The sequence below is a fragment of the Drosophila eugracilis genome, unplaced genomic scaffold (assembly GCF_018153835.1).
Source record: "Drosophila eugracilis isolate 14026-0451.02 unplaced genomic scaffold, ASM1815383v1 contig_646, whole genome shotgun sequence".
In the NCBI taxonomy this organism is placed as follows: Eukaryota; Metazoa; Arthropoda; class Insecta; order Diptera; family Drosophilidae; genus Drosophila; species Drosophila eugracilis.
Genome location: NW_024573532.1, coordinates 40,257 through 112,345, shown reverse-complemented (window position 1 = coordinate 112,345; position 72,089 = coordinate 40,257). Strand labels below are relative to the sequence as shown.

The 72,089-nt window shown below is 43.5% G+C and overlaps 3 protein-coding genes across 4 annotated transcripts in view; 2 read left to right on the top strand and 1 right to left on the bottom strand.

Annotated features, from left to right (window-relative positions):
• Positions 1-652: 652 nt before the first annotated feature.
• Positions 653-2,592, bottom strand: LOC108103375 (60 kDa heat shock protein homolog 2, mitochondrial). The gene has a single exon (XM_017208821.2). It carries the CDS (start codon positions 2,501-2,503, stop codon positions 773-775), a length of 1,731 nt encoding a protein of 576 aa, XP_017064310.2. The 5' UTR covers positions 2,504-2,592; the 3' UTR covers positions 653-772.
• A 13,736-nt stretch (positions 2,593-16,328) lies between these two features.
• Positions 16,329-50,571, top strand: LOC108103378 (hemicentin-1). The gene is given in 14 exon segments (XM_017208824.2): positions 16,329-16,487; positions 23,636-24,207; positions 30,582-30,656; positions 34,489-34,586; positions 35,823-35,968; positions 36,117-36,178; positions 39,501-39,659; positions 40,626-40,754; positions 41,640-41,774; positions 43,454-43,603; positions 44,273-44,359; positions 44,418-44,566; positions 44,568-44,673; positions 49,742-50,571. Coding segments are annotated over 13 exon segments (1,800 nt in total). The 5' UTR covers positions 16,329-16,487; positions 23,636-23,900; the 3' UTR covers positions 49,939-50,571.
• Positions 50,572-61,854: 11,283 nt separating this feature from the next.
• LOC108103376 (limbic system-associated membrane protein) overlaps positions 61,855-72,089 on the top strand; it is an 18,158-nt gene continuing 7,923 nt past the window's right edge. For both annotated transcript variants that reach the window (XM_017208823.2, XM_017208822.2), the window contains exons 1-5: positions 61,855-61,937; positions 66,575-66,781; positions 67,298-67,395; positions 69,944-70,089; positions 70,144-70,205. In XM_017208823.2, the coding sequence (XP_017064312.1) occupies positions 66,661-66,781; positions 67,298-67,395; positions 69,944-70,089; positions 70,144-70,205 (427 nt within the window). In that variant the 5' untranslated portion in view covers positions 61,855-61,937; positions 66,575-66,660. The remainder of the gene's footprint in view (positions 61,938-66,574; positions 66,782-67,297; positions 67,396-69,943; positions 70,090-70,143; positions 70,206-72,089) is intronic.

Below are 72,089 nucleotides of genomic sequence, written 5' to 3'. Positions count from 1 at the left end.
GGCTTAGCCGGATGTGTAAACACTAATCTAGTTGTTGTAGTTCCCCAAATCTTAGCGTCTTTATTTTATTGTGGGCGTTAGATTAGACGTGTCCCGATGCTGAATGGGACTTGCGCTGCCTAAAGATTTTTAGAATATGCATGCTTTAGTTCTCAAAACCCTCCAAGATCTTACTCGCCTAAAGCACCTTTAAACCTTTACGTTAAGATGTATCTAACCTTAGGCAATCTTTTTGTGTTCATTTAATCTTGTCTCTTATCGTCTGCGTGGAGTTTTTGAGTTTAAAAGTAAACTTAGTCTAAAGACTCGTAACTTAGCCCATTTTGAGAGCACAAGTTTTGATTTTTAAACTTACATTTGTACATTATTGATCGATTTTAAAGTACAAAAAATGGATTTTAGATTTGTGTCCAAACTTTAATCATTCGCATGAATACTTCATTTTACTTGTTCGTTCTTTTGAAGGGATGTTGGATAATGGCACCGATGTCGCGATATAAACTACATTTCGGCTTAAGACGTCAAACTATTTCCTAATGTTGATACAGGTTAGGTCGATATTGGGATACTTATTCCTTAAAATTCTAAACATATTCAGTCTAAATTAAAACCATATTCAACTTACATTAAAATGATCCTTCTGCATGGTAAGAATGCTTAAACTAAATACAATTTATTAAGTGCACATGCAAGGCATCGCAAGACGAAACATTTGCGTTTCCTATCGAGTGCAGCACGTAACTCTGGGAGAAGGGTTAAAAGAAGAAGAAGATTACATGCCGAGGCCGCCCATGCCCATGCCACCTAGGGCACCCAGGCCAGCTGCAGCTCCTGCAGCAGCTGCGTCTTCCAGAGGCAGCTCCGTAACCACAGCTTCGGCCGTGGTCAAGAGTGAGGCGACTCCGGCGGCATCCGAAATGGCGGTTCGCACTACCTTGGTTGGGTCGATGATACCCCGCTCGATCATGTTGCCGTACTCGCCCTTCAGAGCGTCGTAGCCGTAGTCGCCGTCCAAAATCTCCACCTTAGCCACCACCATCGGTCCGTCCACGCCGGAATTCTTAGCTATCGTAAGACAGGGCATGCGTAGCGCCCGCCGGATGATCTCGATTCCCATGTTTTGGTCTTCATTGGCGCCTTTCAAGTCGTTCAGTTTTTGGATGCAGCGTAGAAGGGCGGTGCCGCCGCCGGGAACAATGCCCTCCTCAACAGCCGCCCGTGTGGCATTCAGGGCATCGTTGACGCGGTCCTTTTTCTCGCTAACCTCCACGTCACTGGATCCACCCACACGCAACAAGGCCACGCCGGAGGACAGTCGGGCCAGTCGCTCCTGCATCTTCTCTTTTTCGTAGGAAGATGTGGACTCCTTGATGGCTTCGCGCAATCCCTCCACCCTCTTCTCCAGGTCCGCCTTCTGGCCCTTGCCCTTGAGCAGCATTGTATCATCTTTGGTGACCACCACTTCGCCCACGCGCCCAAAGTCGCTTAACTTGACGTCCTCAAGTCGCACCAGATTGGCTTCGTCTCCGAAGACGATTCCTCCAGTGGCCACTGCCATATCGGCCAGCATCTCCTTCCGGTTGTCCCCGAAGCCGGGCGCCTTTACAGCGCATACCTGGAGGCCAACCTTCAGACGGTTCACCACCATGGTGCTGAGTGCCTCCGCCTCCACGTCCTCAGCAATTATGACCAGAGGCTTGCGCTGGGCGTTGGCCAACTCTAGGGCCGGGACGATGCTCTGTGCCGACTTAATTTTCTTTTCGCAGAACAGTAGAAGGGCGTCCTGGAACTCGGTCTTGGCCCCCTTGGGTACGTTGATGAAGTAGGGAGATATGTAGCCGCGGTCGAACTTCATCCCCTCGATCACCTCCAGCTCGTCGCAAAGGGTCTTGCCGTCCTTCACCGTGATGACGCCATCGCGGCCGACCTTCTTAATAGCCTCACTGATGAGATTGCCCACCGACTTGTCGCCATTTGCCGAGATCGTGGCCACTTGGGCAATCTCTTCTGGCGTCTTCACAGGACGGGACATGATCTTCAGGTTGTCCTTGACGGTTTCAACAGCCAACATCACACCGCGACGGATCTCCACCGGATTGGCGCCCTTAGAGATCTTCTCGAAACCCTCCTTGGCAATAGCGCGGGCCAAAACGGTGGCCGTGGTGGTACCATCACCAGCCTCCTCGTTGGTATTGTTGGCCACATCCTGGACCAGCTTGGCCCCGATGTTCTGGAACTTGTCCTTGAGAGCAATAGACTTGGCGACGGTCACACCGTCCTTGGTGATCTTGGGCGAGCCCCAGGACTGCTCGATGATCACGTTGCGTCCCTTGGGTCCCATGGTCACCGCCACGGCGTCCGCAAGCACGTCCACGCCATGCAGCATCATGGCCCGCACCTCCGGCCCGAACTTAACATCCTTGGCATATGAGCGGGACCAGAGGGCGTGACTGATCCTCGAAGTACGCCACAACGTGCTGGTGCAACTGGTTAGCAAGCGCATCGTCACGGCTTGGCGGTTCAAAGGGTTAATGGGTAGGTCTCCTTTTGCCTTTTCGTTACGAGTATGAAAGCGTGTTGAAGCTCCAGAGCTCAAATGTAAACTGGGGATCTCGGATGTGAAATGCTTCTGACAAGTAGATGCCAGCCACCCAGCCAACTTTGATTTGGAAATGGAAGCATCTGCTTTTTGCTTACATAAACTGGTTTCATATGATAGCTTATTGTTTTGAGTGCTTAAACTTAGTAGTTACGAAAGACCTTTTCAGGGTTTTTAAAGCTTTTCTGTTGAAGAAATTATACCAGGGAGAAACATCTAAAACCACTACCAGATAGATCCCAACCCTCCTCTCCACTCCTGCCCCTTCCAATGAACCTACCTGGCGACAATTTGCAACCGAAAAGTGAAAACCATTTAAATAGCCGTAGAAAAGGGCCACGACAGCGACCGAAATACAATAAAAGCCAACGGGGAATGGACCCTCCTCTCCTGTTTCCAAGAAACATAAGCTCTTCGCCGGGGTATCGTTCGCTAGTCGCTGTCAGCTGCGCTTACAAGCGAACGGAAAATTGAAAACTGGAAAACTGTCGGGGCAACGTAAGGCGAGCCTTTTGGCTCAGGACATCCAGGATCGGGGGTGGGACACCAGGCACCGAAGACAACCGGGCGGACAGCGACAAATGGCGGTGCTTGTTCATGAAAATTTAAATTGCAAAATGGGCTCCATGGGTGGGTGGCTACACCGCCTTCCGTCCCCTTCCATTCGCTAATATTTGCGTTTTAATTACCTGGAAAAGTGTCGGGACGTTCCTGGATGAGCTTGGAGTTAAGTGCAAATTTGCTTTCAGCATGTGACAACAATGACGTAATGCGATAATTTCCCCAAATTGTTATTTGTTTGGGTCTTGTAAAGGTTTAAAAGACATCCGGCGACGAATAGATATACATTTCTAATAACTGTTTTCTGTTCGGAGCAAATTGTGTTGATTTCTAAAACATTCTCCAAAGTTTGTTAAGGATACTGTGACGAACACGATGTAGTGGATACCGACTGGTTGCATACTCTGCCTACGGGAACGGCCTAGCTCAGGGAAGAGGCAAGGGGGTCGGTTACTTCCTAATCAGCATCACCGCCACACAATAAAAATTTGTGACAGAGTAGGAAGGGCTACAGTCCTCTGGAAGGATAAGAGTCGAGACAGGAAACCTGCTGTTGGAAGAACTAAGGTGTGAGGTTCTTCCGCTTTGCCCGCCCTTCCTGTAAAGAATCAACAACGAATTGCTGCCGCCCTTACCCATCTAAATTGAAATCAATCAGCTCAGGTGCCCATAATAATTATAAATTTACTTCATTTCCAATATCAAAATTCAATACAAAAACATAATTGCTTCTTCTTCAGTCTCATGATTAACCCAAACCCTACCCTACATGGTCCTAATTCTGCAAAATGAGTTTAATCTAGCTTAAATTAACAAATTGGAATGTAATGTAAAAATGTGTAGATAAAGAATTATATGTATGTATGTAAAATAGGAGTTATCATTTTTATATGGACTGACTAATCATATTTTTTTCCTCTTGAGGCACTGTTACATGCTCAAGTCACAATGTTTACTCACGCAACCATCCCTCGAAGTCCGCAGGCCTGTAGACGAGAACGCTGGATGTGTTGGGGGTGATCAGGTTAAATGCGAATTAGATTATGGAGTTTTGATGTGCACGTTGCCCAAAATCTTATCAATGCTCTACAGGAAAAGAAGATGAGTCTATGTACGATCCAATATCATTTACAAAAAAATAATACAAATTAAAGTCTACTTAATAATGCCCTAATCCTGGCACAGCTTGTCGCGCTTCTCTCCTGGTTGTTGTTGTTATTGCTTAATCGTCACTATGGACGAGATGTCTGCTTATCTAACAGATGTTGGTTATCTAAAACTTCCTAGAATACTTTTATCATTATTCTATTCAGCGACCTATAAGTCGGCTCACCTGGAGTCTTTTCGCCACAACCACAACACAAGTGCAGCGGCGAACGGCTGGGCTCATCCACGCCAACGCTCGGCTACTGCTCTCAGACCCACTGGTGTAATATCCCAATCACTGGTAATATCCCAACTTCCGCGTTGGCGATATTCACAAATTATTCTGCGTTTGGACAACCTTTACCTTTGGCGTTTGATTGCAAAAGAACAAGCCAATTAGGCGGAAATTCGGTTGTCCAAATTGCCAGATAGACGGGGTTGCCAGATTGTTTGCCCTAACAGCTTTAAAGGGCTTTAACAGCGATCTGTTATCGACTTATTTTATTCGACTACTAACTTGTTTACCTTTCGAGTTTGTCTTCGCTGTTTATTTTTCCGAAAGAAAAAAAATCATATTCGTACCCTCACAATACTTTTATGGTTTCTGGCCATTTCTTTTCGTTTCGATCCTGAAGATCTCTCTCTAGTGCGGTCCTGACCATTCAAAGTAAATTGGTAAATTGGTTTGTACTTACAAAGGGATCACCCTAAGGTAATTAAGGGTTTAAACTAATACACCAACAGAGTGGAGTGGTATACCTTAGATTTTTTGATAAGAACTCTTTGATATTCAGTTAAATGGCTCGATTTTCAGAACGCTCATTGGACAGGGGAAACAGGAAGCCAAAAGGGGATATTCGTGAAGAGATTCTTAGTGTCTGAGAGCTGAATTGGTCAACGGTGGGGGATATAATAATATCATGACTCCAAGAGATATATGGGAACAAAACCAAGTCGGATTCGATAATCCATCTCAATCGGTCCACCCTCGCTAACTGGCTACAGCTGATGCATCTGATTTAATTACAGCTGCCGGCTAAAATTAGCAGGCATTAATATTACAAGGAACACTGACCTTTTAACGCGACTCTGGAGGCGGGGACATTGAATTGGAATTGGCCAAGAAGAGCCCACGCATCATTAGGGAAATGGCAGCGAAATTAAAGAAAATTAGCAGTTTGTCGTGCGGCTGACTGGGGATGGCAAATGAGGCACATTTATTCGAATGTAATCCATTATGAAATCGCATAATGAAGAGATTAGCACACGCATTTGGAGCGCAATTAATAAATGACCCGAAAAAGGACAAAGACAAGGCAGGCGAACTGACCTCTGTCAGTCCATTTGCGTGTTGGGCCCACGAAGAAATCCAATAAATTAGGCAAACAGTAATCATTAGTTTTGTTTCGCTCGTCTATGTGGAATATATATATAGATATAGTATATATGACACAGACAAATAAATCAGGTGGAGTTCTGGTCGTTGCTCCATTGATAATTACGTTGTCGGCGGGAACATAATGGGACGATAACTCTCGGCACTTTCGGTTTGACACAGCTGGCTCCTTATTAACCCATTGACGCCCGGCCTTTGTGCTAACTCTTCAAAGTAATGTGCTCCCGAAAGTCTTTGCACTTCAATTAACTTGTCTTTTTGGACTTAACCCAGCGCACCGCCGTCCAAGGACTTTCCCAGGCGCGATTTTCCCTTTTCTTTCCACGTTTCCTCTAATCGATAATTAACCACAAAAACTTGGCACGCAACAGGAAAGGGGGTGGGAACGGTAAATGGATCGAAAAGGGGCACTGAGCCTAAGTATAAAGAGGGTAATGGCACGGCACAAAGTTTAATTAAAACAAGAAAGAAATCTTAGCACCACCGAACCGACTTCGAGGTACCCATTACTCACTTCCCTGTGCTACTATTATTATTAAGTTTAAAATCCATAACACTGCAATGCATTGTGGGAATGTGTCCATGTTTAGATATTTGTATTCCATTGGAGTCGATTTTTTTCCCCTCATACTTACTTCCCACCATGAACAGGTTTCCCTCTTACTACACGAGAAGAGGGTACTAATACGTGCTGCGTCGGGCTTTGCTAACTTAAAGAGATGGTCGAAATCTTGCCAAAGTTGAAAGGAAAATTTTAAGCGGATTTTCTCAGAAAGTTTATTAGTTGATTGGGAAGAAAAGGGGTCAAATTATAGGGCTAAATAAAAAGAGTCTGTTAAGGGCGAGTAACCCTTTTGGTTTGCAGGGCACTGATTATGAGAGCAATTTCGAAAATATTAAAATTTAGAGGGGTTGGCCTAGGTCTGACTTTCTTAGACGTTATTTTTTAAGAAATAACAATTCTCAATTTAACAAATAACCCACCCGAAATACCCACATAAGCTAGACCTTGAATTTATTTCTGGTGAGGGACAAGATCTAATGTGATGAATGTATCGAAAAGTGAAGCACGGGGCCGGACCATAACGGTGGGCAAGGAGTTCGAGATCTTTCCTCTGGTGCAATTGCCTGGTTGTTTGGTGTGGTCAGCTGGGCACGAGCTGCATCCCTCTCTGGCTGGCCGCACATTCTGTGCTGGTTCTCCTGGTCCTTTGCAGTTGGCTGCACACTTTGATTAGCCGAAATGGCTTGGGGTGGGATAGGCTGCTGTCTGGCTTGGTTTTTCACACTCCGACCCCTGACCCTGAACCACTCACCCACCTGATCCACCCCTGCTATACCCAGGAGCCACCATGACCCGCCTACCACCGTCTGGGCCTGCTCACATGAGCCGGAAGCGCATTATAAAGGGCATTTCCGGTATTTAGGTTAGGTTGCTTGACTGGGGCTGTGCCGTGCTTGGTATTATTAGTTCGGCGAATTCGGCGCGGTGGCTCATGGGGAAGTCAGGTGGAAAAGGTCACACCGGGTTAAACATGGCGTGTGTGACGGCTTTTGGCATAAGAAATCTACCGAAGGGGATAACAACTTTCCACTTTATTCCCTCGGAAAACAGGCAAAAGTTACCCAATCGAAAATTATGCTGTCTGGCTGGATGAAAAACAAGTCCAGACTCCCGATGCAGTGCGTTCCGAGGCAATCATAAGTCCGACACATCCCGAAAACTTTTCCCCGATCGAAAAGTTTTGTCTTAACGCAGTCATCGCTTGCCGCCAAATTTGAAAAAAAGTAGGGGAGAAGCGAGTTTGAACTGTCGAAAAAGTGTTTTGGGATAAGCGCAAACTTTCGCACACAAACGATTTTTGACGGTCATTTTAATAAATTGAAAACTGGCGGAAGGGATGAAGGTCCAAAATCGATAACGGACCTCGACAGTCGATTGCCACCGTGCCCCTCTTCCTTATCGACAATGTTTGGGCAGGCTCATAAAATCTGTTTACAGGCTTATAAATAAGCGACGATTTGTTTTTCTTATAAAACTTTGGCTTCCTCTTCCTATATTGCTCCAACCCAGCCTTCCAGGCTTCTAAGGACATAACTTATGCATGTCAAGGACCTCGGAACTAAACAAATCTCGGATCAGCCAGAATGTCTTCTTCATGGCCAAAAGTTTTTAACATTTTTATTGAGTTTGCTTTGTAATTTAAATTGTTTGTCCTCAACTTGTTGACATGACAGAGGATGCCTAACTGAGGCAGATAGGGATAAGCATCGGGGAGACTGAAGAGATTTCCTCCAGCCAGATGACAGCATAAACCAATGGCATTTTATCCCTCCTAGTGACTTTCAATCAATCGCATCAGAGTTCATTGTAGCGTCTAACAATTTGATGTCTGCCTGGTCGCCCTTTGCCACATATGCACACACTCCCACAGAAGCGATGGAATAATCGAAGCTTTATTATATCCGTCACAGGCAGCCATGAAATGGGCAAAACAGGAATAGGAATACCAATGCTGGACCAGCTGGGGGACCGGTATTTTTATATGTACGAGCCCGTGCACGTTGGAGGGATCGAGGTTAAAAGTGCACACAAAGCTACGTCGCCGTCCGCTTTCATTTTTGCACAATTGCAAACATCATCGATGGCGCTCTGCCACGGGGCGTATACGTTATGCATACTTCAAGAGGAATGTGTTGTTCAGTGAAGCATAGAGTTAGCTTAGAATTAGCTTAGCAAGCGAAGTGACCAGAGTTAACTTAAATTAGGACACTACAGCTTTAGACTAACAGATATGGTTGAGAAAACTGAACTACCTCGTAAGGCAGTTCCACCATAATCCCAAGGATCCTTTTGTATACCCTTTGTCTTTGTTTGACTGCTTTGAATGGGGAAGAAGTAAAGAAGTAAAGGAAGAAGAAGAAGTAAAATATCAAATATTAAAAGAACTCAGTTTGATGGCAACACAACAATTAAAAAGCAATTGACAGAGATCCTTGCAAGGACCGAGATCCGTCCACAGTGGAATTCCATTGCCTCCCCCGAAAGTAGCTCAAGTCCCACTGGCTGAGTCCATAAAAAGTCTGCAATTGTCTTCTCAGAGCAAGCTGCTCGTGTGTGTTTGTGCAAAAGGAATAACAACATAATTCATTTTGTCACTTGTATTTTCTCGTTATTAAATTGTTTTCTGAGCCTCCTCCTACCGCAAGTCGGTTGCCCTTTGCTTTTGCCCCTTCCTCCAGAGCTCTGCTCTTCGTCTGGCAGCTGAAATTTATGCAAATTATAATACGCAAATACACAAGTTATATTCGGAGACACAATAAACAAGATATGTGAGCCGTGCTGGGTGCGAAAACAAAGAGGAGCAGCAGTTAATTCGGCCCGGCCCAGTCGGTCTGAATCCGGAGTGTCGTGGAAGTCCTTGGTCCTGGCATAATTGCGAGAACTGCACGAGTGCAGAGTGTGTGCTCCGAGGCAATATGCATCACCCCGGTGCCATTGTCCTGGAGTGGGACGTGGGCTTCTCTGGCAAAATTGAAACAATTGCACTTGCTGTCGCCTCTCCTTCTGCCCGTTCATTGCATTCTTTCTGCGTGGCATAAAATGTCTTCTCCCACCGAAGCCGATAATTATACAGCACACTGAGGCCTTTCCTTATTGCTTGTACCAGGATGAAGGATGGTGAAACTCAATGATCATGCTGCAACCTACTGAAGCATCGTAGTAACTCGGCTGAATTTAACCACAATGATGTCGTACCAAATTTCAACTAACAAGTGTTAGTCAAAGTCAAACCAATTGATCTCGGAGAAGTCATCTCAAAGTCCCCTCTTAACGGAATTTTTGATGATGAATTCGTGATTGTGGTTGTAAACTTGACAGAAATACATTCGAAAGTTCTCATTCGCCATCAAACGGGTAATCCTAGCAAATAAGTGCTCATTCAGGGCGTAATTTCGCAAGAGCAAGCCATACCTTCTCATCCTCCTTCCGATCTATCATATGAAGTTCTTGGGTCAGGGGGAATTTATCTTTTTTTTTCTATTTTTATTATAAGAACCATATATATAGATTCTTTTTGTGTTAAAGAGAAGGGGACATTAGACAACCGGCAACAAGTCCAAGCTCCTCCACTGCCCCCGCCCAAGTCGCTTCAGCGCTCTTCCCATTCAATAATCCATTGGCTGGTTGCCAAACAGTCGGCAACTCGGAAGCCATTCCAACGATTATGAATAATTTCCTCTGCCCTTGCTTTCCGCTTCAGTATATATTTTAAAAAGCATTTTCCCATATTTTTTGCCGCTGGCAGAGCGAAATAAAAATGCATAAATTGAAATTAAACTTTATGGAGCTAATTGAAGGCTGGCAATTTCGGAAACTGTTGGGTCAGCTGGAACTGATAGATGGTCGAGCCAGGGAGGGTTTTTGGTTTCTGGCCTGAGTTTAAGTGTGGAAATTTTCATATAGAATTCAATTTGACTTTTTGCTGCCATTAAATGCAAAAGGATCACTAGAACAGCAGCCAGTGGCAGCATGAGAAACAAAAGCAGCAGACAAAAATAGTCTGTGGGTGTTGATTCAATTGCAGTAAACTTTCCATTAAAGGATTCTGGCACAACGATTTCGAGGAGCATACACCCGGCTCTAGGACAATTAACATTGATGGAAAGCTGGGAAAACTGGGAACGAAGCCATGGGAATGGAAGTCAATAAAATGCGCAGCAATTGCAAATGTCGAGACTTCAATCAATGTGTCGATTTTAAATTGGAAAGGGAACTACCATTACTCGTTGCTTTTTTTCTTGTAATAACAAATACCTTCAGGTGTTGTTTAATATTTCCATGGCTATTATATTTCTCTCTTAATTACCTTTGCATACTCCCAAGGATATATGCATACACCATACAAATTCGACCCATCTTCGTTTTTCTTTTGTTTTTGAATTTGCGTGATATTTCTTGGATTAATTGGAACGACACGAGTCTAGAAAGTAAGATCCGATCTGATCTGATCAAAAGTTTATACATTTAACAGAGTCCTTCCACAAGTTACATGCTCTTTCATGAATACGATACACCCTGTTACAACGCGGATAAAGGGTATGTAAACCTTTAATGTTAATTTCTCTTAAGCCAAGGATAACTATTTCGACAGAATCATAAGCTACAGGTTTGTTTAATGTGCTCAACCTATTTCGCTATCTGAAGCTCAAAGGCCCGAAAAAAATATCTTTGGAATGAATTGTGAAAATCCTTTAGATGTCGATGCGAAGGATATATGTGCTCGATAAATAACTCAAATCACGTTCAGTAAACGCTCGCAAATGCAAAAACAAAATGCATTTCCATTCCTTTGCACCCCTTTGGCATTTTTAGAAGGCGATGCAAAACTTTTATTGACATCACGTTCCACATGTCGACAGACATTTTGTACACGTTTATGAAGCTCATTTTTACCCTTTGGACTCCCGTGGAATGTGTTATTGGGAGATTTCTGCTGATAAAGTTAAAGCCTTGCCAAGCGGGCAAGGAGATTAAATCTAATTGGTTCTTTTCAAAAGTGACTTGATTTCAATCTCTTTTAATTTTTACCTTAAACTGTGTTTGGTTTACCTTACACTCCTTCACTTCTTTGTTTCACTTCTAGACCCCGTAAAGTAAGTCTTTAATACCAATATAAAATCTTTATATTTTTATAATTTATTTTTAATTGTGCTATTTCCATGCAGTTTCACTGATGATCATAAAAAACTGTCAAGAAAAAGGCTGTAAAACTTCTCTAGTTAAGCTTCTTTTCTGTTTTAGCATGGGTAAATGGGTTTGAAATCAGAGAGATCAAAGTCTTGTATTGGCCTATCAGTTTTTATTTAACGCCAAGCATGTTATCTTAATTACCCTTACTTAGTAACCAGCAATGGGCTCTTAAAGCGCCACTAAAAACGTAATTTGATACCGTGTATTCGTTGAGTAAATAAATATACGGATAAAAATCATATTTACTTAACGACAGTTGGCAGCCAAAACAACAAATATAAAAATAATGAACTAAAAAAGGCCAATTGGTAAGAGGTTTATATATATACTAAGACTTCAGCAGGATCATTATGAAGAATAGAGGGTTTGGCCTAAGCAGGCAGATTCTAGAGATATTAACTAGAAATTTAAAAGAATCAGATAAACTGGTTCGCACAGTGGATAATTGGCAACCATAAAGAGCGTCATAGAAGCCAAAAAATCGCATTTTTCACGCTTTAATATCTGTAATCAGGGGCTGAAATGTAAATCAAGGTAAGTATGAGCTACTTGCTCTACTTACAGTGGCAAAACTGAAGACCATCCTTACCTGGACGAAGAGAAATGCGATTAGTGTGGCTGATTTTACCAGTATGCCAAGTAATACTCACCGCTGGTAATTTTTGTGGGCGCCATTTGGAGTGTCAGATGGCCCTGGAAGGAAGAAGTATAATGCGCTCGGGCGTCTTCATATGCACTAAAAAACACCAGTTCACCTGCATAGACAAAGTTTGCGTTTGCGGAAGGCCAGCCAAGTGCAAGAAAAAGTGATGGAAGCCCTTTCCAGTTATTAATTCGTAATTAAATTACTTGGCTTGGCGTTCCGATTTCACGCAAAATGCGCTGCCTTAGTACTGCTCTTTCTGGATAACTCTTCGTGACTGTTCTGGAATAGAGTTCGGGTTTTTGGCTTTATTTTCACAATCGGGTTTTCAGCTTGTCCAGATTGCATGCAGCAAGCTTGGGGCATGTGTTTCAGCCCTTTAGTGGAGGCCTCGCATAATTGGTTTTGACTGCAGTCGGATGCCAAAAACAGCAGCTGAGCCAGCAGCAAAACAGCAAACCTCGTCAGCATCAGCGAAATTAACTGCAGCCAGGTGGGTGGTGTTCCCGAACAAAGGTCCTTTCTGTTGGGACGGAGGTGAAGCTGTTGTGGCTTTTGCGCCAACCGTCGCGTTGCCAGCTAATGAAAATGACCGCCACAGATGACTGGGTAATTATGGTTAAAACTGGGAGTGGCAAATCAGAAATGGAAAGCGACCAGGACTTACTTTCTCTCGTCAATAAGCCCCATTACGAGGACGCCGGCTTGGCTTTACATACTGCTGATCCGACAAAGTCCGAGCTGTTCGTCAATGAGAGCTGCAATCGACGGATGTCTAGGCGCAGACCTCATCCAATTGAGAATTCGATTTTGTTTGCTCCACGGGCCTCAGGATCTCGGTGCAATCAGACGGAATATTTCTGACTCTAAGCCGGCTGCTTTTTCGAATGCGTTGCCTTCGTTTTTTCCGGCTGCAGCCAGAATGCTTTTCCACAGCCCTGCTTTGCATTCTCGCCACCCACTGAGTTCTTTGGTGGCCTTATTAAGTTGGCGCCTCGATGCAACTGCCATCAGTCGGCAAAACTTTCGCGCGCACCATTGTTGGTCTCGGTCGGTCCCTTACCCGGTATGGAAAAGTGATTTATACTTGTGCTGAAGAAGGTCGGATTCTTAAAAGTGCCTTAAACTTATTATTAGTCTTCTTGGCCATCACACACAAAGATAAAATCTTTGATGTCCCGACAAATGCAAAATGGTAAGTTTTATATTGCATTCTAAACACCGAAGAAGATTTGAATCCTTCAGATATGGAGCTGGCAATCGTTAGGAAAAGATTAGAGCCCTGTGTGAATAAGATTTCTAATATTTAAAACGACAAAATGGCTTTCGGCTTGGATACTAGGGTAACATTCGACCGACTCCTGGGAGAAGCTTTCTTATTTATTTTCTTTTGCTCCAATTTCTGGCATCGTCATCATTGCAACTTCATTGTCAAAGTTGGCCAGATGGCGATGAGAGTTCTTCGGGGAGAAGCGAGAATGAGGCATTGCAAGGAAGTGCTCGAAAACTGTGGCGGGCAAATACTGAGAGCGCGAGTGCCGAACAGAGACGCTGCGGCCAGCAGTTGGGCGCTAATTATATGTAAATAGCTGGAACGGAACCGCCGCGCGAGGTGCCAGATAATTGGCCCTCATGCTAGTGCCAAGTATAGTTAACAGTTGGAGTGATCATGGGAAACGGGGCGGGAAGGGGAAATGGGAAAAATGTCAAAGCGTGACGGATTCCAAGTGCCGACGTCTTCATTGGGAAGCCTCTGCCAAGACTGCTCCAAAGCAATTTAAGAAAATTTCAATATTTCCTATAAGCAGAGGAGAATTTTTAAAAAGTTGATTAGCTTAAACTGTTACCTCGGGTTTCAACTTCTTTCAAGCAATCAACTTTACTGCTGGCTTGCTTCCCGAAATTTAAGCTGTACCTAATGCAATAGCAATTAGCTCAAATGGCGGATAAATTCCTTTGCATTTAGGTCATTAGAGAAGAAAAATTTCATAATACTTTTCAGTGTGCGTGAGAACGCATATCCCTCCGGCTCCCCCTACTCCCAAGAGACAACATTCTGAGCATAGAACAGCATTACAAAATTTCCCCAAAAACTCTTAGGAATGACAAAATAAACGAGTGGGATCCGGTGGAATAAGACGGCAAGGTGGGGACGTGGAGGATGCTCCCCACATGAGCGACAGTAACCAACACGTACAAAACGCATAAACATTCTTGCCTAAGTGAGTTTGTACATAAATTTGGACCAACTTGCGTTGCAGCATGCGTTGCAAGGAGTCGTTTTTGTGCGGGTCTCTGGATCTGGGATGGGGCTAGCAGGGCTGGCAGGGCAGAGCGGACCCTAGCTGTGAGTAGAGCGAAACTTACGCAAAAATCTATGGGACGGAAGTGGGTTTGGGCGTTTAGTCGGCTGACTCTGTTTCAGTATCGTATTTTGTTTATGTAGCCGCTGGCATATGGAGCAGTCGTACAACGGATGGATATCACTCAACTACTCTCCTTTCGTTAGCTTCAAGCTGACTTGAAGTTGACTGCTAGTGTTGAAGTCAAAATCAGGGGAATGTTTCTCTTCGAATGTTCTTAAATCATCCATCTGGAGGTAAGATGGTCGATTTCAAATAAGCAAAAGAGTCTGGCAAATTTGACTTTAAGTAACTAAAATCGTAAAACTCAATTTGAAGTATTATTTAGGTATTAATTGTTGTAGCTCATTTAACAAATGATATCCGTAAAGTTGCCGCATTTTTTAAGTTCGACAAGAAGAAAAGCAATTAATGGAGTGGGGTGGAGGTTTTTAAGTTTGAAAGTTAAAGCTCCCATCTGGAAAGCAAAGAAGTTCCCTCATAATGGAACATTGTGTTTCACATTCTTTCTTTTTTAATTAACATAGCCCATAACGTCATGATCTTGTTGATCTTCATTAAGGAAAGGTTTATATAGTTCGAGAATATTAAGACGCTAAAATGGTGATCCTGTCCATGTAAATAAAATCTTGATGTGCCAATTGGATGAAGCGAAGTTTGTATAAAATAACATCGCAGCTGCAAATCAATTTTGGGGTGTTTCTTTTAGTAAATTTGAATTAAAGTTACAGAAATTTCTGATTTAAAATGTGAGAGAGAAAAAAAAATTTTAGATACGGCAGAAGCACTCAGAAACGTAATGTAGAAATATTTAAAATTTAAAATAACTTAGACTTTACGGAACTGATTCAAAGTACCCCGTCTATTGAAATACCGATTACTTGTCCGGGAACGTTGACGCAGCTGCATAGAAATTATTCAACGAATCATGACAATATCATTGGCTGTTTGTATTATGCAAGCATTCCCGGTCCTTTGAGGCTTGATGGCATTTCCCGAACACCTACACACACGCAGCCGGAAAGAAGCAACTTTTGCAGCATATTTTATGGCGTTGCGGCTAAAGAGAGGGAGCTTCGAAGAGTTGCGCTTGCCAAAGAGCGAGGTTTGGGATAAGAGAGACTACTGCCCGCATTACTGACCTACATTAAGTAAAAATTTATTTATGCCGGCTGCCAAATTGGTTCCCCAAAGCATTGGCAGTCCGCCCCTGCCTCTTGGCCACCGGACTATGACGGATATGATTGTGGGTCGGACTCTTCCTCCCACCCTGCTCCTCGGGCTGGCTACTATTACTGCCTTTGTGGTTGTTGGCTTTAATAATAATGGTTTGTAATTTGCATAAATAATGTTTGATTTTTGCATTGATGGCCATGGATGTGTGTGTTTGGGGGATTTTAAATGATTGAAAGCTCGGCCATCATTGGGGAATGCCCGGCTAAACGGCCCGGAATTTCTGCATTTAAATCGATAAATTAATCAGCCAGGATGCGACTTAATTGGTCTACTTGGAAGTTGAAAGTGCTGTGTGTTTAGTCCACAGAATAGAGCTATTACTTAAGGCTGACTTCGTCGCCTTAACCCATTATGGAGGAATGATTTCTTAACCTTCCGCCGCTCTGTTAGCCTGCTAACAGAACTCGATTGCTGTTGCTCTCTTCCAGGACCTTGCTCTCTTCGCCTGTGGCCTTCGGCTCCACTCGGCAAATTGTCGAGTCCTGCCGAATTCCACGAACTCCAAAACGAAGCTCACTCGTCAGTCGGCACTCCTGGCGAATAGCGGCGATTATCGCCCTTCGAAGACTTTGTGTAATCAGTGCGTCCTGCTAAGCAAATTAGTTTAGTATGGTTTTAGTGCGCAACGCTGACGGTCGCGCCTGCTCGCAGTTCCTAACGCGTTAGTGCCGAAAGTCCGTGCGTTCGCGATTCGTCACTCGAGAACGAGTGCGCCCAAGCGGCGCTTGAATTCAATTCCTCGGGACAGTGCTTCCGAAACGTCGCAGGACAATAGCCCAGCACTGCACGTAAGCGGAAGAAATGGCCAGAATTGAATAAATAAATAAGTGCAAGACACAACCGGAGACGCTGGCTGCCAGCTTCAATTTGGTACTTCATTTTTCACAGCCCGCTTAACGCAAATTGTGCCGGTTCTTTCGGGCGCTAGCTCCTTGCTGGGAACTTCTGTCCTGGTTGTTTACCCTTGCATCTAGGTGCCCCTCCCCCGGTGATTGCATTCTTGGTGGCAAGTCGAGCGTGGCTCATTAAATAGCTGGCAAAAACGAGAGTAGACTGCGAGACCGAGTTGCGGAAAAACAATCACAGCATTCCTCTAGGATTGCGGAGCCTGGAAATGGCGTTAATAGAAGAGCCCTGTCGGCCCTGTGAAATTGCGGTATTTTATTCGTAATTTCGCTTTGACTGTCACGCCAATTGAATTAATTCCACCGAGGAATTTAGGATTTAATTTGACATTTAATTATTGCAATTAAAAGTGGCCTGCAAAGAGCAGCATCAAAAAAAGAACACCGGCGAGGAGGAGGTGAACGGGCAGGATTATGATCACACAGGATGAAACGAAATTACGAAATTCGGTTTGAAAAAATTGAATTACTTTTGAAAGTGGTTGACGACACAAAGCCGTGTCACATTACAAATGTGGTTGCCATAAAACCTGTATTAAAACAGCAGAAAAACAACAAAAACATTTAATTTGGTTAAACGAAACACTAAATATTTGTTAAAACAGAGAAGTGACATCAAATTTGCATTCATATATTGACATTTGGCTCCTTCAAATGTGCCAGGCACAAGGTTACATCTTTTTCTCTTTCTTATATGGGACATAAAACGAAGGCTGTAGTTCGTACTCCCGTAGGTGTGGCATTGACACGTTCTTTAGCTTTTCCCTGGGAAACCTGCTTATAGCAGAACATTCTCCTGACCATCAACTCTCTGTTCGCAGGATTTATGTCAGTCGGAATTTTTAAAAATTAAATCCAGCTCTAAGCGTTTTCGCTGGAATTGTGGGGGTAAATCCTTATGAACCGTTCGGTTTAAATTCTATTGCCTGCCTGATTCTAACGCACCTTTTGGCCTAATCGACATTTGGATTTTGTCAAAACCAGCTGCCACGCAATGCTGTCTTAGAATGTAATGCTGCCCATAGCCATTCACATCATTTCTAAGAGTATTTTATGCCTAAGTATACGCTTCGAATACCACTTTTTGTATTCCGTGCCACACAATTCACACAAAGGTTTCCGATAAACATATTAAAAATGTGCAAAAAGTGTTAAATGATTAATTCAAAACCACTGCAGAAAGGTGGCATTTCTGCCCCTGTAATAAACCTCTGAATAGTGTAATTACCAAAGAGCTTGAGGAGGTCCAACATTTTGCTTGTTGGGCAAAAATAAAAGCTAAACACGTAAAAGCTCGCCACCCATTCGTGTTACCCACATCGATGGACCAATAATATGTTTAAACAATTTTAAACCCATTCAATCTTTATGTTATTTAGTTGGTGAGATGAATAGCTGCGCATGCGCAACCTGCCGATCAAGAAATTCTCGCTTCCCAATTCAAAGTTCTCAAGTTCTCAAAGTTTCTGATATCCACGTTCAGGAGTATGGAGGACACATACAATTTTTATAGATAGTACTTCTGCCTGAAACTACTTAGAGTGAATGCAATATACCATTGTGAGACTTACTCGATTGTGAGGCTGGTTACATGGTACAAATTTTTGCTGTGGATAGAGAATGCTCCCTCGGACGGAATTCGCTTCTAGTAGATATACTCGTAAATGATAATTTACGATGCAGTTTGAGAAAATGCCGAATATTTTATTATCAGCAAACTTTGTATAAACTTTTTGTTCGTTCGCAGCTCGGAAACAGTTTGAACGCGTCAAAGTACAGGGCGAACAGCAGTCGAGGACGAGCTTTAACCAGATTAATGGGAGCCGACGTCAAGTGTCAGACTATCGAGGGGGAACGGAATAACATTTGGCTTTGTTGTGTCTACAAATTTGGAAGCGCTGCTCGCCAGTGCTAATGAATAGGTGGGGAGTATGCTGCGATGCAAAATTATCAAATAAAACGGGTAGTAGACCACACAATTACACACAATATTTTCGCATACACACGCACGCACACACGCACGCGAAACGGAAGCCGTATAAACAACATGAACATGAAATTTGGCTGCTGAAAGCATGCACATACGTAGCCCGTGGTGGAATGCCTTCCAATAAGCGACATAAAATATGCGAGGGCACACACACTAGCGCACTCGTGAGCCAGCACCAACACAAACGCATGCATATGGACTGGGTGAGGGAAATATTTTATGCACTTTATGTGGCCTGAACGCCGCTTGCTGCTGGGGATCGCTAATTAGGCAATATGCACTTGATTGTGTTATAATCATTAAAACCGGAAATGCATGGCCAACCCACATAACACAAACGAGCGCAAGCTCTCAGCCACACGCACTCACACACACGAACACACTTGTATATGCTGCCAGGTGGCTGTGAAAATTCCACAGCATACTTTCGGGCTGGGGCACCACAGCTTTGCATTTCCATCACAAAAGCAAAGAGAGATCCGCCTCCTTGGTGATTTGGTTAGTTTTCCCATTTATTTGGATAAAATGTTTTTGCGAGCACTAATTAAATCTTCGAGGGGACTTAAGGGGCGGTCAGTGGAAGGGTCCAGTTCTCCCCTGATGGAGGATGGAGAAAACTCACATCAATGGCGGAGCCCAAACAGGAAGTAGGGGAAAGCGAACACGTGTCGGAAAAATGTCTACTTGCAACAGAGTATGACAGTGTGTGTGCCAATACACTTCCACACACCCTCACAGCAGGCGTTCGTATTGCATATGTAAAGCGGCTTGTAAGCTGGCCAATTTTTTATGCATTTATGCATTTTCCCCCGCTGCAATGCAACCCACCATCTGACCGTTTTTATTAAAGTTGCCCGTTAAGAAAAGCGCAGAAACCGCACAGAAAGCACACGCCCCCAGTGCGAGCTGTTGCCCACGCCCAAGCGCCTTTTTGTAGGTTAATCAAATGCAAGACGAGGAAAATGCACAAGCTGCGTGGCAGTGGAAAAATACTGCTCCCGGCTAGTTAGTGTGAGCGGGCGTTGGAGCAAACATTTTGCCATCTTTTTGTATACGCAGTTCGCATGGCTTGTTATATTAAAAGAAATTTCCCAACCGAGGAGAGACAAGGCGAGGAAAAACAAGTAAGCATCATGGCAACTGACGGCCAAGATGGACGGGCTGTGATTTGATTTTTATTCCGAGCGATGCACAGCAGCAGCTGGCAGTCAGTGGACAGATGAATTATTGCAAATGGTGTAAGTGCCCGCCGAGGACGTGGCTCTAATTAAACATGGGGCCAAAAACACTAAAAATATGCGCTTGTAAAAGCATTCATTTTCGCTTTGCATTAGCTAAAGGTCCCCTCTTCTATAGAATAGAATCAAAAAAGGTCAGAAAATATTCGATAATAAGTAGAAATTTAAATGATTCTTTTGTATAATTATGATCCCGAAAGGATTCCAATTAAGTCAGTTAAGTTATTTTGCACTTAAAGAGTCGTACGGTTATATTCCCCAAAGAACCATCTAGAGGAATAAATAATAAGATCAAGATCCTGTTTTATAGAGTAAAACAAAAAAGGAGAGTTCAATTTATTTGTTGATTTTTTTAAAACACTAAAGTTCAAATCTATGCGCTAAACACGTAGACTTAACGTGCAAACAATGCATGTCATTTGGAAAAAGGCTTCGGAAAATATTGACAGTAACTTTCCATAACAGGATGACACAACAAAGGAAGCGTCAAAAAGATAAATAATCTAATTCAGCTGCACTCCGAGCATATTTCGATTGGCAAAAAGTGCCGGTGGAGATTAAGCTTAATTTAATGCCATTTTCTGCATATTACGGACGCCAGGAAGGTACCGACCGGAACACAAGCTCCCACCTTCCAGGTGACACAAACAAGCCCTTTATTTGGCATTCTGCTGCAGTTTTTGACACGCGAAAGTAGCAAAACGCTTCCGAAAAGGGAATGTCAAATAAAACGAAGAAAGAATGCGGATAAGAGAACATTCACCAGAAAAAGTCGAGGAAAATATGGATGCGGACGGAATAGTGAGAAAGCACGAAGAACTGTTGCTTGCGAAAGATCCGACTATGAAATACCTCCTCAGAAAGGATGGCATACTCTCTACTCTTTCTTGGGAATGATTACTTTTAAAGTAACTTTACTCAATGTATGCGCAATTGTTAGGGAAATACATTTTAACGAGAGAATAGTTTTCCGACTATATCAGAAGCTCAGTATACCCGTTTAGCCCTCAAAAAGGGTACAAAATGCAGGGTCCAGGGGGATATAATTTTGTATTTCATTTCCGAAGCAAGACAGCGGAAAAGCCCGAGAAAGCAGGAATGCCGTGGATTAGCAACTGTCATTGACAGTTGGAAATCATAGACGCCATTTAGCTGGCTGCAAATTGCTGGCCGCATTTCTTTGTCTGTCATTTAACGATTGACAGTTGGCGATAAACCGAAAGAAACGAAATGGAAAGACACGGCGGAGGGGCGAAGCCGAAACAAAGGCCGCCTCGAAATAAGCGAAATGAAAACAGGCAAAGGTAAAACACCTTCCAGCCATCAAATAGAAATGTTAATGACGCGCCCAGGCCCACAACGAGGTGTCAATCGCCCCGACTTCATACTTGGCCAAGATTGCCCATCGGATCGGGCACTCGGTGTTCTTTCCTCGTCCGGCTATTTATCATTATGACGTTGGCGGACTTGGCTGGTCTGATGTGCCTTGGGAGCAGCAGATGGGTCTCCGGGTCTCAAAGCTGTTTATCACAGATAACGGACCGATGAACGGAACAATAGCCGGACGTAATGCGATGCTTAGCCCCTTAGCCCCACCTTGAGTGCATTCACTTGGGATTGTGCCTTGATGGGAAATCGCTCAGGAATCGGTGCATTTCAGTCCATCCGCTGATATCTTTGGGTTAAAGTCCTAAAACCCATTCGGATCTAAGAGAAAGACTCTATAACAATGCATTCTCATTTTCATAAAATTTTAAGTGTTTTCATAACAAAGACAACTTCTCTTATCTTATCTTAAATAAAGATACTTTAATATTTGGTTTTCCTTATCAACATTGCCCATTACTCTGTACTCCATTAGAAAACTCCATCTTTCATTTTAAAAGTAGTAACAAATGAATAATATGAGTTTAAAAATAGGGCGTGACCGACTTTAGAAGGACATCTGCTCGGCGCAGGCGTTTTTAGGATCTGTTAGCTTGTTTTCCACTCTCTTCCTAAATTAAAAACTTTATTTATTCCAATACCTTTAACTTTCCATAAACAAGCAATCGAGGCACTCCCTAAACATGTTTCAGCTTAAGCTCGTTTTCGCCCATAAATGTCAAGTCAACTCGCTGGCCACCTGACATCCATTCATAACCTCTTTCGGGGATTCGGTTGTTGCGCTGCATGTCAGCCATTTAAGCCAATTTATTAAATAAGACGTCATTTGTCACATCGGGTTCGAGTTTTCAGCACCGTCCTGCCTTTATCTCCCTTATTCAGACCATTCTCTTTACACATTCACCCTTTTCAGCGCTTTCTGTGGCCGCTATCTTTATGATTTTCCCAGCGAGCCTGGGGAACCAGCAATCCCGGCGAACAATGCCATAAATGACCAAAGGCCACACAAAGGTGACAAGCCTCGACAAAGGAACAATAATAGGAGGACTCAGCCCGGCATTATTTTTCATTAATTTCCACCTGGTCAACTGGTTATAAGCCGGCGAAATGGACTGCAGGCAAGGATGATCAACGGTGGTAACATTAAGGAGATAAGAGTAATATTAATAACGGAAATGGCAGACCTTATTCCGACCCATCGATGAAACGACAGGACGGGTGCCGTGGAAATCAGGACCGGGGATCTGACCGCAATTAGTTGATTGCCAGCACTCAATTTCTTCAAAGATGGAAAGTGCTTTCAATTTCATAAGCGGAGAGGCCCACAACTCCTTCCAGTATCTGTCTTAACCATCTCTGGCACTTACTATGGGCCACACTCGACGGGAAATTAAACTTGTCCAAAAGTTTAAATGCCTTTCTGCCGCTTTCCGTTGCGTTGCGCTTGACTTTTGTTTTCAAGTTTCCTCAGATTCCCGTTGGCCCGGTCGTGGCTTGCCTCCCAGCCGAGTTTTCTCGCCCCTCCTCCCCGTGTGGTGCGGTAGGTTTGGGTCTTCTAATATGGCCGCTCCCAGCAATTAAAGAAAGCTCAGGCTTTCTCGTACAAGATTTATAAAATGATGCACATAGATGGGGCATATAGGCAGGGAAACTTCATCCATGAGTGGGCGGCAAATATGTAACCGAAAACGACTTGCGGTTTGAAAATGTTGCATTCCGCCTACGTGGTGGAAAATGAGGCATGTCGAGTTGCGCATACATATTGCTGGCACGACTTTCAAGGGCCACTTTGACTCCTGCGACCCTGAGTAGAGATGTCAGGCAGTTGGATGTCAAGAGGTTAACAAAATAAAGATTTTTACATGCCACATCTTTTAAACCTTAAGAGACCTTAAGAGTGCAGTTGCTACAGGGAAAAGTAAGAATTCTTAAACATCATAATAAGGCCAGTAGCTGTATATCTCATTGTAACTATTTATAACTAAGCAACGGAATCTTTTCCACTTCTACGGTTAAAGGAGTCGTGGTATACTCAGAAATATTGACCCCAATATTTTCATACCTCTCTCCCTGCTTAACGTGTTTGCATTCAAATGGATTATCATCAGGCACTTAGAGTTTTATCATCTTCGGCTGGCAATATCCTAACAATATCGGTAGTTGGGGCTATCTGCAGGCGGAACATTTAAGGGGCAACATTTGTCATTTAAAACAAAAAAGGAAGGGCAAACCTGAATATTTTCTGAAGTGTTTTCTGGAATTTAGAACATGTCTCAATAATGAAATTTCCATGTTTAGTAATTAATGGCAACAATTTCAGTAAACGGACTGCATTAAATGCGGTAAAAATTAAAAACTATCAGAAATACCAGTCTGCATGCACGGCGTATTGATTTTACTTTTTTCGCTATTTGCAGGGAAAACATCCGCAGGGGACTCTAGCTCTAGTTCAATGTCTGTAGTAATGCATTGGAAATGTTTTCCAACTTCTCGGCCAAGAGCTGAGCAACACGACGTGCATAAATATTTGAGAGTTACGGGAAATCGAAAGTGAAGCGGACGAACTTGCCCGGATCCTAGCAGGAGCAGCCAAGTGGCTGAGCAATCAGAGGACAAACAATCACCAAGCAGGACGAGGACCGAGCGAAAAGAAGAGGGCCGGACCGGCGCTAGCAAATAAAAATGAAAATTAAAATGTTTCCGCTGGCAGCGGATGCAGCGACAATTGCCGCGCGCCGTCAGGACAGGCGTGGCGCGGGGAAGCTGCAGCGGAAGCGAAAAATGCCGGAAATATCCTCACGGCTAATTGTTGCCACTGCCACCGCTGCCATAGCCTCGATTATCTTCCTGTCCTTCTCGCTCTCCCTCTGCGCCGCCCAGGAGACTGACGACGAGGGGGAGCTGCACCACCTGGACCAGCTGCACCACCAGCACCAGGACTTCGTCATCGGGGAGTCCGAGGAGCACGATCATATCGCCCACCACTTGGGTGAGTTACTGCCTATTGACTTAGTTCTGCCTCTTTGTCGAGGATATTGAATTACAGTTACCGCTAAAATAACATTATTTTTTTTAACAGATCTTTGTATTTCTCTTTGAAACGTATATATTGAAACGTATAAGATATTCAGTATTTCTTTTATTGCAATTTATCTTATTTTCAACTAAAGCAAAATCATCCAAATAGGTCATGACTACCAGGTTACTCCTGTGAGACCAACAAAGCTGTCAAATTCTTTCAGATCCACTCCCTTCTTTTCCCTTAACAATACCAAACATTTCAGAACCCTTATAAAGTCCTTGCAATACTAGTTAGTCGGCAGAAACCTTTGTTTATTGAAAAAATGGGCTGGTTAAACACCAGATGGGGTGAAACCAACACCTCACCAAGATTCGATTTATTACTAAGTGAGTGTTAAAGGTGCAATAGCCATACAATTTACGGTCAGGAGTTATTGACCATGTCATTCTTTTCGCCTGAAAGAAAATGAAATCAAATTTCTAATAGTTGTACTTACAGAATTTACTTTTAGGATATGGAAGATAGCGATGATAGAAGATAAAATCTATAAAATCTGTGCCCTTACTTAAGAAATTGGACACGCCCATTATACTTAAAAGTCCATAAAGGTTTTCCTTGCAGTCGATCTTTTCCATCTGGTCAGTATAGGAATTTGACTTATACCTTTATCTATGAAATTTTTATGTGCTGGAAGATCTTCCATCACACCAGCCAACAGATTTATCATCGTCCGACGTAATCGATCTGGGCTTTAGCAATTTTCATTTGCTTTTCCCGCTTTGTGCCGGTCGCAAGGTCAACTTTGACGCCTTTGCCAAGTGCTAACAAAAAGTTTTGAGTGGCTTAAACTCTGCTCCCTCGCCAAAGCTATCTGGATGTCATTTCAAGTGAATTATGTGACTGGCAGTCTGGCCGGGCACGAAAAACAGCTTGGCTCATTGGGCACATATTGGGGCATGTGGAAGGAGTACGGATGGATAAACGTTGCTGGATGGGCAGGGCCGGAGCACGTGCTTGGTTAGCTTTAGTGGCTGTTTAAGTTGTCATTGTCCGCCCAAAGCCCACAGCATAATTAAGGGGCGCACATGGCGTATGCGTATTCTGGCTTGTTCCAGCCCCGACGCACGCCTGCCCCTCTACCGGCCTCTGGCCCCGGCTCACACACACAAGTGACCACTTAAGTTTTCTTTGTCTATGGCTTGTGGGCAACAAGCTGAGTCCCGCTCCTTCGCATCCCAATCCCGCCATCCTTCTGCCAGGGCGGCTCAACAAGTGGACAAACGTTGACATTGCATACAATGTTCAGCCTCTGAAAATATATGCTCTTCCCTGCGAGTGTGTGCGTGTGCTGGTGCTTGTGCTGGTGTCTACTTATGACAAAAAGTGATTGACATTGTGATTGATGGCACTTTGGGTCGTCAGTTCCTGGGTTTATGACTTGACATGATGACCAACTATTCCAATGTTTGACCCATGAATTTTTCAAAAAGGGTTTTTGACTGAAATGTTCTTTTGTTTTTGCTTTTGGGGATTTGCATACGAGGTTGGAAAGTGTATTATTTGTGGTGTTTTGAGTTCTTCATTGTTACTAAAGCTTTTAAGTATGATGAACATCGGCCGGATCGACAGTAGTTCAAACTCAACCGATGTCCAGAGGATCTCCTAATTTCCATTAAATGTATTCCCAGTTGAAGAAACCTTTTTCAGAGCATGTATACGCCTACGCCTAGACATCGATAATATTAAATCACACTTTATGCGATTTATGGACACTCTCCTTCTATCAACTAGCTTTTATTATCAGACTTTTCGATGTATTTAAATGGGCGATCTGTCCGATTCAATTCTTATCTTTTCTTCAAATATTATGTTTCTAATAAATATATTTTTGTTCCATAAAAATAAGTATAACTTTTAAAAACTTTGAAAGGCACACTATGGAAAATGAGTTCACCAATTTCAAACTTCCTTTGCAAAATATGGGGTATCTAATAGTATAGAACACGGCCAAAATGTTCTACTGGTTTTTAGCTGCAATTGCCGCTGACGTTCCAGCAATTGTTTGACAATTTTTCAACAATTCCCACGGACTGCAACCATTTTCTGCCCTTGTCGCTCTGCCCTCTATGTGTGCCCTCTTTTCATCCGCCATTTTCCTGTTGTCTATGCTCCAGCGTCTGTGCTCGTTTTGTGTGTGTTGGCTTTTTCACACGCTTTCGCGCTGCAACTAAAAGTATGCAAGACTTTTTCACGCCGGGCTGCAGGTCCTTTCATCCGAGCGTATGAGCTGCCGAGGGGAGCGGCAATCGAAGGGTGCCCGAGGAGGTGGAGCAATCACGGGGCTGTTGGCCTTTGAGGGCTTGTTGTCGTTTATTTGCCTTAGTTCTTGTAATTTGTGCTTTATGGGGCCCAGTGCTGTTTTCCTCTGCGTTGTCTGTTGCGCTTTTCCCCTGTTGCCTCCTGGCAAATGCTTGTTTATGCTTCAACTTTTGTTTCCGCCGCCGTTTGAAGGTGGCTTTGCTAGTAGAATGGGAGTCAACCTGCCCTTTTCCAAATGCTCAGTCGAATTTAATTTCCCGAATGTTGACTCTTGGCCGGCGGACCAAACATCAAAAATGCCGCTCAGCTCAATTAGCCGAAACTTTCAGTTTCCCGAAACGAATGCCGAAAGCGCGAGTGAATATAGAGAAAGCGACTACACAATTTTCTGACTGCTAATTTGAAAGTCGGCTCCCTTCGCGGAACTTCATCGCCTTTGTGGGCCGGGGGAAATGCAAGAAAGTTGCATCCAAGTGTTATCAAGTTTCTCGCTCTCGGGGACGCCACATCACGTCTGCAAACTGATGCGCTGCCTAAGTTGGCTCAGAAACTTGGCCAGCGCGAGATTGATGAGCGGGCTGTGAAGGTGTGGCGGCAGATAAGACACATCTGGATTGAAGGCTTCGTCGCTCCTTCCACTGCAGTGGGCGTTGTAAATTCGGCTAATTGGAATCATTAGCCGGGCCAAAGCAAACACTTACAAGCACTTGGGAATCATAGACAAATTTGCGCGAATTCCGGGCAGTTGTTGACACCTTCCAAAATGATAATCCGGTTCTTGTCTGGCGGGCTAATAAATCATCTGGGCCGCCGGCAGGCACTGAGAGAGAATTGGCTTAAGTGCGTTAGCCAAATCAACAGCGGCTGTCTCTGGCAGCAGGTGCTCAGCTTCCCAGACGGCCCTTCCTCCACCGCAACAATCCACCTTCCACCGTAAGCCTCCCACGACCCACCGCAAACAAAGAAGGAGCATGTATATCGCTTCGCCCGTCAGAGAGGGCCTAAAGCTGTCCGCGGATTTCTGAGCCTCGCCCGCGTTTTTGTTGCATAATTTTCTGGGCTCTGGAAAGATATTCATGTATTTTCATTTGTTTGCCCTTGTTTTTTCAGTTTTGTTTTGGCTACGCCTTCGCCGTGTTTGGGCTGTTCCTGCTTCCTGTAACTGCGTGTTCCTCTTCCGGTTCCGTTCCGCTCCCCGCCCTTGCAGCTGCCACATTGTCTGCCAGCGACAATGTTCGGATGGGAAATTTAAGGCATATTTCTTGGCGCTGGGCCGCGGGAAAAATGGCATAATAAATAAATCTACTTTGAATTAGCGCCATTTACTTTACATTTATTCTCTGCCGCCGTGCAATTTATAGCGCTCAACGCACTCTTCTTCCCCACCCTGTCTTCTGATTTTTTCATTCTTTTATTTGAAGATATTCCTCCGTTTGTTGTTTCTGTCGTTTCAATTTGGCGGCGCGTGCTTTTTGGCTAATGAAGTTTTGAGGTTAGACAGCAGGAAAATGGGAGCTGCCTCGAGGTGTGCAGCTAAGTGGACACGGAATGCGGCGCGCTTTAAGATGGATTCGGGGAATATATAAACCTTAAATCAGGGAAAATATGTGTCCACCCGACCTTCTCTATCTCTCTATTGCATTGGCCAAGTTGGAGCGAATTAAGGCTATTATTTTTCTGGTATAGAACCAGACTTTCTTTTCTCGATAACATACTTACCTGACTGGTATTTTAAAGGGTTTTTATATTTTCGTTGACAAGTTGGACTGTATGTTCTTCGTCAGGTCTTTGACTATAACAGATTTAAAGTTAGATTAAGCATGCGCCTATGATATGAAATTGTTTTAAAGAAATGAAAGGTCTTTCGATTACCTATAATTTCACTCCCAATTATCTCTATGATAAACTTAGATCTAGCACAGTCCGATATGTTTATACCCCTTTGATGTTAAATTTCTTTTACATGCAGTTCAGATTCTTCTTTTGAATAACTGAGAGACTAACTATTTTACCTTGCTGGGCTGGAGATTCACCCCATTCAGCAATAGTTCCAAGATTGTATCTATTTGAATTCAAATGTATGAGAATTATCATAATTACACTAAATAGTGAAACCACAGCGAAGGAAGTTATTTATTATGCGAACTACCAAGATAGTTTCTGGGTTTCGAGTTTTAACTTAGATGCCAGACAAAAGGTTTGGTTTTATGAAACTCTATCCTTTATCAAAGATTCAGCTGTTCTATTGCTTCTTCGCTCTTGACTCAAAATTGCCACAGAGTTGCCGGCAACACAATCCCCGAGATCCGAGACTCTTCCCCTTCACTTCCTCCTTCATCAAGTCTCGCTGTGAGTCTTTCACGGTCACGTCGTATTGCCTGCAAATCACGTCATACTGAGCACAAAAAGAGCAACAAAGACAGGGCAGAACTGGGAACTTTATGCAACTTGCAGAACACTTTCTTTTGCGGCTCCGGCTGTTCCGTGCGCTGTCTCAAGCGGAGGCACGTAGCAGTCCCTGGAAACATTTGTTGGCCCGCACTATGCGTTTTCCATGTCTGCACATGGACCGAAAGCCACAAGCAGCGAGGAATTCACTGGCATGTTCTAGAGAAATGGGAAGTGACGGGCGCCTGCGAGTATGCAACACAAGATATTACAAACAGCAGCCAGACCCAATCGCATACAAAAGTTGCTAGCCAGCAGTTGATTTTTGCTCGTCCCCTTTCCCCTTCATTTCCCAACTACTCCTCGACTGTTCGTACAAGAAATCGAATTTATTGCATACTTTTGTGCGTTTGTAGCAGCCACAAAATGTATTTGCATTGCCAGCCAGCTGCGACAGATGTGGGAAAAGTCGGAAAAGCCAGACAAGCCGGAAAAGCCAGAGCAGTCCTGCCCAGTTAGCATGTGCTATACGTTTATTAAAATGCAAACGGCTTCGATTCGAGAAGTCGCAGCACGAAAATTAATTGAAAATCCAGCTCCTTTCCCCCGGTTTAAGTGTCTGTGCCTTAGATCCCTTTCCCCATCTGCGGAACGAAAAATGGAAGGGAACGGATCCATTTGTGCTATTGACTCGTCTGTCTGCACGCATGGAGACTCCCGTTCAAGGTCTCCTTATTTTTAGACGACATTATTTTATGGCGCAGCCGGTGTACCCGGAAAATAGATACAAAAGTATGTGTGCCAAGGTGCCGGGCCGAATGGAAATGGAAATCAATATCAAAATAGTCGACAACTTGGGAACCTATCATTCGCCTTGCGAACGGAACTCATCTCCGAATCGAGGAGAATGCTCTTGAATAAATCAGCAAGGCTATATCTAAAGCAAGAGCTTTAAAATGAACATTCGTAACTTTAAATTTCATTTCAATATCGGCCAATTTGTAAATATATTGGCTTGTAATTAAGTTACCCAATTCGTATTTATCCTGGCTACATTTCCCCAAGGCTGCCTGCCCTGCGGTCCGTGTTTCCCCGTTCTAAGCGCAAGCTCATAAACGTAAATCGATTTACCCATTTGCTGGCATTTGCTAAATATTTTATGACAGCTGCCTGAAAATGCATTTTACCTGTTACCTGCGGGAATCGACCCCTTTCCCCGCAATCGGTTTCAGCCGGTCCACTGATGCAGCTGCACAAAAGTCAAATTGCAACTTCATTTTGTGGCTGTGGAAATTACAAGCCGAGCGACTGCAAAGAAAGGCGCTGAAAAAGCGACCTTAAAATATTGGAAAAGTTCACGAAACGAGAAGTTTTCCTCCCTTGGTACTCTGGGCGTGTTGGGTGCGGTTTTTGGGGTTCTTAGCTTGCCAATTTGGAAGGGGAGTGCAGACTCGCCGGGGTATCTGTTTATATTCCTTACACACTTCTCACCGCAAATTGAATTTGCACTAAGGATAACCAAGCCAATATTAACTGCCTCTCTAAATGTACCGTCTTCTCGTTCCATCTCCCTACTCTGGATAAACACTCAACACTTTTCACGCCCTGCTGGCATTTGGAATGAAATCTCGCAGCGGAAATGCAAAATAAGGATGAGCTACTGGAGGACATACGCGAGGATACGGTCGTCAATGCGATTCCCGAGAAAGGTAAGACGCTTGCTATTCCAGCTCATCCTGCGATTGCCCATGTCACACTCCTTGAATTTCCATATAGACGGCGGGCGAAGGGGTCCAGGAGTGGTTTTATGTCCCTGTGACGGGCCACATGCACACTGGCTTAAAATGCATTTCTTAAGGAACAGTAGTGCCCTTGAGTGCCTTATTCGATGTCGGAGATTGCTGAAGTATTTCCTGGACTAGTGCTTGCCTGGCCTGAATCACTTTAAGGCTGAAACTGATAAATTATTAATAGCTTTTGAGGTCGTTCCGTTACCTTCTCAACTTTTACCATTTATTTTTCACGCCTTAAAAGTAAAAGTTTTGTTTTGCAGTAGTTTGAGAGCCTAACCGACTTAATTTATTACTTAAATTGCTATCCTCATAGTATACCTGCTTAAGACATGGCTTCTCAGCTATGTGGTAATCATAATAACTGAGAAGAGGACTAGGGCATATCTAATTGAGAAGACAAAACGCTTTACTGGCAAGTGAATGCGAGATAGAATGCAAAGCGAACCTCTGTATCAATCAGGACAGAAATAAAATCAGCGGCAAATGTAAAATGAGCAGAGGCTTAAACACCTTCCGATTGATTTCGTAATTATGAATATCACCCTAATTAATTGTCAGCCCCACGGTCACATCCACCTGACGTGCCGTTTTTATATTCCTTAAACTTATCCCCAGTGTCGTCACGTGCTCAGCTCCAGTCAGCATCCTGCAGCCAGCATCTAGCATTCAGTAACCCCACCCTTCCCTGTCCTTCAAACGGCGCCATTAAGTCAGTTGCTTATCCCCGCACTTTCCCGCTTTCCCGCTTTCCCGCCGCCCTGAACCCTCGAGTGTCTCTGAATACGAGTCGCCCTGCTCTTGTAGCAGTCTTTTTTCTCGCTTTTAAATTTTATTTATTGTAAATTGTATTTGAAACGTGCTGAGGTTCAGTTTTCTCTGCAGAGAAGACGGCGGACAAATGTCAAGCTTGCCCTTGGCATGGATATGGGGTATATGTATATAGATATACATATGGGATATAGGAGAAAGTGAGGCAGCCTGCATGCGAGTGTGTGCGTATATCTCGAACACATCTCGTGCGGGCCTGTGTGTGTTGGTGTGTCGTGCAACTTAATAGAGTTGTTTAGCATTTAAATAGCGCCATTTACTTGTTGTTGCTGCCCCTGGATGTTGCTGTTGCGCTTATTAAGTTGGAATGCCAGTCAAGACGACTTGACTTAATAAAGTTGGCTTAAAGCAGCGGAAGGAAAGTGGGAAATTGTGCCTGGTGAGCTTGAGAAAGTGGTCCATTAGGCAGTGGAAAGAAAGCCAAAGTAGTTAATAATATCAAAAGAGAGCCAAGTTTAAGCATGAGTACTTCAAGTATTCCAATTGCATCTGTCCTAAGCACTTTAAGCTGTCCTCGGCGAGCACTCCCGACGGGTTTAGGAGCTTCCCTTTAGCTGTGTTTTTCAGTAGCTAAGCCCCTAAAGAACAGGCGCTAAGCGGCGATTTGCAATTTCTTTGCCTACATCATAAACATTATGCTAAGCACCCACCGCCAAGGAGGGATGCGAGGGTTCCTGCGGCGTATATCCACTTCAGATACAAAGCAAATGCCCATTAAATCCTAATTTCATATGCCCATAAATCCACTAAACAATCACACTTTCAATCCCGAAGACGAAGCGCCAAATATGTAACAAATTTCCACATATTCACACACGACCGCCTCGCAGAAAGTATCCCATAAAGGCCCCCACACACGCAGGGATATCCTTATTGTGTAGATGTATCAATAAGCGGAGGCAAATCAAATGAGTTGGCAAAAGGCGGCAGACGATGACAAAACAGTTTGCGATGAGTCTCAGCACAGGGACAGGGATCCTTTGACGAATCGAAGGCTGCGTAATCGAGCTTATTAGTGGGGCTACTTGGGATTTGGTTTTGCTTATTTTTATCAAGTGAGGCGCATTTTTCGCAATGTGGCAGCTAGGAAATGCTCTTTCAAGTGTGATTCCTAGGAGGTGGATTGAGATATTCCAAAGGGGATTTGAGATATTGATTTGAGTTTTTGAATTTCTGGATATTCAAATAAATTTAATAAAAATTAATATAACTCTTTCGTTAAGAACTTTCGGTCCAGAATTTCATAATTTTAATAATCATTGAAGGCTAAAATAGAATTCATTAGGTTTTTTCCTAAAAGAAAGATTTAAGGAAGACTTAAATTACCGATAGCCTCAAGTCAATCGATAGTTTTGCCACCTTTCCGATATGTAACAGATGGATGTCCCACGAACTTGCTGACCAAGAGTAGGACTACTCCTAAGCGGCTATTACGTTTACCCAACGAAAGTCAGGGTATCGTTGACAGCTCGAAACGTGATGTTCAGGAAGAGATTAGGCGACAATAAACGGCAGCGTGGGGACACACAAAAACGACGAGCACAATGTCCTTCGCCCGGCGTTGCGCATTTTCCCCGCCGCAATTGAGATTTACGGCCGCATCAATAAACATCAAAAAACTCGCCCCTCCACTTTCTTGGCCATCACCCTTGCTTATCGCCTTGTTTACGCATTTTAAGTACAAGATTGTTATGTGTTGATTTGCCTTAACCGATGCGTGCCCCGCATATGAGAAAAGGCCTCCGTCTGGCAGAGTTTTACTCGTTTTCCTGCATACATGCTCTTATATGTTTTTATTTTATTTCATTATTTTATTCTGAGGCGTATGCGAAGCGCAAACTTCGTTGGGGTTTCCGAGCATGTCAGCGACAAACAAGAGCAAACACAAACATAAAGCGGCGGCGTGAGGCGGCTAAGTTTTAAGCCCCGTCCCGCCCTCGGATTTCGCCCATCCGCTCAACGCGCAGCCAAACCACAAATCTGTTGCATACTTGCGGGCGCGCCTTTAAAGTCAACGCGCTTTTCCGACGCTTCGCTGAGCATTTGGCGGCAATGTGGGTGGGCGTAAGAGATGTGTGAGTCCGCAGGGTCTTTGATTGACTGGTTGAGAACTGGCTGACAGGCAGGCCAGTCTAGGCCATGATTGCTGATGTTGACGAGGGTAATGCTAAACACGGCGGAGTGGTACCCAGCCCACTGATATCTAATCTCAGACAGGGGGCTCAAATTAAATTAAATTAGATGCAATTTTCATTTTCATTCATTTATTCAAAGGCCAAAAGGAGGGTGCGAGCTACATAACTACTCGAGCTCAAGGTTTCACAATCCCCTTCGGGACTGAGAAAATATTGTGAATGCTTGGCTGGTAATATAAACACGAGACGAGATGTGATGGCAGAAGATGGGTTTCATCACACTATTATAGCCGATGCATTTTACTGAATCTCGAAGTTCACATGTCGTACGATCCTGATCCAGAATGTATATGTACAGCCTCTTTCTTTCCAGCTTTGTGTTCTTTTGCATTTTAAGGGAATGTTAAAATGCATAGCCCGATAAACTATTAAATAATGTTGTAAATTGTTTGAGTGCATTTTCCTTTTCAAAGTTATGGCCATTTATTGATTCAGATATAGTAAATAGCATGTTGTTCTGACGGCCGAATTATCGTAGAAAAAAGGATCTAACTTAAACATTGCGTACATAAGTTAAGCTCCCCTATTCTAAGACAAGTTTGACCTCGGATTATTATTACTGGTATTGCTCGAGTATCACTTTCGAGGGGTGCTCTTTTGTCCATTCGAAACAAAGGTAGATACAGATGTTTCAGCCCTCGAATATAGGAAACAATCTGATATATACCTTGTTCTAGATTAGAAGAAGAACAAGTCACTACTCAGTATTCTCTCCTCCCTTGCAGATCTTCCAAAGTTCGGGGAACTCCTGCAGAACGTGACAGTGCCCGTGAGTCGGGAGGCTATACTCCAGTGCGTGGTCGACAATTTGCAGACTTACAAGGTGAGTCTTTATTTAACCGTATTTTTGAATACCTTCGATACCTTCGATTGTTTTGTTTCAAAATTGTAAAAATATCCGCTGCCATATCTTTGTTAAACGTGACCATTTTGATGATTAGAAACTGAGAGTGTTGCCCAAATTCGGTAGCTACACAGGTAGATTTAAATGTACAATTTACGGCATAAGAAGACCAACCTGATCAGTGTGCTCCGTCGGTTATTATCCATTTGCACTTCATCGACTGGAACGTGGCAAAGTTTGGGACCTAGTTTTCCACCTTTGCGTGTCGTGCCTTTAGGCTGAGTTGACCCTTTTGTTAGGCACGTTCCGGGCCCATGGGCGTCACTTTGATTTCGTGACACATTAAAAGGTAAACAAAACGAGAGAAAAGTCCCTATAAATTGCCGATACGAAAGCAACAAATGGATTGTATCTGGCCAAGTTAATAGAGTCCTTTGTGCAGGATTGTAATGTCCACGTTATCGGTATCCCGGTTGCGTGGGGGCAGACAAATTGAAAGCTAGGGAAATTGATGTCTAGAATGCGTCAAAGACAACATTTTCTCTACCTTAGAGCTTGTGTGCCCGGCGAGGAAGTTGGGATTGGGTTTTGAAGTCGAGTTTGTTTGATCGCCAGAAAACGAAGCCGGACTGGTAACAACCTCAGTAACCGGTGATCAAAGAGAACTCGGCCAAAGATCGTTGTTTATCACACTGTAAGTTCCCTTGGTTGAATCAGATTTGAAGCCATGTTAAAAGCCTTCCTGACCGTATAGCAATCTCAACTCCGAGCTATGCAATCAGGAATACTCAGAATGTAGCACAAACATCGCGGTAGGTAGCAGGAAGGATGAGCTCGGCAGTTTCTTTGAGCTATATTTCATAATACCCCCGATGACAAAGGCGCCTCAAGGAAAGGTCTTTGTCAACCCGAGTACTAAGAATATAGAACAAAATTGAAATCAATTTTACACGGCCCTCCTCTCTGGCACAGTTTCCACTATTTTGCATCGGTTAGGGGCATTATCCGAAAAGCTTTCCACCTTCCTGGTGACATTTTCCCACCTGGCCTGCCCCTGGGCGTAATAAATGAGCTCCGGCCACGCCACTGGGGCATTAGCATAGGGACGAGGAAATCGCTGAACGTTTTAGTTTTACAACTCAAATCTACCCAAATATAAACGGCTTCTCTTACTGCAATATACTACTCGTACATTTTCCTTTTCCGTTCTCGTAGATTGCGTGGCTACGTGTCGATACACAGACCATTCTAACGATACAAAATCACGTCATAACCAAAAATCATCGCATGAGCATAACTCACGCCGAGAAACGTGCCTGGATTTTGCGTATACGTGATGTAAAGGAGTCCGACAAAGGCTGGTAATGTATCCACTATCCAGCTGCATGTTTCCATATCTGCCTCTTAGGATATGGCAGTTCCCCAAACGGTGCCCTAATTGCAATCCTCCCCCGCCTGCTGCTGGCCAATACTTAATCTAATGCCAAAATCTCACTCCCTCGATTACAGGTACATGTGCCAAATAAACACGGATCCCATGAAGAGTCAAGTGGGCTACCTGGATGTCGTCGGTGAGTATGGGACTGAAGGTTGCACACTCCACATTTCTAGCTTACCAAGTAGACCAGAGCCCTGAAATGGAATTGACGCATGTGGGTAACTTTGAGGGCCTCGAATGAATTGTAATTTGCCTTGAGTGCCTCGGCGAACGCTCAACTCGGAGCCATAACAAAGTTGCTGTTGATAGTTTTTCAAATTGCACTAATTGCTCAGCCAAGTGGCGATTGGGGCTGGAACTGAGTTAGGGAAGCGAAGTTGTGCAACTTCCAACGATATTTCTCTCGATTGGATCTAATTGCGAAAAGAAGAAGCGAATACTCGACTTAAGCCGAGCTCCATGCCAACGGGCTTTTGTTGGAAAGTTTTCACTTAACCAACACATTAGTTCGGCCCACAAACGGCAGAGAGCGAAAGGTAATGAAACAATTTACATGCTACGTGCACCTGTCCCATCCACATCCACATCCACATCCACATCCATGTCCATGTCCAGGTCGTCCATGTCCTGGCGTTAATTATTCAGACGACGTAGACGTCGGAGCGGCACCGAAAAACCTCAGAGCCCACCGGGTGGGCAGATCCGCCCGTAGGCGAATTTAAAATGGATATACCACCCAGTTCGGAGCTGGGGTTTTGTGTCTCGTTTCCGGTTGCCCCGCACCATCCGCATAAGTAACCACTCTGGTTGATTGTGTTTTCATTGATGTTGAAATTCATTAAGGACCCAGTCGTCCTCCTCGATACACTGAGCACAACGGCGGCTTGCCACGAAAATAATTTACACACAACCGCACTAAGTCCATAAGCAAAATGGCAAGCCGCTTTAAATCAGCGCGGATTTCCCAGCTGCCACTGACAAAGTGCTCGATTCTGTGGTGTATGCTTTTCCCTGCTCCACCCACCTCCGCCCACGCCTCCACCCAAACCAACCGCCCGCCCATTCAGCCCACGCGATGGCAACCAACTATTATTGTTGTCAGCGCGGTTGTAGTTTTCCACACCGCGAAATAAGCAAATAAACGGCGGCGTGAAAGTGATCAGGACTTATAAGCCAGTCGCTGGAAAATGGAAAAGGGGAGCAACAGGGTCGGGATGGTTAAGGGGAGAATAAGTAATAAGTAGTGACCTCACCTTACTGCGTTAAGCCTATTTCATAGCCATTTTACTATTTTTATATTAAGAATCTACCTTTCAACTTGATAACGTAACATTTTCAACGTCCTGGGAACTATTCGCCATAGTGCCTTCGATTTCCATTTGTTGGAGAAATAACCTTTTTAACTGTTAAGAATAAATAGGTATACCTAGTTCTTTATCAAGAATCTATTCTTCAACCATGCTTTAATATTTAAGATTTGACTGGCAGACATGGAGGCTTAGATACTTGATCTCGAAAGCAGACAGCTTCCCGGGAATTCATATTATTCTGAGAATACCACGTAACAATGTGAAAAGTATAGATTATTTCTGATAATTTGAGATATGTTCAATGGGGGATGTACAAAGTTAGGGCCTTAAAGAAAGATTTTAAATCAGGAAAATATGCGCAATTCAAGCTGCAATCTAACTTTTGGCTTTTAGTGTTAGCCTCGATAACCGAATTGACGCATTATTTATCTCCGCCATAAGCTAGTGCTATTCGACGGGCAGTGTTAGATGCCGCCCAAATTAATCCTCTTTCTAAAAATCTCACAAAATCCATAGTGAAAAAAGAAGCAAACTCCAGAAAACTACAGTCAGGAAACAAATTTTGAACAAATATTCGTATTTTTCTCGCATTTTCGGCGCTGAACTTTCACGTAGTTGTTTTGCGTTGTTAGTCGGCAGTTTGTTGTTTTTGGCGATGATTGTTTTTGCCCAACCGTATGCATGGGGATCAGTGAGGAAGCCAGCCAGGCATTGAATAATTTATACAAAGCAATATGTTCCCGCACTGACGTTGTGCCCGTGGTTAAGTGGGCTTAGGCTGCCCAGCTGCGACTATCTGAAGAGTTGCACTCGGGTGCACGGATATGAAAAAGCCTAGAAACAGGATGAACCGATTAAGTCAATGATATTTCCAAATGTGATTATTGTCGTTTTACTGCGTTGGCCGACTACTTTCCTAAGCACACTTTCAAGTTGAATAGTTAAGCGTTAGAGCTTTAAGCTATCAAAGGCAGTCCGGACTCCAATCGGTGGTCGGTGGTGGGTCCTGAAGTCAGCCCAACCAACATCTGACGTTTACCGTCATCTCAATCCAATTGAAATTAATTTCTGAAACGGCAATTTAATCACACATCATTTCACCTGATTTCATAACTTATCAACGCACGCCGTGCACACGAATATCGGCGAAGAAAAGAAATTGCCAGCCACGCCCACTCTGACCGCCCGTCGGTGTAGCCGCTTTGTGTGACATGAGTCGAGCTATTAGGGAAAGTCAACACAGGGAAAAAGCAGCTGGAGCGGAGCCTACATCCAATTTGTAGGACACGACATATACGGCTGTGAGGGCCGGGTGAAAAGTCAAAGTACATTTTGTAAAACATGCACATCATTGTTGGCATAAAGACTTCGGGCCACGTTGTGTGAGTCATAACTTGGCTGTCGGCGGCTTTCCTGAAAGAGGAAGCTTGTGGAAGCAGCGGATTTCAAAGGCCACAAAAGGAAAACTGAGTGCTGTTAATAGAGGCAATCATTCCGGGAAACTAATTCTATTTTATAGGGAGTGCACCTGAAATAACTAGGTTGACTTTGGTCGATAGTTCTTAAAAGATTCAACCAGAAATAAAAGGTTCTTTACAGACACTCAGCTGGGTTTTATTTAATTTCTGCCACTTACTTTAACGCTTATTAATTGTTTGTTAGGAAAATGCAGGATAGTTGAGCGTAAAATTATAATTGCACCCCAAAAGAGCATACAGACGTGCAGTCCTTCAGTTTTCTATGGCATCGAAATGCCAAATGTTCAGAGTTTTCCTTTCTAGCTCTAGGTCTGCCAAGCAAAAACCTATACTGAAACATTTTATTTAATTATGGCTTCTCCTGGACTGGAAATGACACAACGAGGACTAGTTAGCTATAGCAAAGGAACCCTTTTAATTGAGATTAACAGAAACGTTTCTAGAATTACTTTTTAACTTCTTTAATAACTCAATAACGATGCCCCTGTTTCCTTTTCCTCTTTCATGCAAACAACTTCGTCGCCGCTAACAACATGGTTCTGAACCCGCCGCACATTTCACGCAAACAATTCGGTCGCTGTCCCACGCTGCGTATGAATAATATGCCGCTTTAAAACTCCGTATCTCCGCTTACGTGGCGCACGTGCTCCGGGCATCCTCAACACAGTTCCCCCCGACATACTGGACTACCCGACCAGCACCGATATGGTAATCCGTGAGGGCTCCAACGTAACCCTCAAGTGCGCCGCGACGGGATCGCCAACTCCGACGATAACCTGGCGACGCGAAGGTGGCGAACTGATACCACTGCCAAACGGCGCAGAGGGTGAGTTGCATGTTTCCGCAGCATTAAATTCCATCTCAAAGCATTTTAAAGTTACTTTCCTCTGCGTGTAATTAACTCGTGTGTGCTGGGCGACAAGCAACGAGTCCCAGCTCCATAATTTGCTGTGTTGTGCTGAAGGAGGTAAAATGGTTTGATTGTTTGGCACTTGAGCGGAATCGGGTTTCCTCTAATAGCTGCCACATGTGGAGTGGCTTGTAATTAAAATAAGATAAAAGGACATCACCAGATCGCAGTCGGCTTGAAGCTTGCTTCGACCAGGAAATATTGCACTCATAAATTTATTGCCAAATGTCGAGGACTTACGGCAAACTAAATGGATGCAATAAGGGGAAAAGAAGGCGGGAGGGGACATAGCTAACATGTTGAATATGTGAAATTTGAATTTTCCGGCTTTGTGTTGGAGTTGTCTGAAGGCTTTCCCATCTGTCGAGTCCTGCCAACGTGGAAGCCATGCACTGAGGAAAAACTGTGAACTGAACCCGTAGGGCTTCTAAGATTCTAAGAAGATATTTATTTCAGATAAATAAAGCTGATGCATTATTTAGTTAGAAGATTAATAAGTTAGTCTAAAGTATTAAAAAAGGGATTATTAAAAAAATAGTTTAAATAGACAGACAATATGTGAATCTAGATCAGTGAGAAAATTGGATCTTTTTCCGAGTTTTTTCATAGTGCTAAGGATTTTCAGAGTAGCATGAGCTTAAACATGAGAACGCGATGATTAGCTGCAGGATTAGTTTTGACTTCGTGTGTATGTTGGAGTACTGTGCTCCATCTGGGGCTGAGGGAGAGTTCCTTGGGTGAAATGGGGATACAAGATGCCGGAGACATTCCGGCTGACTGTGGGAATATGGCAGCGAAAAGTGACTGTAGATATGCCAATCGGTGCCTCCGATATTAATCGCACGCCATCGTTTTTTCTGCTCTTTCCAACTCTATCCCCAGCCGTCGCCTTCAACGGATCTTTCCTGACCATCGCCAAAGTGAACCGGCTGAACATGGGCGCCTATCTCTGCATCGCCTCCAATGGCATCCCGCCAACAGTCAGCAAGCGTGTGATGCTCATTGTGCACTGTGAGTATTTGGGGCGGGGCGGCCCATCAATTTTAGCATATTTAAATATTTATAGTTCTGCGCCAGGCACTGGCACCGCATGCTGCTCCTGGGGCATGGGCCTGGGCGGGGAGCAGGGCGCTCTAGACGAGACCGCAGCGGAAAACACCAACCAACAAACACCAGACACAGTCACAGACTGCGACTGGACTGCGACTGCGACTGTGACACACACAAAGACCCACTCGAAATCTTGCCATGCTAAATATGCCCTGCATTTTAATTTTCCCGGGGAGAGGCCGAGTGCGAGCTGAAGTGTGGAGGGGTGGCTGGGAAATGCTGTATACTTTTAGGTGCCAAGCATAAAGCAAATAATTAAGTGTGTGCTCGGCCCCCACCCCTCCGCTTCAGCAGCAGCTAGTTAGCATTTTCAGGGCACTTTGCCCGGCTCCTCTCGCTAATTAAATAAAAATTAAAATTGCTCAACAATTTGTTAGGTAAGTTCACGGCACATATTTAAGCCGGACCGCCGGAGAAGTTGCTCTGGAGAGTCCTGGCCGGTTAGCCAACCACAACTCTGCTCGGTTCGCTTCGTTTCAGTTTCGATTGCAAAGCATTTTTTGTGGCTTTGCTATAAAATTAAAAAGCAATTAGTTGGAAACAATAAATGGCAACCGCAGCGAATTGCCAAACGGCAGCATAAAGCACTAGAAAAACAATAACGATAACGAACGGAATTTCTCTATAAATGGGAATTCTTTGTTCCACGTGGGGGCGCGCCCACACCTTATAACAATCGCTCAAACATTCCGCACCTGACGCAAACCTCCGTACCACATATTTGCCATCAGCTTTTCATTCTTGCTTTCTGACGCCTGGCTGTGGCATTCCTCTCCTGTTTTGCAGTTCCACCCATGATTTGGATACAAAATCAATTAGTCGGCGCTGCCCTTACCCAGAACATAACCCTGGAATGCCAGTCGGAGGCGTACCCCAAGTCCATCAACTATTGGATGAAGAACGATACGATTATCGTGCCAGGTAAGTGTTCCGTCGATATTTTGTTAGGGAGTCAGTTCCTATCCCCCGCAGTCAGTTCCTATTTATTAGGAAACCTTTAATAACGTGGAAACTTAGGAATCAGACCCGCTAAATCGAAAATGTTACCTAGCCAGAGAACTGAGAGAGATTTGTTATCACCGCTTCCTCACTTAGTATCGGATAATCCTTTCCTCCAACGTTTACCAATTCCATAAAGGACTTAAAACCAATCGCGAGTAATGAAGACTATTTTGAGCTTGCGCTAAATTAAAATAATTTTTAGACTTTCTATCTTAAATTAAAAGATCTTATTTCTTAAAGTGCTCATTACTGAAGCCAGATGATGGTAAAGGGATCAAAGTACAACTCAACCTACCTGCAATGCTGAATGAACTGATTTCAAGTTTTATGTTATATTAATATCTGTCCCCATCTGCGGTGTCTTGTCCCAGTTCAATTTCAATGGTCTAAGGCTGCTCTCGGCCCAACCTCTTGTCCAGAACGTTCAATTTAATTTTCCAAGGGCCTTTAACGACGGATGGGTCCATCTCTTCATTTAACCTCTTCAACTCTCCCACTCATCTTCACTGAGAAATGGACTGAGCACGATGACAAAAAGTGCTGCAGAGCACAAGTAAAAAGTGCTGGAAAAAATAAACATTGAGCCGAACACTCGAATCCGCGGTCGCAGAATAACTGCGGTGGACTCCATTCACGACCACTTAACCCCTGCCACCCAGATGGACTGGCCGGGAAAAGGCATCGTCATCGGCATAGAGGCCGGCGGAAAAAGTCACAGACATGCAGTCGGTATGCTTTCCTCTTTCCAGTTATTTTCAAGTTGTTTTTTGCCAGCGGAGAAAATGGAAAAAAGTGATTGAAAATGACCTCAAGTCAGAAGCAGTTGCCGGGAACTGTCCGACCGCCGTTGGATTTTAATGGAGTTTTCTGTTTTAGTTTTGAGATAGTCACAAGATCCATAACCGCAAAAAGCGTTAACAAAAACCAGCCAAGTGTTGCTCTTTTTCTACATTTTCTTATTAGCCGGTGAAAATGTCCAGTCCAACGAAAGCCAAATCCAGAAGGATACGAATATACGACTACTCCCCGATTTCTCGCCCCCGAAACCCAATTATTTGTAATCAAGAAAAGGGCCCGAAATCTACATCTCTGCTTGGGCCATCACAATGGCATTTTGCTGGAGTAATCAGTCGCCTAACCGGCATGCATAACAATTACCGAACCTGGACAAAACGTAATGCTCGGCTTAGTGCTACTAAATCTAACCGACATCAAACGTAAATCAAAACCTGCATGACAAACAAAAACGGGACAGGCAACAATACCGAGAACAGACTTGTTTTTGTATAAATTAAAACGAGCCATTTGACAGGGGCAGAAGCGTCCTGAAATCCTGCCAGGATGCCGAATGCCGCATGCCAGGACTAGCCCGGGTCTGCCCCCGTTGGATTCATTTGAGCTGAGCTAAGCCGAGCTGAGTTGCGCTGAGCTAGGGCGAATGCAAAGTTCTTTTCTTAGTAAGTTAAATTACTTTGACAAGAAGCTTCGTCGCTGCCTGCGGAGGAAAGGGTCAGATAGGAGTTCAGTACAGTTCAGTTCAGTTCGAAAAGGGGTCAGAGTGCACTGTGGTCTCAAGCCCTCTAATGCTCCTCTTTCAGGTGAGCGCTTTGTGCCGGAAACCTTTGAATCGGGCTATAAAATAACCATGCGCCTGACCATATACGAGGTGGACATCCAGGACTTCGGGGCATATCGATGTGTGGCCAAAAACTCCCTGGGCGACACTGATGGCGCGATCAAACTGTACCGTAAGTATTGGAGTAAGTAACAATAACTGCATGAATGGCACAACAGTGCCAATAACAATAACCGTAACCATAAACCGTAAGCCGTAAGCCGTACGCCGTACACCGTAAACCGAAACAACAATGGCCATAAGTCAGAGAGCCCATGGCAATTAGGCGCAAACTATTTGCCCGGCCGGAGCTTTTAATTAATTTAAGTCAATGACTCTGCGTGAGCCGACAGCAATGTGTGTTTGCCTGATAAATTCCCAAAACAAAGGGTCAGTCGGGGTTCGAAGGTGACCATTTTCCCAGTGTCAGTGATTGATTTACGAGAGGGCTATTTCGGGTAGTAACCCTTCATCCGCACGTGGGTAGGGAAAATCAAATATGTGGGGAGTGCCTGGAAAATGCCGAGCAACCCCTAGCAATAAATGCTGATGTTAAGATGAGCTTTCCCATTATTATATTAAACAACCAATTTCCTTAATTATCAAATCAAAGATGCCTTATTGAAACAAAAGGCAATATCAATACCAAATTGTGATCTAAGAGGGAACATTAAAATTAAAACGTCAGGCATAAAGGGTTAAGGTTCCGTGCTTACCTCGATAATGTTGATACTACTATACCCTGCTAAGTTCCGTTCTATCCTCCACATATTGCTAAAACCACTCATATTCCCTTGCACAGATATTCCCCAGACCACCACGATGACGACAATGGCTCCGACCGTTTCGATCAACACGGTGCCCGTGGTCCTTGTGAAGTACAACAAAGGTGAGGCCCAGTTAAGAATAAACCCGTACATTCGTATGTAACATCTCCGTAATCGCAGAACAACGCTATGGCAGCAGCCAGAACGCCAATAGCAATCCGTACAACTTTAACTCCGGCAGTGGCCAACAGAACACGAAACTGCAGCGCGGCAAGGCCAGCAACAAGGGCTTGGATCAGTCCTCCTCCGGACTGAACAATGTCTTCGTAGGGGGCCACGTCCAGCCTGTGGAACTCGCAGGATCACCACCCCTCCTCCTCGAGGGGAAGGGATCACCACCAGCAGCAGCACCACCAGCAGCAGCAGCAAAACCACGGTGAGTTGGGCTCCTCCTCGAATCCCCGGGGAAACGGCCATCTAAGCCACTCCGGCACAGCAATTGGTGGAAAATCCTTCTCCAGGGGCGCTCTAGCACACCATAAATATTTCGCCATTTATTTTATGCTTATGACAAATCATAACGACTTTAGCTGCTTGGCTTAAGGGTCTCTGGCATGTCGTTGTCGCCACTTGTTAGATATAGATACTTTTGGCTCAAGCTGCGAGAGAGCTCTGGCCATGAACGGCACAGACTGACTGGCCGATACCGTATACCGTTGCACTAGTTCACGGTTTTGGTTGTCTGATTGACCCTGACTACTACAGAAGTAAGGGGATTCGATTGCATTATTAATGGATCTACTTTCGTAAAGTAATCGATAGCACACCCGATACTATTGATGGTTGCAATTAACAGATGCACCGTTGCTAACAGCATTATCGATTGTCGAACATACCCTCAACCCAAACGCGGTTGCTTAGAAATATTTGGCAAATCCATGTGAGAGAATGGACTGGAACCTTTTCCTTTCGGTCTGTTGGTGTCTATTTCTGTAGCGGTGTCAGGGAAAATACGACTTTCTAGCATGCAACGGCTGGGTTTCTGGGATTTCTCCCTGCTCCATCCAATTCTAGCCCAGTTGCTGAGTTGACAATGTGTCCGCTGGAATGTGCTGCTAATGCAGAGGTCGTAATGTACAATCATAATAAATAATAATGGGCTCCCGCCATTTGTTCTTAGCCGAAAGGGGAGAAATTCTTAGCCCGAGGTGCGAATGAAACTATCGAGCTGTTGGGCTAAAGCACAGGGAGTCTCCTCGGAGCAGCTGCCAATCGATAAGCATAAAGTTTTACACTTGCTTTCCGATTTCCTGCATGTCCCGCATTTCCCGATCACACAATTGGCGACAATGCTCCCCCTTCTGTGCTTTCCGCAAGGACGAATGCATAAAACTTTACAGGGCCTTTGCTGCGATGTGGAAATTTTCTGCATACGCGCTTGACTAAAAATAAAATGCACTCGACAAAATCAAATCGAACAAATTGAATATGAGGGTGGGCGTGAGCTGCTGAAGGGGCTGCAGGGAAGGGCACCAAAAAGCGCAATATAAAAATAGCAGACAAATTGCACACAAGGCGTCAAGGCGGTGGAGCTGCCCGTGCCCCTGCCCCTGCCCCTGCCCTTGCCCCAGCATTATCCCGTCGTTTTTGGCAAACGCAAGCAAAAATGTTGCATCCCTCGCAGGATGGCGATGGCCATCCGTTTGGAAGGGACGGGGCGGGGAAATGGCGAAACGGGTGGCTCTTAAGGGGGTGGTAAATGGGGCTCTTGGATGCGGGTGCTACAATGACGACAACTTTCAAGCGCTGCATGCAACGTCGTAAGCGCTGCGTTTACAGTTAGATTTATTACCTGCTAGATGTTGCACATATCGTGCCAGTAGGTGGGATACCATAGCATACTATTCTACAGTATAACCACCCATTTTCGTGGAGAGGGAGGAACGGCGGGGAGGGTGTGGCTTGTTCGCTTATCGTTGCCGCGTTTTGCATATGTCGCGACTGTTTTTGCTCGGCCGCTGACACTTTAAGGCGGAACAAGCCGGCGACAAGCAAAGTTTCATGACCAAAGCGACATTTCCCTGCTCCACACCAACTCTTTCCCGGAACCACGCTCATCTGCTAGCGGGGAATGGGAAATGGGGCAGGGAAAGTGATGCTATCATTAGGGATTTTTGGGATTCGGCAAATATTACATGAACCACATTTTTAAAGAGTGGCCTCATTTTGATCAGATAAAACAGTTGAAGGGGAAACAAACTTCAGCTTGATTAAAGTTCGTCACCTTGTACCTTGTCCTTGTTAGTCGTCCTTTGAAACATTCAAGTCCTTCGACAGTTTCAATAGCAGGGAAATACTTTGGGCTGAGTCTGAAATTAGTCTGCCACAATCACTGAGTATAATAACACGACCTAACCACAGTTTCTATTAAACTGAAACGGCCGAGTTAACCGAGTGAGTTTATCATGAGTCTAGATGACCAGATGTCCAGATGTCCGCATGCCAATTAATTTCAATTTCCAATTTCAATGGATTCGAACGGCGCGGGCATCCTGCTCCTCGTCCGCTCGGTCGGCGCTTAGTTGACCCGAGGCCACAAACCGGTGTCCCCATTAAGTGCTGCAGATGCACTCGGCGCGCCACTTAAACTGTCATTAAAATGTTGCAATCAACCACAGGAGCTGCTGCTGGCCGGCTCCTCCGATGTCGCTGTCGCTGTCGCTGTCATATTTAATTTGTGCGGACAACAGCAAACAATATGGCACAAATTACAAGGAAATGCAATAAAAGAAAATTGCACTGCTCCGGCCAGGGAGCTCGCATGCGAAGCCAGGACTCGAACCCGAACTCGGACCTTGGATTCATGATTACTACAGCATTCAGTGTCTGGCAATAATTTGCCTATAATTTGCACGAGCCGGCCATCCAGCCGTGCTGCAAGTGAAAAATGATGAAGTAAATGAAATGCAACAGACAGACAGCGTTCGAATGGCCGTCGCGTGCCGCGGGCTTTTCATGGGTGCCGCGGAGGCTTCTTTCGGGGGCAAGTCGTCTTCGTCGTGGAAAGCAGGGAAAGCTGAAAAGGCGGGAAAAGCTGCACAATAAATATAACGCACGGAGGGACCAAGTGAGTCTCGAGTGCGGAGTGCAACTGGCGCCTTTTCCTCATTTCGCTTAAGTGCAACAGGCTCGAAATCGAGGTGTGAAAGCCAAAGGCCAAATGGAGTTCAAGCGGAGCCCCAAGCTCAAGCACCCTCCTCCACTCTTTTCCTGCGGGTGGATAGAGATGCGAAGCTGTTTATTTCTATTAGCCCAATCGCTCCCCAAGGATCACCCGGGGAATTATGCTAAAATTACTTAAAGTTTCCAGTAGTTCTGAGAGAGCTTCGCTGAGCTAAAGCGTTTTTCTTCGGCAAAACAGGACTTTCTTTGCTTTCTTCGCCAAGGCAGCACCTGCCTCTCGCCCGTTTTCGTCTAAGCTCTTTAAAGACACCGCTGGGACTTTCCCAACCCCCATAAACACATGCTCAAACGTCAATAAAAATCAGCCATACGCACACAGACACACACACACGCTGCATACACAAGGACCTCGATGCGTGTCGGTGTTGCCGGCTTTCACACATGGAAATGTTTGCAGACGCCAGCAAAACAAGACCAACCGAGGCAACCCAGCTCGGAATGGGAGCGCAAAGGAGTTTTGTGGAAAAGCTGCTTATGGAAAAATAAAAACCGAGAGACACACCACCCCAACACCGACGCACACAGACACACACACTGATAGACAGACAAATACAAACACATTGGCAACACGGTGCAAAGCAATTTGCGCATTTCCGTTATAAAAATAAAAGGGTTCTCGTTAAAAACAATACCAGGAATCCCTGGGTGGACCGAAAATGAAGGACCAGCCGTCGGGCCGTATTTCATAGTTATGACAAAGTTGGCCCAATGCAATGAAGTCCGACTGCCTCGATGATGGTTTACGAGGTCAAAGGCGTTCAATTCACGCTGGTGTGTTTACTTTGGCAGGATATGTATGTGGATCCGTCTTAGTCTAAGGTGCCTTCTGACTCAAGATCTTCCATTTTTAATCTTTAGAGTCACGAGGATTGGGATACAGACAAGGAAACTGAATAATATATTAACATAATACTATTTGTATTTATAACTCATAAGTTGCGCGAATTCAAGGCTACCTTTTAGGAAGGGGATTTTGTTTTTGTATCAGAACACTTTTCCAAATCAAATTTTCATATTCAATGGTTTGACACAAAGAACTTGTATTCCATATTTTGCACTTGCAATTACACACTTTTTGGCTGATTTAGTCTTCATTCGACTTTTTAATTTTCAAATCGAATTGATTGGCCAAGCAAATCTTATTCTGGGTAACTGAATAAACAAACCCATGGACAAGCACATCCTCACCCTGCACTCCTTAGACTGTTTATGTTTTTGGATCCCCTTGGGTCAAACCAAACGTGATCTCAAAAAAGGCCGCAAACAATTGTTTGCCATCCACCTAATGACCAATGGCCCCACGTCAAAGTCAAACAGAACCAAATCGAGGGGAGGACAAAGAGAATCGAGTCACCCCCTCCATCCCGTCCTGTCCATTCAGAGCCCAGCCCAACAGGCAAACAAATGTCCAATGAACCAGATTTCCGGGCAAACAAACAGCCGAAAAAGAAGGACTACTCGCAAAAAATACAAACTGCTCGATAAATTGATGGCAAAAACAATTCACAGCCTTTGCACCTCCTGCACCTCCTGCACCCCCTACACGCCCGGAGTGCCCGATCGGAATGTGTCCTATGGATATATATGTACATATATGTGAGGGTGTTCCTCCCACAAGTCACCCCCTTGTTTGGAATGCATGGCGCAAGGGTTTAACGCACTTAAGCAATAAAAATCGAAACAATTTTCGATGCTGCCAAGTGAAATTGAAACAAAATACCAGCAAGAAGGAGTGGAGAGTGGAGAGTGGAGGTGGGGGAATACTTTCGCTTTTCCCAAAGAGATGGGGCAAGTGAAGGAGTATAAGTGAGAATGTTATAAATAAGTGGGGCAGGCAAAGTTGTGTCCCTTTTATATGCAATACTTTCTGCTCCTCCAGTTGACAAACAGTTTGGGTTTGTGTATCCTGTATCCTGGGCTCACTGTCCCCAATCCTGCACCCGCCTCCACTCCTCTCCCTCGGCTGTGGGGTCGTTTTATCTCTTTCGCATTGTCGCCTGGTACAAATGGGTGGCCATAAACGCATCCTGGGTCTATTGTTTATGCTCGTTGGCGTGTGGCAAGCGCATAATTGAAAAAGGACATTCAGCTGATGACATTCGAGTCGCAGCAATATGAAGGGCGCCCATAAAGTGGCATGTGTCAGTTGATTAAGTCAGTGTAGTAAAAGGAAAGAGTCCACAAAAGAACCGTAAATACTTCAATCAATCATCGAATTCTCATCCCCATCTTTTCTTTTTTTGCCCCACTCCTTCTTCCAGGATCTGATCACAGCGCCTCCTACCGCTCGGACGGTAAGAGCCCGCACCTCACCAAGCACGACGCCAAGTCCTGGACCGACGACCTGGATCACATGCAGGACCTGAAAGGATGGGCCCACCGCATCGCTCCCTACTCACTGATCCTGATTCTTTTGGTCGCTCTGGGCATGGGCCGTCTGGGGGCGGGGCCGGGCTAAGCTCCTCGAGGAAAGTGTACAAAAAGTCTACGGAAACCCGATGTTAGTCTAACTAAGATAAACTACTTCGTAAGCAATACCCTTATAAATCGTGTTGGTCAAAAACTATTATTTTTGTGCTAGGTGGAAGTTGCTTACTGTAAAAAGTTGTTGATGTTTAAGCTAAATCTAAATTTAAGAGAACACTTCAAAGGATCGAGTATAAATTGGAGGGAACTGGGATTCGAAACGGAAATACAAAGTATTAGGATGTAAACATAAGGGCTTAAACTGAAACAATCTTGTTGGGCGCGGTGCGTGGGTTGACACTTATGTTTCTGGACAAACACGCTTACAATAATTATCACTCTTTGGAATTACTTACTTACTTTTAGTGATATTATTGGGTTGTTCAACGAGAAAGCTCAAGCTTTTCTTCAAGACCAGATTTATAAGTATAAACTCATGTACGTGGCTACCAAATGAGAATGGAACCGAGGTTAGATCTAAGTCCCTCGATACCGATATTTTTACTATTAGCCCTGTTCTAGCTTAGTTCCCAAGCACTGCAAGCTGTATGATAAATATTACATAAACAATTTCATCTTGGTTTAAGAGAAAATAAAAATGCCGTCTTAAATAATGTAAACTTCATCCGCGAACGTGTGTCGTTACTTGCAGTCCAGAACTGGGCACGGAATTCCCAAGGTAATTATTCCAGTCACCTTATCCATTACTGGCTCTATTGGTCTGTTCTTATATGACTTTGATATCCAAATAGACCGATTATGCCTTCCTAGGTACGGCTGGGGAGCAGATTGTCTTCGAGAGTACCGAGGTCGCTCTTATTATGGAATAGCCCTAAAGCGAATATTTACTGAACCGCAAAATGTAGTGTACACCCCAACAGCCGGAACCCCGCCATCCGCTGCCATTGTTTACTTTGCCAGTGAATTTGTGCACCATCGACCCACATGAAAACATTTTTCATTTTCATTAAAAAGCGGGGAGAACAAAAACTCGCGACTTTATAATTTAATTTAAAAAGAGGAGGCGGCAGGCAAAGGCGGCCAAAGCGGAGCAAGCGCAAAACATAAAAAATAATTATTAAAATAAATTAAATGTCTGCTGCTGCCCCCATAAACCTCGTCGAGTGGGCAATTAAAGGAGCCAGTGTGTGGGTGGGGGGCATAATGGAACGCGGCTAGTTTTTTCTCAGGAGTTGAAGGGTTAAGCGTTGGTCGAAAAAAGCACACACCAGCCAAAAAAATCAAACTGCTGCCATGGCATTTTGACTCGAGTTTCACACAACGCCATGGTAAATGGCAAAAAATTGGCATGTGAAACGATTGCAGTCTCGTGTCCCTTCAGCTCGGCCTCCTGGCCTCCTCGCTTCCTCTCCAACTTGCCTCCCGGCCATTGCCGCAATAAAGGCTCCAGTTAATAAAGCTAACAGAGCATGTGCTGTATGTCAAAAAAACCAATGAAAATATATGTGGAAAGTGTGCCTTCCCGCAAGGAAAACCAAGGAAAGGCAATCGGAAATAGGCAGACAGACTAAAAAATTACCGGAAATGAGCTCCATAATAATAATGCACAGCTATTTGCGGCTTCCTACTGCGTTTTCTCATTATGAATTACAACAATAATTGCAAAAACATTCCCAGGCACCGCTACCATTAAAATATTAATATTTAGAATTAAAGTAAAAGTTTAAAAGTCCTTAAAAATTTGGTATTTGTGATTGAGGAACAGAATCATGTTCTAAAATATATTTTAGATAAGTGTTCGGTCAAACTCACAATATTTTCGTTTAACTGTTTCTATTGCTATACAAAAAAAGCTCATTAACGATGTACCAATAACTTACTAGAACATTTATTTGGGAAGGAAGAATTGATGGAAAAGAAGAAAAAAGTTGTACAAAATATTCAACATTAAGCAGCATGAACTGTTCTTCAACTTAAAGAAAACATCGGAATATATTCACCTTTGAACCAAATTACAAAATACGTTAAATTTATGCCTCAAACTGCCTATGGAGAGTTGTGGCTAAAAGGTTCTTTTAACTCCCTTAAGAAGTTTTCATATAGGGTATGATAAAGGCTGCGTTATGGATGGACAGGCGAACATTGTCAACATACGTCATATACAGCTGATACTGATACTGCTGATAATAGTTACAAAGTAATCATTCACAGGTTAATATTTGTTCATTGGTGTATACTATATTTCCTAAGACCTAATGAACTTTAAGTTAAACTGATGAGTGGACAATGGAGTAAGAGGAAGGAGGTTCGTGTCAACCACAAATGTAAGTGCCATCATAATAGGATTTTGGTTTGTAAAAGAGCGACCTATAGCCATATTTATGAATCTTAGGTTGAGCAACTATTTCCAGTGAAAACCTAATAAAATAAATTAGTAACAGAAGAACTTTTCACCAGAAAGACCAATCTGAGATAAGGACTAATCGGTAGTATATGACCAATGGCTATCCTGACACCACCATTCTTGGGGGCCAAGTTGCTCATAAGACTGGTTTGAATATGGCGTAAAGTCAGTGGCAGTCTGCGCTAGTGCTGATGTCAATATGAGCAATAGTACATCATACAGCACCATTTTTATGATAAAGTATCAGAAGAAACCACTTATGTGAATAGCAAACGCCATTTATCAAATTAAAAACAATGTTAAGAAAGCGGATAATAGAGGTCTTAATAATTAATCAAACTCTTCTTTCGGAATAGCAAAATAAATCTTTATGTTGAAAGATACAAAAACCACAACGTTTCAATATATTTACCTGGACTTAAGGGGAGACTTTTTCAAAGACAGGTGGTCTTGGTTAGAAACAACTTTGTCTTATTATTGGAACACAAGTAAGGTTTCAAGTAAGTAAATTATCCATTGTTGGTGTAATATATTTGATATTATAAAGCACAGAAACTAAAGCGTATTAGAAACTTAATTAAATTATTAAAAAAGAGTTAAGTAATCCTTTTTTAGACAATGCCAATAGATATAAAATGTATTTAAGAGTTTCTTTCTCGTCGATGAGCTTTCAGTCTTAAACTCTAAGACGATTCAAAAGTCAGACACCAACTGCAGGCTTTGAAGGACTCCCAATCCCAGTCCCAGAATGCATCCTCGCCCGCGGTGCGCAAACCCCATTTTGGTAAAACTGAGAGATAAATTGTAATTTTAAATTCGCGTTGCATTGTTAGGCACGCGTTTAAATATTTCACGGTAGTTGTGCGACAAAATATGCACAGTAATCAAATACCAGGATATTCGAGGTCCTCGCATTTGTTTTTGCAGGCGAAATAATTCTATTGTCAGAGAGACTTTTTTCGCACGCCTGACATTGATCGGTTTAATGACGCGAGGCCACAATAATTTGCAACATTAATATTTGACAGCATATTAAATGGACGCGGCGCAGGCCTGGGATGCCAAACCATCGTCAGGTTAAAGCCAACTCTGGCCTTTAACAAAAAGCAGGGAGCCAGTTTTTGTTTCACTCGGCCAACTACTTCTATTGTGGCTACTGGCTTCCTCTTTGCTCTTTGATACGGTATGCTTTTTGTCCTGCCCCCTTTAGTATGCAATGCATTTTTTCTTGCTCCTCCTATCCTCCTCTTTTCCTCTGCCAGATCTCTGCCTTCATGGAGCTGCCGAGCCGCCGTAATTATGGGATACCGCCGGAAGCGGCAAATGTTGACAAATCAAATAAGAAGTGTTTACTTCCGAAACGGAAAGTGGATTCTAATGGGAATCTACTTTCCCTTCGGTTATCCCCAAAAATATATTTGAAAAGAACGAGCTTTCGCTCAGCGGAGACATGAACCACCGAAAGCCTTCCCAGAGTGATGACAGACTCCAGTAAGCTTTTTCGAACTCGACTCGAGTAAGGTAAAGTGAGGTCCTTCTACACGGGAAAATACAACTGAGGTCAGGTGTGTAAGTAAACAAGGCCATATCCAAATTGTAGAATGGCCTTAAAGAGAAATAGCCTACAAGGAAACCATGTTGTTGTGGCCAACAAGGTTGGTCCTTTGCTGCTATTTACTATTATTTTTACCTTTATTTATTCTTGAAGGTATTAAGGGGAAAATCAGACAAGTATTAAGATAAGCCAACAAATTAAATTATGTGCTAGTTGGACAGAAATTAATTGATAACTCTTTAAAAATGATAAGAATTGAGAGCAAGTTCAGAACTGCACTTCGATATACAAAAACCCTCTCCGTTCGTATTTAAATAACTGTAAGATGGCAGCGGCTGTTGTTCCTTCGCTCAGCTTTTCCAAAATAAAATCCTCACAATCTACAATGTCTTAGACTTAACTTATATTCTAGCAACCAACTGTTTGTTTGGATATGATAGATATATATTAGTTTGTCAAAAAAGTCTTGCGGTATAAAATTGGTTACAATAATGCGATTCAAGTCAAATATGCGCCGTTTTGTTCGATGACGCGTTCCCAACGAGATGCCAACTTCATAATGCCCCTCTCATAGAAGCTCGCTTCCCTATTGGCAAAAAACTCGGAGCGTGGCGCATCTTCGACCACCTCTACACCAGAACGATAACGTTGATACCATCGCTGTGCGGTGGAAATGGAAACCGAATCGAATAGTTACCATTACAGTTATGAGACTCCGAATAGAGGACTCAAAAAACTGACACACAGCCCCCTATTTAATGAAACACCTCAATCCACCCAATCTAATCTATCACACATATTCCTAGAATGCCCTACCTACATTGAACACAGACATAAATCCCATGAATATAGCTACAACATTTCGATTCCTTAAATCCATAAACCTTTACAACAACAAATAAGTTTAATCTTACTGTACATAACTATAATAAGTATATGTTTAAAGACTTGTTAGCATGTGTTTAAATACAAGTTTAAGTAACAAAATCCATTATTGTTACATATCTCATATTAGATATTATATCTGTCTTTTATTGTTACACAACATAATTATATAGCAGATATTATATATTTTAAACAGAAGGTCATTGCAGCTATTGCTTAACACAAAGCTAATATTACCATCACTTATCATTGCTGGTAATTTCTTTATACTAATAATGTCTTGACCTAAAAATATTTTTAGCTTATTAAATAATTAATAAACTTATGAGAACTCCTTATGAAACTAAATTTAAAGCATTATGTTATTTTCACGAATCTATGAAGGTCATAAGGCTAACATGGGAAGAACTTTCCTTTAGTTCAAGGTTTTCCAACAGATGGGACTTTAAAAAGTACAAATTGTTGTCATATATTTGGGTAACAGAATAAGAGCTATTTGATAGTCGGGTTTACTTAGCTAGACGTAAAAACATAGCAAAAGAATAATCAATAATCATTCATAAGAAATTGGGAAAAGTTTTCCCCAATTTCCGACTGTAAAAACGAGCAGACGGTAGAAGTTCCGATAGAAGTTCTTGGAGCTTAGCTTGGCATCATTAATTGCTTTGTTCAGCGATCTTCTTGCGACTGTTTTATTTGAACTTAATGTAAAAAACACTGACCTCAGCAAGTAACAGTCGAGGAAATAATTTTGGCTCTGTCAAAAAATGATGTTCAGGACTTAGCCATTGAAACTGTAGTTTTATCGGCAAGAGAGCTTTGATGTTCTTATCTATTTTCTTGATTTACACGCGAAGTAAGTGTGGAAGTCGAAGTAAATGTGGTTGTAGAAGTCGGGATGCACAAATTACTATCCTTGAGCGTCCCTAGAGGACAACCATTTAAGCTAAGGCCCAATTTCTGTCTCAAAAAGTTGAATAGTTAATATGAATAAAACCAAGAAGTTTAAATAAAATATTCGTTAAAGAAGTAGTGATTTTGAGAAGCGAAGAATTCTTCAAAGAAGTTGGCCACTGAAGAGGCTACTGTCGACTCGATAGTCCCGGAGGAGGATATCGCCCAAGAGGGGGCTTCAAAATTATGGAAGCTAAAGAGACGTGGTTATGGATTTGATTGGCAAGGCATGGAAAGGTCTCCCATAATATTTGCGGTGGCGCGGGACTATTTTCAAATCCCTTTAGAAAAATCAAATGTTTCCATTGCTCTCTCCCGATTTTACGAGTTTGCTAGAACCAACCTGTTTCGGAATTCATTCTTAAACTTCTCATTAAATAGTTCATCCCAACTTTGTTTTGCTATTTGTGGCGCTATATCATATAAGGGCATGGAGTTATGTAACGGAAAAACACATTTGGATTCCAGAGTTTCCACTTAGTAAATACCACCTGCTTTTCAGAAGTACTCGGTTTGAGAAACTGCATCGGTGGAGACAGGTGAAGGTTCTGACCTGGTCATTCTTCTCCACAGCGCCTGCCTCTCGAACCTGCCCTTCAGCTGAAAGTCACCAAAGCAACATAATACTCTTGCCCAGCAAGAGGGTCCGATTACGGGTGGATCGAGTGGAGTCGCGCCTAATGTAAACACGATTCGAAACGGGAATAAACAACGCCGCCTGCCGCTCGTCAGCAGAATATTCAATTAAATTCACCCGTTCGACGGTCGATTGCAAGCCAAACCAAAATTTATAGCAGCCGCAAAGCCCCGTCCCGCTCTCCTCGTCCCAGGGCCCAAGGCTACTGCTCAGTTATCCCAGAATCCGACACCATGGGCATTAAATCAACACAGGCGACACAGGTGTGGTGGAGTGTAGGAGTGGGGGACTGGAGGGGTGGAGTGGGCCTGGGCAGCCATGTGAGCCGACCAAAAGCCATTGCGGTTCAGTTTGATGCACTTCTCGGGTGGCCATTGCCCCGAAACATCCACGAAACTCCCCCAGCCAGCTCGGTCGAGTGTGTGTGAGGCGCCTGCATAAATCCAAACATTTACAATATTTTGCTAATTAGCAAAATATGTGTGAATAATGCATTTGGCAAGGGGCGGGCGGGGCAGTGACTGCTGCATCCTGCAGGTGTCATATTAAATTTATGACCAGAGCTGCCCACACAATCAAGAGACACTCGTGTAGACCGAGAAACTGTGACAAGTTGCGGCACTGGACGGACTCAACATTTTGGCCATTTTGGTGATTAGTTGTGGCAAGCAGAAGTTTCACTGCCGGCATAATGAGGGGCATTAATCAATAAATGAGAAGGGGCGAAAATCGGCTGACAGATTTGTATAAGAATAGGGGAATAGCCTTCCGAAATCGTGCGTAGAAAGGTGCGTAGGAGCAGTGTCCAAAAATTGTAGACTTATCTAATATTTCATCTTACCTGCAGCAGATAATAATAATGTCTTGACACCAACTGTTTAAGTTTAATTAGTTTTCACTTATTTACAATATAAGCGACACATTTCCGATATCCGCACTAACCGACTTGATCGCTACAGTCCGCAGACCTAACTGATCCATTCATTCGCTCCACGAGCAGTTTCGGGCTCTAAGTGGGGATTATAAACAATCACAAGAGAATGTGATTCTGGCTTTGGCTGGGTAAGAGATTGAGCCGGACATGAAGAGCACAGCTGAGAGGAGGGAAAAGCTTCTCTTTAGAAGGCCAACCCACCCACTTCGTAAGCATAAAATCGGACACTATTAGTTATTTTCTGATTCATTATTAAACATACTGCCTGGGGAGGGTATTTCCGTTTCCAAGGTCCACTATATAGTCATCCATTGCTGATTGACATAAAGGGTCCAATCGAAGTCTTTGGTTTGGAGATGGTAAGTGATTTCTAATACATATTTCAAAGTAACAACTTTTCCCATAAACAACAACGTTATGACATCATCATCATTTCATCGAAGTCAAGGGTAGGATGGAGTAATTAAAAGGTGTCAAAGTGATTTTAAGGATGTCTAATTTTGACATGATGAGACCTGAGACTGAGACCTGAGACCCGCCTGTTATTCCTGACCCGGTCTGATCAAATAATAATTTATTCTGCCGATCAAGAATACATCCTCTCCCAATGAGACAGATTTGCAAAATCGTTCTTACCTTCAACCTTAGATCCTGAGTTCGATACTTTAAAAGGAGTTGTAATTCAGCTCGAAGTTCTCCTGTATAGGTTAACTAATAAAATGATTTCAAAACTCGAAATCTATCTAAACTTCTAAGGTCGAGTGCACCTTTGCCCTGCACTGTATACAAAGGAGCTCATTGGTTTTCTAGGTCATTTCGGAACATAGTGACTATGTGCAATTCCTTGCTGAGAGGGCAGAAAACCCAAAACGATATTGATAAACCATCCACTAAAAATCAAAGCAATTAAATACAATTCCCAAGATCTAGAAATAGATATCTGAACTCTGAAATCCCTGTCCTTTGGGTTTATCTTGAACATTTTAAAGCAGTTAATATTAGATGAATCACCTAATTATACGCCCTTCTCAGTGACTTCAGATGCGTAATGACAGGGACATTGGTGATGTGCAATTATCTTTATGAATCCTTTAAGTTCCCTTCCCCATTAATGTCTTAATTTTAGCACATGATCGGAGTAAAGTCCTGCCCCTATTTCCATATAATCATATACTTTTATGGACTTTTAATTGGCAATTTCCTAAGCTGGCTGGCAACCTTGACGCTTCGTCTATAACTCACTAAGAACTTTTGTCTATTAAACGGCGCCGTAAAAGCGAAAATATAGCCATAATTTATGGCAGTTAAGCAGCTAACCAACTATCCTGCAGATACTCCCGACTCCAGTTACTCCGGGAGCTTTGCATGTTCAGCCACCATAAGGGGGTGGGGAGCTGCCCAATGCGGTGGTGGCTTCAGACGCGCAGGTGATTCGTCGGCTGGGGTGGTAGGTGGTAGTTGGCAGGTGGAAGAACTGCAGCTGTCGTCGTCGCATCCAGCACAAAACGCGGAAGCGAGTGAAAAGCAATTATCAGGTGTCAAAATTTATATTAGGGAGTCCCGAGCAGCGAAAAGGATACCAACAAGGAAGCGAGGCAAAGGAAACAAAACAAAAAACTTGAAATTAAGTTGGGAGTCCCGCCACCACTGATATACTGAGAAAAGTAGTAGTTCATACGAAAACAATTTTAATCCTTTTATATAGTAAGATGATTTCAATCTTCTGGAGATACTATATCACAGTAAGTACCAGCAGTTTACTTATTTCCCTTAGCGGTTATTGGAGGTACATTAATTTCTCAAAGCAAACAGCTTACTTAGTTAAAACTTGAAGAAGGATGCCTTATTCTGAAAATAGTTATCTGCAGTAGTAATCTTCTGACTGGAAATCCAAAACGAATCTGAAGATATTTCTCAAGGTGTACCGCTAACCCTTTTTGTAGAAATGATTTGTGGCTCCAGTGCATTGGCACGCAATGAAAAGTTTCTGATTGGGAGAGGAGGGGATAGATAGAGACCAGGGCCTAGGCACCAGGACGCCTTGTGAAATGCCCACCAAGCTCAAAAGACGGTTTTCGCATTTTCTAGAAAAGCTGATATCTCGGTAACTAGAAGTGTTAGAAAGTTCAGATTAAGCAACTTGCCCCTAGTTTTTATCCGTCCATAATATTATTATGAATTCCTTCGTTTGATTTTTCAAATCGGAACATTATTTCGCTGTTTATGAAGAAATTTAAGATACCTCACAGGGGCAGTGACGTCACTATCAGTTACTCAACATGCTTTCTCCGACAATAGGTGGCGCTTGGGGAGTTTCAACACGCAAAATGAATATTTTAAAATCGTGTAAAACAGTAACGGGTATCTTATAGTCGCGGCACTCGACTATAGCGTCTTCTCTTGTTTATACTGCATGGAATCTGTTATTGGTGGGGCTAGCCTTTCCCTTCGCCATTATTATTTATTGGTCGTGTGCGTGTGTTGTGCGAAATTATATGCCTATTATCCGGACGCGGTGAGCGGGGGAGGGGTTGATTAGCCCCGAGCCCCGAAAAGCAACTGATATATATGAACAACTTGGGGTGGGGAGGTGGCTAGTTCAAATCAGTGCCTGACACAATGTGGCACGGTTATTGAAAAGCAACTTGCGTGTGTGCGTGTGCGGGATCACCAGTGTAAAAGTCTGGGTGCTTCCCGGTCTGGCTCGTTGCACTTGCCAGACAAAATGGAAATCACAAAAGAAAAATTTTACTGAGCAGTGAAATTTAATTAAATGATAAAACTGGGGAAAAACTCGGAAGCACTCTTAAACCGATCGAATCACCACAGTTTTATGGTCACTTCAAAATTACTTCAGAAATAATCTAGTCTAGTCTAGTCTAGCAGGTTGTACCATGATGAGTCTACAATGTCTCCTTCATTCAACCGCTTCTTCTCAACTCGAAAACCTGAATCCCTGCGCACCTTTGCTATAAAGATATGCATTCGACATTTAATGGTAAAACATATGGCAGAAAGGGATAACCTTATAAAGTCAACAGGTATTCTTTTATATTCCATTGTACACTACACATCCACAAATAGTACAAATAGCACAAATAGTTATATGTTACTAGAACTAGTATCGAACTAACCGATGTCACAGTCAGCAAGAAGGACACTAAGGCACTAATGCTGAAAAAAGCGAAAAAGGCCATCAATATGCCTTTTGAGATTTGTCTTCATTATTTTAATCAATTTTAGTTTCTCAACTAAACGATGATAGAAAACCAGTCAGATGTAATGGCAGTTCAGAAATTATTTGTTTTAAACAAATAAAACAATTCCAAGCTTTCTGCAATCATAAATTGAAATATTTCCTAAATCCATATAGCCATTGCTTCTAATTATAGTGGTCAGTTTTGATTTAAAGATTTAAGTTGTTGTTTATTAATAAACTTCATACGATGCGAATCAATTTCGCACTCAAGGGAAAAATTTAGGAATATTCTTGAACATCAATTAGTGAGGGACAACCAGTGAAATACCATAGCGATCCAGATGTTATTTTCAAAACAGCTTCAATAATTTTTTTTAAATGAGCATTGAACCGTCTTGACGAGGATGGAAAAGTTTATTTATTTAGGAATCGCTAGCCTATAATGAAAAATGTCTTTACTATGGCTTGTAAGTCCTAACTATTATGAAATCAACTATGCAAGATCAGTTTATCCCACAGCTAATCTAAATGGCTTACCTTCCTCGCCGGAACCGTCAAAAAGCATTTGATAGTCCTCCCGCCCATCCCGTAATCAACCGCCCGACCAATGACAGTTCATTTTTCCACCGCACGCAATTACTTACTATCAGCACCCACTCCCTTGCCCATTGTTTTCACCCAGCAGTTCGTGTTAACCCTTTGCCACGTAGTAGCGTTCATTCATAAATGCGTGACTCCAGTTCCATGCGCCCAAAAGTATGCAGAGAGAATTTCCCAGCGCCGAGTCCGTTTCAATCGCCTTTCAACCGGTTGCAACCGAGCTGAGAGCCCGTCAATCGTGGTGAGTTCCCAGAGCACACCCCCCATTGGGCAGCACGCACACACACACATTCTGCCTAAGCTAGAAAAAAGAAGCACAACGAACTGAAAAGCGCCCGCCAACAAAAAGCAAAATAAAATGTGGCCCAGCAACAACAAAAATCACAGTTGTCTGATTCGTTCGCGAGGCCGCTGCTCACCCCCCGGCCGCCCACTAAAAAACACCACCCACCCACTCAGTCGCCCACCCGCCCCAAAAACGACGACGATTCGCCAAAGGAGCATCTTCGGAGTTGCTCGGCACTCGCCTGCAGTCGCTGGCAGTCGCCATCGGTATCGGTGGCCGCAGTACTTCGACGACTTTCGGTTCGTGCGGTTGGCTTGAATCCTCTGATCCTGCCACAGACTACGGAATCCTCGGCGGAATCGCGAGTATTTTGCCGCCAAGTGTTGCATTCGTGCTGCAAGTGAATCAATGTGATGCTGAAAGGGCCATGAGTGACTTGTGCTAAGCGAACTTATCGATAAGAGTTGGTTATTGTTGGCCCACTTCTCGAAATATCACGGCAATACTCAATATTTTCAGTGTTACGATAGAAAAGAAAGTCGGCTAACCTGCATGCAATCGAATGCTTTGAATAAGGTTGATACCCCACACTTTTCACTGCACATCCTGAAACCCGAAACAATTTTCCTTGATAACAAGACCTCTAAGAAACAGTGCATTCAGAAACAGCCTTGACAGTCTTCTGAAATAGTTTTGAAAACTTAGAAATAGGTTTTTAATCGCTTGCTAGGATTTCACCCTCTGAAGGCATTCCATCAAATATTTGGCAGAGTTTTCGGGTTCATCAACAACAAGTAGAACGCGGTCGCGTGCAAGTCGCGCGCGTTTTTAGCCGCTTGTTGGCAATTTAGCCGCGACTTTGGCGACATTTGCCGCCAGCTGCGTGCTCACTGTAATTATATTTAAAGTAAAAACAAAGCCGAGTTATTTATGAAGCAACAACAATCGAGCCACCCGGCGGTCAATGGTCGCCACATGATTTGCTTTTCCAGCTGCAATGCGTGTTCCTGATGTCCCTGATTTTCCTGATGTGTATCCTGAAATTTGCCTACAAATGTGTCTGGGCCGCCACTCGACTCTGTTTATTGCGAGTGTCCACGTCCGCCAGGAGCGCCCGGTTTAGGCCGCCGACAATTGCATATTTTATGTTCCACGGCTGCCCGACTGTAATTTAAAGTTCATTGATATCCATAAAGCGCAGGGCAAGCCTAAGCCCCGGCCCTCCTCGCCATGCAAATGCGGTGTCTGTTGCCCATTTGTTGCAAATATGTTGCAAATATGTTGCAGTGCTTTCGGGCGCCCCGGATATAATACATCCCGCACCCGGTGATTTCCCGGGGGACGCCCTCGCCTGTTTTCGATTTATGGCGTTTCTCTATCATTTGCATTTTACATATAATTCCCGATCAGTTGTTATCCGCTCGATTGTGATTTCAGCTGTCCTGGGCCGAATGTGCAGATTATTGGTGTTGCACGTGGCTGGGAGTGTATTATGGAAATTGAAACATGTTGACTCAAGTCCGGGATCTCTGTTCCCCTGCAATTCTGTCTAATCCCCTAATCCGAGCCACTATCCCCCACTCTCAGCTGCAAGTTGGCTCGGGTCCATTTCTGTGGGGCATTCGAAAAATTCCTACTGCCTCTGAGCGATATCGAAACCGTATGCCAGCCTTCTGGCCAGCTTGACATAATGGCCGACATGTGAGGAGCCGGCCTTACGAGCCGTTGTTGTTGCTGTTGTTAATAACAAGCGATAATAATCGACTTCCGGCTGGAAAGAGAGCGGAGGAGAAAGCTCTGGAAATCGGAGCGCAACTTACCGCTGCCTTCAAGGCGCCGTCAGCTGAACGGCATGAGTTATGCAAATTTTATGCAGGGCGTGCTAACTGGGCTCCCCCTGTTCTGGCCGGGATTAAAAAATAAAAAGCTGGAAGTCGAATAATCTGAAAAATGTCGAAGTTGCATCGCGATATAGGTGGAAATTTATCACGTGTTAATTAATGTTTGCGTTGGAAATTGAATTTAGGTGGAAAGTTTAATCTTAGGAAGTTCGGTGAAAAATTATTATTTTCAGCGATACTTTAAAAGAAAACTCATAGGAATAGCGAACAATGCAAATAGCAGGGAGGCTAAGTGCTGAAAATTCGCCATAATTCAGAGGCTTATTGGAGCTTGGGAAAAGGGACTGTGCATGTCCGAAACCATAAAAATAATATATGACTCGGACGCCACAGACTTGCCATGAGTAGGTCTTATTATTTGTCATAAATATTTTGCCTTGCTGCCTTCGCTGGTGCTAAGGGACGTTGATTAGCAAGTCGCTGAAGCGATCTAAGGACCAGATTAGCGCAATTGGAATGTCACCTGGAATCACAAGCCATTTGGAAATACACTTCCCCTTGCCGCTCACCATCACCTTTTCAGTCAATGTTTCGTTTGTCAGGCAAATATTAAATAACAGGAATAGAAGAACAGCAATGTCTGTGTGAATCAAATTACGTAAATTAGCTTTCTGTAAATCATAAAATTTACAAAATTTGTTTGAAAAACAAACCACGCGCATATTAGACATCCGATACGAACTTCTGATTCCACACATTGCCTTGTTGAAAGGAGTTTGTCAAACGTTAAATGGGAGTGCAGATTAGTTCTCCATTTCCCTGAAAAATATATGATATCTAAACTTTGTTTATTAAGCACTTTTTTTTAAATTTTTCAATGTGTTTTCCCAGCCTATATATTTTGCAACCACACATACACATAGCACACATACATGGGTTAAAAACAGAGCTTTGCGTACTTTTATCATTTAATTTTGTATAACAAAAATCGGAAACCTATACTTTTGCTATTTTGTACCTGATCACAATCACAAATCAGAAGAAGGGAAAACGGACACGAATATAAAGGAAAACGTAACCGCTTTCCCATTTCAGTTCATCCCTCCACTTAAAGACAGTGAAATTATACAAAAAGAAACTCACAAATCATAATATGATCAGTGGTATCACAATAAACGTCCATTCAGCGTTTCGGAGATGGCTCAACGATTATTTATTTAAGTTCGCTTTCGTATCATGTTATGTTTCTTAATTTTTTTAGGCCTGAAAATCTTTTTTGAAACTCTTAAAGTCACGATCATGAAGAATAATCAATGATCGGAACAATCGGAACTCAGAAAAGCCGACACCAAATGTAAAAGAAACCGGAAAAATTGAATATGCAAAGAGGGACTTTCGACACACTCGCCTCGATATGGCTTCGGATTGTGGTCAGGCTATGGGTCTGGAGGCACAGCCATCACCTGTCCCTGTCCCTGTCCCTGACTCCGACTCCTGACATGGCCCGCATGCTCTAAATTATTAATAATATTGCCATGCCCATTTGCTAGACATTTTTAGTGCCTACCGCCATTCTTGCCCCATACCAATAGCCCTAGCCATGCCCATCCCCACCCCTCCCCCATAGCCATTTGCAGTGCTGTCGCTTGCCTGTTGTCTTTTGTAGTCTACTTTTCTGAGCATGCAATGCGGATTTAAATGTGTGTGTATGTATGACAAAGGACACATACCACACATGCCGGCAACTTTGCTTTCAATTCCGCTAAATTATGAAAAAATCAATATGAACTCAGAGGAGGGGAAAAGGAATTTTAATGAAATGTCAGTTTAAAATGGTTCCTGTCAGTTTGCGGGAGCCAGAAAGTAGGCTTTCATTTTTCCAAACCAAAAATCGTTTGCATGTTATGTCGGGACTAAAGGCCGAGTCACCTGGAAAGTTAATCAAGTTTCTCCAATCATAAGGGCGGACTTTGGAAAATATTGAATTCTGAGCTCGTCACCCATATATTTTTGGGCCAATACTCCTTTTAAGTTTTATGGAACAACAATAATTTAGGATTGGATCGATCGTTGAGGGCAGATAACCTTGGAAAAACTAGGAGGTGATAAAGTGCTACTTACATTCCCTGTAATTAAATGTCACAAGGTAACAAAAGCTAAAAATAAAATCTACAAAATACATAATGGATAATGAAAAAAGTTGTTAAGGCTTCTCTCTCGTTATTACTTGAACCTAACCAAATTGCACAGAAATGAAGTATAAGCTCTCCAGTTCTAAACAAAATGAGTATGATTACAGCTGCATTGGCGGACATTTGGCCGCACAACTTTTGTCGCCCACGTCACTTTGGAAGGCTCTCAAATACGGAGGAGGTGAACTTATCTTAACTGCGCCATAAGACCCAACTATTTCAGACCTATCAGGGGCCCGTACGGATGCACGATTTGATGCTTTATTTACGAGTTCCCAGCGATGCGGCTGCCAACGAAACATTTCATTTCCGTTCCGTAAACAGTTTCGTCCTCCGACCACGTTGCAAAGCCGTGAAACAAAACGAGCGAGCTCAAATGAAATGAGCAGAGAGGCAGAGCATGCAACACCTTTTCCAGAAGATAGTTGCAGGTTGGCAGTTAATTTCTGGCAGCTGTTCGCCTGCAGAATTTACACAGCCAGAGCACGCAAAATAAGCCAAGAGCAAGGGCTTTCAGCCGGAGGAAGGAGGGCAGCTCTGTCTTTCGCCCGCCCCGGTGGCCCAGTATTCGTCCTGAGGGGAGAAAGGCCGGTGGGCCTCCGGCTCTGGTTTAAACTTGAAACTTTTTAATTTGGCGTATTTTCGACCGGCATCGCGATTATTGTTTGCCATTGTTTCGTAGTTTTGATTCTGTTTTCAAGTACTTTCTGTTGAACTTTGCCCTGTTGCCTGTTTACACGCATAAATAGCAACAGCAATAGCCAGAAGTTGATGCCATTAGAGGCGCGCTAATGACTGCCAATTACGAGGCGCGCGGATATTGCCCACTCAACCCTGAGCCGTATTTTCAAGCGGTTACAGGTGCTGGGATTATCAGGAAGAGGAAAAGAGGGGTTTCCAGTTCTTTCTTGTCTTTTTACACCCCATTAAGTTGGGCTACCATTTTTACCGAGTTTTTGGGATCACATCAGATTTTCAGATCGAAGAATTAAGATGAAAACCTTGGATGGTTTAACATTATAAAACTAACAGTTAGTGATAAGAAATCTTAAATCTTGAATTGAAGTTCAACTACTGGTATATAAATTGAATTTCAATTTCGTCAATAATGGACAATATTTTTACTTTCCTTCATAAAATCCCACAAAATAATCAGAAGAACACGACTTCTTACCAATAGCTTTACAGTGATTACCCGATAAGATACCTCGATGGTTTCCGGTCCCTAACCAGCTCAATCAAGAAAGTTAATCGCATATATCCAAAATGCAAACAAACTATATCCAGTACCGTGCCCAAGCCTGTGCGATAAATGTTATCCTGCTCTTAATCCTGATGAGTCAACAATGCCATCCCCAGAGGGTGGAGGTGCCAGCTGAAGTAATCGGTGAGTCAGTTTATTTAATTCTATACCATACTCTCTGCCGGAGAGAAAATATACATTTTTCCTCTACTTCAAAGGGCCTCTACACTTTTAAATTTCACAGATATTTTTGTTACTTTTAGATTAAAGTTCCACACAAAAACTAAGTAAAGCTGGTCAGGCTACTACAGTTTATAGATATCTAAAGTATAGGATATTGAAAGCTAAGCTAATTTTCCGATGTAGTACAACTATATATAATGGATTGCTTCAAACCAACTTTTTAAAATTCCGAAGAACTAAACACAGCTGAGGATGAATGAAATCGGAAGTTAAAAGTTCCTTAAAAGATGATTAGATATTTTATATATTATTTTATTTTAAAAGTACCTTGAAAGACGGAATAGAAGTAGCTGTTTCCGAAACGTGGCTAATAATATTTAACGCCCTAATACCCAATCATTACTTAGACTATCAGCATTCGCATTATATTCCAATTACTGGCCAATCACATACGAATATCCTCTGACTTTATTACAGTTGATCCCAAATTCAGTTCCCCAATTGTGAATATGACAGCGCCCGTGGGACGTGATGCCTTCCTAACGTGCGTCGTCCAGGACTTGGGTCCTTACAAGGTGAGTGCGGGGCAGCCAATCCGTTAATAACTGAACTTAAATTAGCAAATCAGCTTGGATGTGGTTCCGGGTCCGGACTGTCATTCCCATCCTTATCCGCATTCGCATTCACATCCACATCCACGGCCGCATCCGCATCCGTGGGCTCAATTACACACTCAATAAGCAGCCACAAAACCGAAACCGGCCGCATTAATATTCATTAACATTTCACCATCCCCGGACACGGGCGTGTAATCTCAAAGACCAAATCTCGACACCCAAAAGCGGGCAACAAGAGTTGAATGGCAGTCGGAATGAAAGTGAAAATAAAAACATAAATAGGGATATGGCGGGCTTACAGGATGACAAAGGCGAAAATCACATAAAAAGTAATTGAAATATGAATGAGGACGTGTTAAGCGAGTCCGGAGTGGCGTGTCCTTCCCACCCTGGGCCCGGTGTCTGTGTTTTTATTTGTGTTTGCATTTGCATTCGTTTGTCCCGTTGGGGGAGCCAGTGTATCCGTATCCTCCCTGCGCCCTGCTCCCTCCGCCAGGTACCAGCAAATGTACGAGTGGATCTCCATTGAAGTGAAAAGCTTTGTCCTCTCACCTCGCTGGGGTTGCTAACCGAGTTCGGGCTCCGGCGGAGGTTGGGTTTGGGCCCAGGTAGTGGGGGAGAGGCGGGGCAAGGCCACCCCAGCCAGTGCCGTGCACAATTAAGCAATGCTCCGCTCAAAGATAATTGAGCAGGCACTTGGGTGTAATTACTTACTTTGTGCTGACAGCGTCCTGGGACCCAAAACAAATCCAAATTCAATTTGGCCGAAAATAATTCATTAGCCTTCGATCGGAGCGACTGAATATTAGCCGGCATTTAATTTATTTATGTGCATACTAAAATATGCGGTTTCACAAATAAGTCAAATAGCTTCACGTGCTGACATGTCGGCCGAGTGGAATGGGCCCAGGCCCCGGCAGCTGTGCTGCTTCATTTCCACATGCAAAGGTCGAAGCAAAGGGTTGGCCTCCTGGTCCCGTACTTAGAATATTTCAGCTTTTTAGCTTCGCGCTGCGTGCTCTATCGCATAATAATTTACCTGGGTAATTGTACAATTACGAGCTCCTCCATGGGACTCTGGGGCAGGGTGTGCGTGCGGCTTAAAATTTCTTGAATAGTTCTGGGAATAGAATTTTTGTGTATAATTGAACGGCGTTGCATGCTAGTTATGTTCAATTTGGGAGTGTGGTTCATGATGACGAGCTGCAGCGGCAACTGCGTGCTCGATTGGGATATCTAAGGAATGTGATTACAGCCAGCCAACCGATTTTCCATTATATTATATTCAAATAGAAATGTTAAATATCGTTACTTAAACAGAATTACATATATAGAAGGCTCTTGCTGGTCCTAATTTCCCCGCTAGCTCCTCATTTTGATTATTTGTTAGCCCTTTTCAAATAAATAAATTAATATAGAACGAACACAAAGAGGAATGCTTAAATCGATTAACCAAACTCAAAGTAAATATGTCTTGTAAAATCATATCAAATCAAAAGAAACTTTTAGCTCGAACGACGTAGTAGGCATCTCTAGAGTCTAGCTGTCTAGATCTTAAAGTCGCCAGCATGTCAGAGTTCGTTCTGATCTAGAATACGATCGTAGATGTGGATTATAGGTACATGGTTTTAACTATAAAATGTGCCAAATAAAGTGCAATCAATCCTTCGCTGCCACTTTTCCAGACCTGTTTGAACGGACTAAGTCGAATGAATATTCGAACACTCCTAAGGAATAAAAATGTAACCGAAAAGACTTTAGATTTAGTTAGAGATGGTTAAAAATCAGCATCAGAAAGAGGAAGGAATTAGAGAAATTACCCTCAGTATATCGGTATATCCCTTTTGAGTTTCAAGTGCCGATAATGGCTGTATCAATAAAGCAATCTTATGTAACCGAAACATACACAAGCTATCATAATTATTGGCCTAAGTGGAGGAAGGTAATAAAGTGATTTGAATAATGTTCAATTGACATTCAAAAACCAAGTGTACTTCGTAGATTGTTTCTTTATTTGTTGGTAAAAGGTACGACATTCGCCCAACAGTTGCTCAATGAAACCAATTTCGATTCTATATTAAACTATGAGTTTAAATTCTTTTTGAGCTGGAAAGTTTCTAAAATCCTCAATCTACATCTCCGATTTGAAGAAAACAGTTGTTTAAAATGCATTAAACAATGCTTTTGGCTAACAGTTCAAAGTCATTGCATCATTCGGAGGCATAAAAATTAAATTTATAAAAAATTAAAATTATCAAAATTAGCGGCGGTCACTCCAGAGAATATCATTTAGGTATTAAAACAAAACTTCACTATGGTGAAAATTCGAATTTATGATGGTGACAGCTATCCGTTTGAGTGATTTAAGTCCGTCAGGATTTGAGATATAAGTTACACGGGATCAATATCAGTCGCATTGAACTTCATCACGGGCCTTTAAAGTCGTATTTATAGTCGAACTTAAGCTTTCAGTTCTTTGATTGCCATTTTAACATGCACATAACAGGTGGCGTGGCTTCGGGTGGACACCCAAACGATCCTCACCATACAAAACCATGTTATAACCAAGAACCAGCGAATTGGCATCGCCAACTCAGAGCACAAGACCTGGACAATGCGCATTAAGGATATTAAAGAGTCGGACAAAGGCTGGTACGTACGCTAAGTGGATTCCCCGATTCGTCATAATAATTGGTGATATTTCAGGTACATGTGCCAAATCAACACGGACCCGATGAAAAGCCAAATGGGCTACCTTGATGTTGTGGGTAAGTGGAGGGCGAACTGCCAGAAGTTTATTTTTTGCTCATTACGTTTCGGCTGTCAAACAATCATACGCCTCGTTGCCGGGTCTGGTTCTCCCATTGTTCGAACCGCACTCCGCGAAACGAAAATATTAAAAAATTAAATGCAAAAAGAAGAAATGAGCTGAACAAAGCGTTCCTGCCGTGCCCAGGAGAGAATATGGAGTCCGTGGCTTATTAAATTCCACTGGCTAAAACCCGAGGACCAGGGGAAACTGTGCGAACGGGGCTCGCCATGGGCGACTCTCCACTGCGAGTGCTTAAACATGTTTAACCGTCCACTGAACCGCAGAAATTGTTGATTTTGAATTAAAACGGCGGCGAAACAGCGAGAGGCTACGTAAGAAATGCTCCCAGCCTATGAAGTGTTCGCCGGGCACATTTGGGCTGTCCATTTGCGGTCTGTTCCTGCCTATGCCTCCGCCTCTGCCTGTGCCCCTGCCCTCCGCCTGCTTGCCCCTTGCCACTTTCCACCGCTGAACTGCCTAAATACCTTTCGCTGGCAAATCTAAATCAAAGCGCTAAATATTTTAGCCACCATTGCAGTCGGCGCGGCATTCGCCGGCAAACACGAAAAAGTATAATCAACTGTGTGTATTTGCACTGGATAATCAGCGGGCGGTGCACAGTGGGACAAAACGAGTGGCCAATCTTAAAGAGGTAAAACGGTTTCATGAAGGTTAAAGAGGGAAAGTGGTTATGCACCCGTGGGAGTAACCAAATGAGAATCCATAAATATTGTTTGCCATTTGAATTTGAAACTAAATTTTATTTTTATTCGAAATAAAACAATCTTTATGTGAAACTTTTACCGATTTGCCCACTGTTACCCGCTGAAAACGGTTTCGAGGGGACATCAGAAGGAGGCCGAGAATCGGCCACGGGAAACGTTCGAGTTTCGAACAAGGGGAGAGTGGATGGTGAACGGTGGTCGCTTTTGATGATTTTCGTGACCGAGTGCAGTTAAACAGTCGACGACAAACCGTGGCGGAAGCGGCAGAGCTCTCACCTTTTCGGGTTTCCATTGGCTTCCCCTAGTCTACTGGGTTCCCGCCACACATCCACGTCCACGCATTCAGGATGGGCTTATACCCCGTGCCTGCGCATTCGGGGCATTTAGAGAGATGGAAACTTCATAAGCCCAAAATTTAACCTTCCACAGTTGATCAACTGCGAGTTATAACCAAATGAATCGCTGACAAGTTCAAATGTTTAGCTGCGGGCAAATAAAAGTGTCACTTGGCAATCTTACGTTGCTCCTTAACTGTAAGTCTTACTAACCTTGCCCCACCTTGATTCCCGTCAGTTCAGAACGGATTTCGGGATCCCAGACCCACCACCTACCCAACAACTTTTTGGGGCCGCATTTTCCCGCTCCCGGGACAGCCATGGCCTCTTAATGACCATCCAGTGGTCACCGGCCAGCACACAGACTGACTCACTCGTTCCCGAGCTTAACAAGCTGTTTGTCAACACCAGCACATTTTTTGGTCATTTACCGACCACATAATTGCGGGATATTATATGCATACAACCCAGGGACCAGCCCCTGCGCTCCTCCGTTCGCCGTGTCCTGGTATTATTACGTTTTCACGGTTCATAGGTTTTCCGCTGTGGGTGTCCGTCCGCTGTCCGCAGTCCGCAGTCCGCTGCCCGCTGTCCTTGCCGCAGCGACAGTTGTAATAATTTGTGTATTTCAGGACATGTGAAAAGTTCGTCCTTAAAACAAAGCCAAATGCGAGGACTGGACTCCCCTTTTCGTCAGAGGGTTGAATGCAGGCGGGAATATCCTCTGGTGGTGGTCGGGAATGAATCACTGCCTCCGCCGTGCAGAACAAGCCGCCATCC

Bases quoted from the DNA above. Each gene is read 5' to 3' on its own strand.
- LOC108103375 (XM_017208821.2), bottom strand. From the start codon at position 2,503: ATGCGCTTGCTAACCAGTTGCACCAGCACGTTGTGGCGTACTTCGAGG.